This window comes from Thermobia domestica, chromosome 18 (genome assembly GCF_964235325.1).
Source record: "Thermobia domestica chromosome 18, izTheDome1.hap1.1, whole genome shotgun sequence".
Lineage (NCBI taxonomy): Eukaryota > Metazoa > Arthropoda > Insecta > Zygentoma > Lepismatidae > Thermobia > Thermobia domestica.
Genome location: NC_137471.1, coordinates 165,554,332 through 165,626,420, shown reverse-complemented (window position 1 = coordinate 165,626,420; position 72,089 = coordinate 165,554,332). Strand labels below are relative to the sequence as shown.

At 35.4% G+C, this 72,089-nt stretch overlaps 1 protein-coding gene across 1 annotated transcript; it reads left to right on the top strand.

Moving 5' to 3' along the window:
- Nucleotides 1–40,263: 40,263 nt before the first annotated feature.
- Nucleotides 40,264–41,046, top strand: LOC145675359 (uncharacterized). Its single transcript, XM_081745760.1, has one exon. The coding sequence runs from the start codon at nucleotides 40,264–40,266 to the stop codon at nucleotides 41,044–41,046; it is 783 nt and encodes a 260-aa protein (XP_081601886.1).
- Nucleotides 41,047–72,089: the final 31,043 nt, after the last annotated feature.

Sequence of the window (72,089 nt, the reverse complement as noted above, 5' to 3'; positions counted from 1 at the left end):
AACCTACCCTTGTATTGTCGGAAGAGGAGAAAGACAACACTCCAGAAGACAACATTCCAGACGATCACGAACTAGATGATGGTTTTCTAAAGCTGGTGATTTTGCTGTGGTAAAGGTTTATGAGAAGCTAAAACTCGATGAGATTATTCACTACCCAAGTGCGAAAATGTGAACATGATGGATATGTGGGTGTTTTATAAGAGAGCACATAAACAATGAAATTTTCGGAAACTTCTGAAGAATCGTTTTTTTCTATATGAGGATATTGTTTCGAAACTGTTGGGTTTTATTAGGAGTTCGTCAGCACGCTTTAAGTATATGCTAAGTTTCGGGCTCCTTCGTGGCTAAGCGGTTAGCGTACTCGCCTTTGGCGTGGGAGACCCGGGTTCGATTACCGGCGGGAGCTCATGTGGTTCTGATTCCACGTTAATCAGTAGGTCCACGTCTCATATAGCCTCGCTGCTGAACGGGACGTTAACCTCAAAATCAACTCAACTCATGATAAGTTTCCCTGGTGATTTCAGTGGTTTAAATCTTATTCATATATCATCAAAACTGTATGGTCGTTTGTACCTATATTGTGCATTATATTGTTTTATAAGTTTGTAACTTAAGTAATACTGGTCTTATTGAACTTATATCCTGCAGGTATCAAATAAATAGTTCGTTTCAACAAATACGCTGTTTCTTTTTACATTTCCAATAGTATAAAAGAAACAACAATAAAAATAAAGTCATTGTTTCTATTCACCCCTACTCATGGGGTGAATATAAACATTAAGAAAAATCAAGGTGAAGAAAAGTGGAGTTGATAAATTAATATGAGGTTTACTGAACTTCATTAGCATATTAAGACCTTTTCTTTGAAATAATCTGATACGCGAAATCTTTAACATCACCAGACTTATATACTCATATAGTCAAAAATGTGTTTCTATTCACCCCATTTGACGGTACTGATTTATTTCAGACCTGCGCAAGAATAGCTATGATACTACCATATCTTTTCTAACTTTCTGCACGCATTTCGAATTTAATAGATTGAAGGTATATTAAATCATTTAGAAAGCAGGTCAATTTTTTTTTGTAGCAACCCCCTAACTAGCAACCTCCCTAGTATCTAACATTGACCAGATTTTAGTAAATCCATTAGTCATGAATTATGATTCATAAATTATAAATACAGGTTTTTTAGATCATGAAGCACAAATTGAAAAAGTAAACATTTTAAAACAAGCACCTGCAACTATAGAGAAACCCAATGAAACACTTATAATAACGAGATGTTTTAGTTCAAATAACATTAGTTATTTTGTTTATTTGCTTAGCTTGGAGACATGGGATGATATTTATGAAATAACCAACGTGAATGACGTATATGAGAAAATATATGATATTGTAGAACATAGTTTTGAAGTAGCATTTCCAATAAAAAATCATTTTAGTAAAATAAAGAAGAAAAATTAAAATAGATTACACCTGAAATCTTACTGTTAGCGAAACCAAATTATAACAGTAGAAAAAATCTTCAGTCACACAATAAAACAAAGGCAATATGGAAAATAATTAAAGAAGAGCTCAACATGGAAATACGTAGTACCCATATAAATAGCATAATTTATTAGGGCGTTAACATGACAAATCCAAAGGATATAGCAACGTCTTTTAATAAATATTTCACAAAGGTAGGGCGAACTCTTATTAAAAACAAAGGAACTAGTAAAACTAACTTATCGGAACTTAAAATTAAAAAATGTGATAAATCTATATTCTTGAAACCAGTAACAGAGAGTGAAATAATCATCATAATGAAACAAATGAAAAATTCGAATTCGGCTGGGTCGGAGGAATTATCTAACAATTTAGTAAAAAGTTGTTACAAATATTTAGTTAAACCATTATGTTATCTCTCGAATATTTCAATCGCCACGGGAATCTTTCCTGATAAACTAAAGATTGCTAAAGTTAAACCTTTGCACAAAAAAGGTAAACTCAATGAAATAGAAAACTATAGACCGATATCATTGCTACCCATTATAGGTAAAATTCTGGAAAAAATAATGTTCAATCGGGTTATGGATTTCATTAATAAATATTCTATTATATCCAACACACAACATGGTTTCTTGAAAGGTAAATCTACTTAGACAGCGATTTTTCATTTTCTAGAAAACTGCAGAAAGTTATTGGATGAGAAAGAATTATCTATAGGAATATTGTTAGATCTAACAAAAGCCTTCGATTTAGTAAATCATCATATATTGCTAGAAAAACTTAGTTGCTATGGTATTAGAGGCTTAGCAAATAAATGGTTTGAATCATACCTTAAAGATCGGAAACAAGTAACTGAAATCACAGGAATAGTTAAAAACAAAAATTCAAAAATGTGTGTCAAGTGAAGAAATTATTAATCGTGGAGTACCACAAGGATCAATTCTAGGACCACTTCTCTTTCTTCTTTATATAAATGATCTTTCTGAAAGTATTATTAGTTCATGTGAGACTTTATATGCAGATGATACAAACACAATAGTTAGTGGGAAAGATGAATGGGAATTAGCTTCAAACTGCCGAACGGCAATGAACCAACTTTCAAGTTGGATGAATAAAAATGACCTAATTATTAATGGAAATAAAACATGTACCTTAAATTTTAACAATGGTAAAAGTAATCAAGCCAATGCAATAATAAAAATAAATAATAGAACAGTTAAATATGTAGAAACTGCTACCTTTCTCGGAGTTAAAATATCTAATAATTTCAACTGAGAACCACATAAAGAACATGTAAGAAGTAAGCTAAGCAAACTATGTTATGCAATTAGATGTGTAAGAGATAATATTAATGTAAAAACAGCTAAGTGTGTATATATTACTTAAATTTTCATTCTACAATAAAATATGGTTGATGTTCTGGGGAAATGCACCTAAAAGTATTGCTATCTTTACGCGACAGAAGAAAGTAGTAAGAATACTTGCAGGAGTAAAATGGAAATCTTCTTGCAGAAATATTTTTAAGGAACTTGGAATAATGACTCTTCCCTCAATGTATTTGTTCGAAATATTAATGTATTTGAAAAAACATAGTAGTGAATTTATTGTTAACAAAGACATTCATAGTTATAACACAAGAATTAAAGACGACATTCACTTGCATGCACATAGGACAAATATATACAATAAATCAGTTACGCACAAAGGTACTCTATTATACAATCTACTTCCATCATGTATAAAAAAAATCAGGTCTCTGCCAATAGCTTTAGATCCAACCTTAAAAGGTACTTGATAGAACACTGGTTTTACTCGGTAGAACAATATGTAGAAAATAATTCGTATACGTAAATTTAAATGTATAGTAAGTAAATTAGTGAAACCATAAGAATCTATATGTAATAATAATATGTATGTTTATGTATACTGGTATATATATATATATATATATATATATAAATGACATGTCCAATTTCGTCGTATGACGATGAACGGATGCAATAAATTATAATTATGATTATGATCCCCTTCAAACTACCTCGAAATATTTTGCTCCTTTTACATTAAATGCGATTTAGGTTAGATTAAGTTAAATGAGTAAAGTGCTGTTAGATAATGTCCCTGCACTAAGCTTTTCAAAATTCTTCAAATGGCCTACTCATGGCAGAATCACACTCAAAAAGAAAAATCGAACTGTTTCCCAAAATTTTATCACGAGGCAATGACAACCTTTTGATTTTATTTATGTTACGGCATCGAAGACTGTTTTTTTTAAAAAGGCTGAACACGTAGAAAACCAAACGAAGCAATTATAATATATTATTTTTCAGCTAATGGACTTACCACCCATATCTACATCAGGCACATTCACAAATCTATCCCATATTTAGCACTGGTTAAGAATAACTAGTCAAGCAAGTAGTAATTTTACTGTCAAAATATGTGAGTGCGTATGAAAGAGGATAATAATTTCCACTGACGGAACATGCCTGTATAATGTAGGAAACAAGTATTTTATGTTTGGAAGTTTAATGTTAACAGCATCAAAACATTACAAGGACTATAGTTGAGTTCAAATGAGTGAATATGATGTCAAGCGTTTTTTGTACTAATCGTATTCTTAAGTTTCTGGCACTATAACCTCCGTCGATGACGCGCCTGCTCCCGAGAGACGTACTGTCGCGTAGGCACCTTTCTATGATCCTGCCCTGACACTGTAAACTAGCATTCTTGATTCTAATTTTATTTTTAACTTCGTATATGCGAAACATGTCTAAATACCCATTTGTAACTTACGGGGAAGTCATCGTAAAATTAACCTGCACGCACGAAGGCAATCCCTACTTTAAGAAATAACTTCTGAAATACTATGTGTGAATTCCATAATAAAATAATTGCATGTTTTATAATAGGACAACATGTAATAGTTTCCAGGGTACTAGTCTGCAAGCATAACATCAATCTGTACGGAATTATTTTTTATTATCCCAGATTAATAACTCTAGAAAACGTCTTATTAAAGCAAGAAAATTAGAATATATATTTTTTTATTTAATGAACTCTTCTTTCTTAATCTACACCCGATATTCTTGTAGGGGTATATTAAGTCCTAAAATTAATACTTATACCTATCATTGCCTCAAAATTTAACAATAATTATGGGTATGCAAGTACTGTAGCTACATAAATCGTACATATTATGAAAAAAATTACTAACAATATCTTCCAGCCCAAGTATTAGCCTTTCTTTATTATCATAAACACACTTTTGAACATTAGATAATTATGGAAAAGAGTAATAAAAATATATTAATTAACAATTGCTGGTATGTCTCACGACGCCATCATAATTGTTTTGTATTTTCCTGCACTCAATTCGAGCGCTGATTGCCTATTGAATGCTCTTAAATTGGATTGTTTAGAACAGGACCGACACAAAATCACTTGAACGAAACTATTGAATTCAGGACAAAAATTACGTCAGTGCTGACGTCTTTTTCATCAAATAGTCTTGAACAAGACTCCTGTTCAAGCTTTCTTGGATCGTCTACAAGCAGCATAAGATGTACTTTTGACGTATGCAAAGTAACCCCGATTAGAGCCTGAAACCGCCTTCTTCCAGTTTTACTCTTTTTGCGACATAAAACGTTTCACATTGCAATTTCAACTGTTGCATCAAAGTCTCATTATACATACTAGTATTCTACAAATATGATTTAACTTTGACGGAACATCTTGTACGTGATACCTTTCAAATTTTCTTGGCCTTTACAGTGATTGCTTTCCATGCTCTAAAGCAACGAACTCTCCCTTTAATTATAACTAATGTTAACCACCAACATTAAAGCCAAAATACAGTTAGATGTTCTATCTTACGGTGACAGTTGAAACTTCCTCTTTACTGTTCATGGTTTTGCCAACACAGGACTGAAACTCTTTTCATATTTTGTGCAAAGTAACCCCGTCTTACGGTATCTTAGTATCTAGGTATATTATGAAGAGCCATACATGAGGAATACAGAAATATGCATACTATAAATTTCATCGATTATTTTACAATTGTACTCATTCTTTATGACATACAGATCTTTACCTTACAGGTACACATATTGACAGATATATCTTACAAGCTTTGAATGTTTACCGATTATCACTATCTCTTTGCTTTACATAATTTCAAGCTTGAAAATAATATTTTACAAAAAAATGTATAAATTCAAAATTCGTGGCAACCACCCTCCCTTCGGACCCGTGCCAACTCTTATGAAGGAAACTGGAAACTGCACTTGCCCCTAAGTAAGTAAGGTCGATATATTTATATTTGCATTCATAAGAGTGCGATAAAGAAGAAAGTGAAGGTTGCGTTCTATATTTCCGTAACCAACTGCACTAGACGAGCTAGAGGGTTTGTTCCACACTCAAACGCCGTTACCCTGAAGTATCCCAGAATACCAAGAACACTTGCTCAATTTGACAGAACGATATGTGCACTTTAGCATCGCCAGGCATGGGACCATATAGAAAAAATATCAGTTGTGATCGGGATTTGAACCAGGACTACTCAATTCGTAGTCAGACGCATTACTACCTGGATCAGAATGGCTCTATGTATTCATAAAAGTGCAAGAAAAGTGTGGATTCTTCCCACGCTTGAAACCAAAAATAAACATAGGGACAAATTAAAAACCCGAATAATTCTTTGTTATCCCCGTCTCTTAGGAAATCCTTTTCAAGGACTATTTTATTACAGCACACATAAGACATCGTTACTCACAGCACAACTTTCAAAGTTACTAAAATTAGTCATTAGAATTTAAAATTTTATACAAAGCTTTTCTTTTCGAAACAAGACAATACTGAGTAAATTTTAAGGGAAGAGCTGACACCAATGCTTATAATGTAAGTCTCCGTACACGTGTTAAATGATATCAAGGGCTCCGGTAGATCAGTGATAGAGCGTTCACTTAAAGGCAAAGGTCCTTGGTTCGATCCCAGCTCATACTATGCAAACTTTATGGTGGACAAGCATTATGTATGTGGGTTTTCTCAGGTTCTTCCGCTCCCTTCCTCTTTCTTAACTCCACCCTTCCCGTTCATTTCCCATAATCATAGTCTTCTCCAGCCTAGACGACATAATCGCGGGACATAAAATTTAAAAATAGATTTCTACGATATCAAATGAAGAATAAACAAATTATATCGCATTACAATTGTTATTATATATCGGAGGATTAGGACTACTCATCCAGACGGTTCTACCAAATTTTGACACATTCCTTGTGGCTGATTTTCATGTTAGGTTAGAGATTTGTATTTCCCTTAGCACAGCATTCACTAAATGAGAATGCTATTACTACTTGCACTTTGGTTTGAGGAGGGCTCAGTATAAATACGGTGTGAATGTATGGCATAAAAAAGTACATAACATATGAACCAATTTGTGCTAGGTGACCACTAAAAACATAAACGCTATCTAACCGAGTCTCGGCAGGAGCGCAGCACGGGTGCCGACCGGAAGGGGGGGGAATGTGTGCGTAGGGAGCAGCCGCGTCAGTAGAAAGGAGGATAGTGGAAAAGCATACTTACACATAGAATACTTTCACTACCATTCAAAATTCATTTCAATATACTGTGCATTAACAATAGTTAAGGGATAATTTGGCAACAGTGAGGCAAAAATCAGTTAAAATCCTCCATATTCACAGAAGTCATTAGTTAATGTTACATAACTGTAACTATGACGTACTAAGACAGCATAACCCAACCTATACTAAACTAACCTAACCTAAACCATTAAAACACAGAAAATAAAGAAAAACGTTACGAATTTTAAGTAAAGAATTCCGGTCCCCCAAATCCAAATATCCTAACCTAACGTAAACAAATCCAACATACCTAAAACATCAAACAATACCGAAAATACAGCTAGAAAGTGTGAAATTTAAGCAAAATATTGTGGCCCCCAGTTCCAAAAGTAAACCGTAATTACTTATATTCACGCTCGCGTTCTCTTACGACAAACGTTTCACATAGTATTTTACCTTTTAGATATTGGTAGAAATATCTGCTCGAAACCCAACATTACGATAATTGTCAATAAAAAGATACAATATATATATATATATATATATATATATATATATATATATATATATATATATATATATATATATATAATTGAATGGAATCCATTCTTTGATATCTTCATTTTACATATTTTAGTTGCCTCTTCTGCTGGCTCCAACTTATTATGGTTTGATCCTTGTACGTCCCTATTTGGGAAGACATTTTATGACTATTGGGTTCGAGTCCCTGTGAATTCGTACGAGGGCTTAGGTATTAATGATATTCCGGAATTCGATCGTCTATATCCTGAACGTCTCCTTTAGGCTTTAATGGCAGTTCGAAGTTTTTACCAAAGCCGACCATATAGCCATTGGATAGTACGGTTTAAAGTTCTGGTCAGAACATTCTGGGAAATCGACATAAAGACTAATTCCAACTGTGTCTTTAATGTCAATATAATTTAATAATGCAAAAATAATTACGTTTCATGGGCATTAATTAATTATGCTGAAAAGAAAAATGAATTAGGTTATCTTAAACTGTAATATACGAATTTAAATCATAATGATAATTTTGATAAATTATGATGAAAGGATACGTGTAATTATATTTTCTTGATTTTAATCAGTAACATTGAATCTTCACTAATGCAAGATAAATTACACTTTGGCACTTTAATTTGAATAATTGAATATAAAAATTGAATTTAACACTTGGCTCAATGATCTTCACTCTGAGTGCGGAAGACGTGGGTTACTGGTTGAACTTCAGTACATTGTTACTTTCCGTAATTTCGCACTGTCACTGGTCTCTCACTTTGGTGTTTAAGAGTACGAATTTCTAGATGGTTCCAGGGGGATGCACTGAAAGTTGGAGGGACGAATCTCCTTACTTTCCATTTTATCTTCTTTCAGGTGATCTTGAAATTTCTCCATTCCTCAGCTAGTTCCATGCTGTCCAGACGACTTTACAAGCAACAATTACGGACAAATATTTTAAACTTAAGCCCGTCTCACACAGATCTGAACTAAGGCCTCAATCCAGGCTGCAACTTAACAGTGTTGCTTAACTCAAACTTCTTTTATCCTGAGGTGATGTAGGGGTCTCAGACGATCCTTAAAACTAGGTAGGTTTTACCAGTAGAGCCTCTCGTGGTCGGTGTATTAAGCAGACAAAAACACTCGAAGAATGTGTTACGCACAGGGCAATCAAAAGTCGTAATTGTAAATATTATTGTTTATCTATTTCAGAATATGAGTTCAGAAGATGAAATAGCCGTAGCAGTGATATCTGCTCCATTGTTGACACAAAATCCGCCCTCCCCTCCCCCCAAAAAACGAGAAAGAGTAAAGAGGAGCTGCTGGTCAGGGAGTGAATTCTTCGCCCTAATAATGCACAGCAAAGCACCGTATTTTCAATGGTGAATAATGAACTACATACAGAAGATCCTCGTTCCTACAAAAAAAATCTAGAGAGTGGACTATTCAGAATTCCATACGCTATTGAAACTAGTAACTCCGAAAATTCGGCAGCGAGATACGAACAAGAGGGAGTCTGTATCAGCTAAAGAAAGGTCTGTAGATCCTTGTATCCACCCTATTGTAAAACTGAAAATCAAATGACTTGTCCACATATGTAAATGAGGACAGTTATCAGACGCGGAAAGCTAAAATAAAGAAAGTGCAATTTTCTAGTATAGGTACTGAGTTTATCCGCTCAGCTCACTACCCACAAAAAATGCCCACATAACCCATAAAGTAAACTTATACCTCGCCGGGAGCTCCTCTGATGCACTACACCCGGACTTTCTGTATTGTGCCAGCATTGTAGAACTGTCCCCAGGGACGTGTAGTGCGTATTACTGCTGTTACCGGCGGTAACAGTGAAAATATTAAAGTTTTTCGTTGTTTTCATATATCTTCAAATTTCATTATCGACATGGGAAGATGTGTACATTTTCCTTTTTTTAAAAAAAAGTTTGGATGGCCTACCGTATGCTTCAATTACATTGCGAACGAATGCAATATGCCAACACAAAATAGGAGCATACTGTTGTTGAGACCGCAGATTTCAGAGGTAACGCGAACCCCGATAGCGTTCGTTCACTCCAGAAGCACCTTTTAGCGTGCCAGCCAGAAGCATCCTGCGCGCTCATATTTGGACTTCCGGAATAGCCCTTATGTTACCGCTCGGCTGAGTGGAACAGGAAAAAATAGGAACGTTCCCTGTCAAAAAGAGGAGAATCTAGAATATCATCAACTACTCACCGCCAGCTTAGGAGTCTATTCGCTCTCCTTTCACTGTAGAGGATCGGGCGGGCGGTAATTCTACTATACTGTTTCGTTTGCTTCCCCATTCTAAGGATAGAAACATGGCTGCAATTTCAGTATTCATAAGGTTATTTCATTGTCTTAACAGCATACAATTTCGGACAAATATAAGTAGCAGGCTTTTCATACTAATAGCATTTAACACGGGCTACTTTGAGACTGATGTTCCAGTGCATTATTTATATGTTGATCTATCATTTTTACACGACTTTTGTATGTTAATAAGTTATCTTTAAATTTGAATAATACAGCAACAGCGAACAAGAAGAATATATTCCATAGGATATTCTAACAAAAATTTAATATAGGTTTACTTTGATTCAAAATAAAGTTTCTCACTGAATGTTAATAAGAGCTTATGAGCATGATTTTTTTTTAAATTGAGATTTTATTTCTGTTGTCCCTGTTCAAGATATTGTCAGTCCCTGAAGTGCTACTAATTATACTGAAATGCCTATTGATGAAACACATTGTGCTATATGGGAACTGTTTCAAGAGCAAGGGGGAATAGTAATGATAATTAGAGCAAAGCCCGCGCTGTGTTGATGATGTGTTGAAAAAGAACTGTGCAATCGTCTTCATCGTGCCGCAGTTTGACTAACTAATTTTCAATACGGAAAACTTGTTGCTCAAACATACGAAGAAACTCCAGTTATGAGGGAACTGCAGCCTCTTGTTAATTATATTTTCATTCTTATGCCCATAGACTTAATTTAGTTTTAGAAAAGTCCGTTGATTATACAAAAGGGCATAGGCGTAAATAGCACCCCCGCAACCCTCCAGGCGGGGGGACGAGCTCCAAGGGCGCATAACTAGTGATGGGCAGTGGGAATATTCCCGGTGGGAAGGAATTTAAAAATGGGAATATTCCCGGGTTTTTTCCCTGGCCTATAAATTCCCGGGAAGGAATTTATTTCCATTTCTTTACTTTATCTTCCAAATTATAAGAACAATATGACTAATTACTTTATTTTAATATATTATGATTTAATTCTAGGTTTTAAAGAGTTTGGAGGTTAAAAAATTTAAAATTCTTTGACTGTACTTTATATAACTAATAATATATTTTTTTTTGTTCCATTTTCATTTGCACTAAAAAGTAAGGAAATTGTTTAGAACTGGGGAGCCAAAATTAGCAAAAATTAGGATGATTTACGGAAGAAATGAGTTGATAGTGATGTTCAAGTAGTCAAGAAAGTATCGAACACATTTTTTTAGGGCACTAGGGGATTTATACAAAACGGAAAGGTAAGTGGAAGTGATTTATGTGAGAAAAGAAAGTGAATTGTTGGTAACGAAATAGAAAACAACGTGCCATGCGGGGCTCTAACCCACCTTCATTCGCTAACGCTCGCTCTGCTACGCTGTCTGAATTTAATGTTGGTAACGTAATTTAACGTATGAAACCATAAAACAAACGCATCGGAATAGAATATCGCAAAAAAGTAGGTGCAAATCTGGCCCCAAATGCTAAAGAACAGCCAAAATTAGCAAAGTACTAATTTACAAATGATGAAAAGGAACCATTTTGTAAAGTAATTTAGAATTATGTAGAAATAGAGACGAAGTACTATTAATAAACCCTGAACTACAATTAGTAATAGACGTCGGTCTGTCTCCTCTCTCTGACTCGAATTTCTTAAGGAGTACTCGGACTTCTTTTACATGTGAATTAACGTATGGAATTTCGAGAAATGAAAGGTCGTGTATGGCAATGTTCGGTACTAAAATATAAAGATAAGTAAGTATCTTGCAAATTTTGTGAACATAAATACCATGCCCAAATGTTGATAAATTGGTGAGACATGTATCTTCTAGCATTTACCCAATCTAATTAGTTTATAACATTTATAAATTTAATGTGTTTATAATATCAGCAATAGAGTCAAGTTGAGCAAATCCACTTACATATAAATTTAAACTGTTACTATGTAATTTATTATATAATTTTTAACACATATTTAATTGATAGAACATATTGTAAATAAATATATATTTATGCGTACTTTCTAAATATACAAAGTGTTAATAAAGTAACATGGTACCGTTCAGAATATACATTTTAAAGAATCCTCTGTGGACAACAGTAATAATATGCTGTGATATAAAAATTAATTCACTTTTGAAATCATATTATAGTAATGGAATGCAATTTTCTTTCTGATTGAACATAATTCCCGGATAAATTCCCATTTTGGGAATCTTCCCGGGAATATTCCCAGGGAATATTCCCGAAAAATATCTTCCCGGGAATTTACCCATCACTACGCATAACTAAAGGTTGCGGGGGAACTGAATCTTCAAGTTACGCTACTGGAAAAGGGTATAAGTTTTTTTTTTAAATGTGTTGGAACTTGTTTGTTCTTCCTCCAAGTCTTCAAAAAGAACAAATGCTCTAGATTATGTAGTCAATAAAAGTATCCCTATAGTTTCAAACACAAGGTATGGAACTATAGAAGTAGGGTATATGATGGCTTTAAAGATGAACTATTAGGAGTCTTTAAATCCATGATGGATAAAACCGACGAATAGGATTCTCAAACCAGAGATTGTGTAGCAAAATTCTATCAAATCTTTCAAAGTTTTGACTCCAATTTTTTACTTGAACTGTTTTCTGTTATAGCATCAAGATAAGAAATCTTGTTCAATATCTTACAAAAGAAAGTTCATGATGTAGGTTACTGCAGAAACAAAATATATGAGTTTGAAGAGTATCTAAGATCATTGAGAGATAGTTTCAATTATATTTAGTAATAAATGAAAGAGCATGAAGAGCCACATTGTTCTAAAAGGTAAAGAGTAAATGAAGTGGAATTTGACCACTTTGCCAAGCCTATAGTTTGAAATGGTTGATACGCTGGAAGATAAAGTGAGTACTAGATTTTCTTATATTGAGAAACAAGAGTTACTTGTAGTATCAGCAACCGGTAACAATCGTCAAATTGTCACGCCACGTCACTGACTGTCCCCTAATATTGCACGAAGGCTACACAACATTAATGACAATTAACTCCCAATATTTCTGTTTCTGGTGCTGGTTTATTATAATTTTAATTATAATTATAATTTTTCAACAATTGCTTATTATACCCCCTTGAATTTTAACTATTCATTGTTGATATTTTCATGTCGCCCAGCACAAATCATTTAGAAAACATTAAGAAGGGAATTAGTAAAGGAATTCTAATTTTTGAACAACTATTAACAACTTTTGAACAAAAGTAAACCTGCACGCTTTAAAAAAAAAAAAAAAACTTGTTACATTTTTTGGTATACAAGTTGCACAACATACATAAATAACCTGTGTTCGGGCGGACACTACTTACTTCACTGCATACTTTCTCTAAGGTCTTTATTGTTGCAGTTTTTAAAATATAAATCCTGCTTCACATTATCTAAAAATTCATATTTTTCATATGATTCAATTAATATTGTTAATATTTCTCTTGTCCAGGCAGCATTGTTTTGGAATTACAGCGAGAAATAAAGTTGAACGTCGTCAGGCGCTACTCTTTTCTGATTGGTACCGGTAGTTGTATGGAAGTGTCAACCAACCAATAGCTAAAAACTCAGCAAAATTTGTTGGAAATGTTCGGCAGAAGAAAAACAATGTAAATGTAAAATCCCACAGTAAATACGAAACGCAGTTATTGGAGGACAAAGAAAAGTTCGAAACAAATAAAAGTAAACCGCGATATAATCTGAACTCACAAATTTGTATGCGTAATGTAAATAGCACATAATATCAACAGGTAGGTTCACCAGAAGGCATTAGAACTCAGAATAGATTTGTAGTGCTTGAAGATGAAATGGTCAAAAAACATTTTAAAAGCAGTACGTCGCAGGACAGGGAAAGTATTCCGAAATTCTTTCAAGATGGTGAAACCCCTAACAAGCTGAAAAAAAATTAGACGTGACTCGACAAAACAACAGAAGAAATAGGAATGCTGAAGTGAGTAATAGACAGGAAAGTGACCTGAAGAAAGTAGTTATATTATCAGATAGCCAAGGTCGTGGGTTAGGTACACTTATGAACAACGAACTAAATAAGGTAAGAACAGTTAACTTTGTTAAGCCAGGAGCTCGATCTGAGCAAGTGTTAAAAGACTGCGTACAAGAAACAGAAAAACTCACAAAAGAGGATTATGTGTTAATAATCACTGGAAGTAATGATGTGGAAGCAAATAGTGTAATAGCTGCTTATGAAAGTGTGTTAGATGAATTAAGTAATACCAATGTTCTGGTTTGTACAGTCCCTCACCGGTAAGATTTAATTGATAAATCTTGTGTCAATTTAGAAATGAGGAAAACCAATCAAGAAATCAGGAAATTATGTAACAAGTATAATAATGTACCAAATTTCTCCAAAGTGAACCCCACGTTGAGCGGGTTTGCATATCGAGGCTCCTAACTATGAAAACATTTACGATCACTCTAACCCCAATCATTTCACAGATTCAACCTGTTGTATATAAGTTATTAGGATGTAAAATTGAACATAATTTATACGAAAAAGACTTTTATGCATTGCAAGACCTGTAAATGCCAAATATTCACCACAAACTTATAGTCGTATCGACATAATCAAAAAGAATTGTGGAGCAGGAAACTACTTTACCTGAAATTCAGAAGAGACTCACTGAAGACATACGAACTGGTCGAATGGTTTGGGTCACTAGTCTATCAATTAGAAGTTTGTGTTCAAACCCTGAAGGGAGTATTCCTTTTTCTTTTGTTTTTTAAGTGTGTTCCTATGTTCATCAGAGGACTGAGAACATTTCTTTAAATAAATCTTTGGCAACTACTTTTCTCTCAAATTCCATTAGAAGGGAACATTATATGAATTGCAAATCTAAAATCCACAGCTGAGAACAAAATAATATGTTCGATATTTCATTATTATCCTTTGATTTGTAATGAAGAACTAATTATAAGCATTGACGATTTCAGAAGATTCTCCCCCGGTAATGGTCAATATATGAATGAGAGAAAACTGATAAAACATTATTAGTCCACTTTGAGCATGATCGAAGATAACTTATGGCCACGAAGATGAAATGTATGTCGACAGGGTCTCAAATTCTCCCACAGGTCATGCTCTGAAATCATCAGTTTGAAAGGTTTCCTTAACAAATAGAATATTACATTTATTTCTCGTTCTACGTTTTGAAATGGAAAAATCATAATTTTAAAGTGAATTATAATACGATAAGCATAAAGATTTATAGAACTAATGAAGTAAATATTCTTGTGTAAGTTATCGATTTCTAATCAGATTAAAACTCGAATATTCGTTTGCATCGCACTTTAAAGTAAATCATCTCTATATATAATTCTTACTGGAAAGTATGTTTAACTCCAATTACTTAATCAATATTTTTAATAATATATCTTTATTGTAATACTTTTACTATTCAATGTTGTATACACTACATTTCCCAAAGCAAAACCTCGCAAATGTATAGTGGACTAGTGAATATTATCAAATAAATTATTAATTTGTTTACGTAAATACTGCATCGCCTCATTTGAAACTTCGTACTTTAAATAATAATAATAATAATAATAATAATAATAATAATAAAATCATAGCCATCCCTTTATCAGAATTTCAGGCTTAGTCAATAAATGAATTCAACGTGGTCTCTATTCGAAGTTCTATTTAATCGAATCCGATAGAAATACAAAGAGAAACTTCGAAAACAGGTAAAAGAAAAATGTTACCTTGGTGGGACTCGAACTAACCTTTAAGAGTTCCTTTTAGTTTACAGACAAATACCTTAGGCACTTTGTTTCTTTTCTTTAAGTTAACTGATTCACCGAACGTATCTGAGTAACTTGTCTCTATTTTCTACTCGGTTATATACGTTTTACAATCATTTCCGTTAATCTTAAACGACAGGAAAACGAATACAAAAACATCAAAGAGAATTAAAATTCCAAGCTCCCCCACCGGGAACCGAACCCGGGACCCCATACACCTTAGATACACGTGCTAGCCACTAGACCAGCGGGGAAAGCAATTGAAAAGCATTTTGTAGTATCTGAAATGTAAACCTATTTCATCCTGCTGTAATAATGTTTACCGTATTCGTTACTTTGAGGAATGACATATGTTATTCATATAGGTTCTATTACATATTCGTTCATAAATATTATATAAATTATCAGAATTATTCATGATCTTCCATGGAAATTCACTGGCGCATGCACAGTAGACAGACAGTGTAAGTGAAAGGTGAGTTCAACAGATATTATATATTTCGCCGACATTATTTAATAGCTATGCAGAAGAGATAGCAAAAATGAGTTTTCATAATGAAGATGGAATTTAGGTATTAGATAGAATGATGAGGTGCATACGGTTTGGGGTTGATATGATTGTTGTTGCAGAATCTAAAATGAAAATTAATTAGATGTAGAAAAGTTGAGAAAGGCTTCTGAAGAATTTGGGATAAAAATAAATGTTAGAAGGACAAAATCCATGGTGATTGAAACGAAGCGATCGGTGTCAAATATAGAAGTAGGAGCGGGAAAAAAACAGGTGACTAGTTTTTGATGTCTGAGTAGTATTATTAGTGATATGACATGCGAACGTGAAATAAAAGCAAGGATAGAAATGGCGAAAGAAGGCTTTAGGATGAAGAAAATAGTATTTTGTGGGGCCTTAGAGTTGAAAAAAGACTCATAAAATGCTTCGTGTACTATATTTTACTGTATTTATAGGACAGAAAGATGAACATTACGCAGAAATGATGAGAAACAATTGGAGGCTTTCGAAATATATGCGTGGAGAAGAATGGAGTGAAATAGAGGAAAACGAATGAGAGGGTTGGAAATGGAAGGAGAAAAATATTATTAAGAAGAGGAAGAGAAACTGGTTGGAATATTGGTTAAGAAGGAACTGTATCATGAGAGATGTGCTAGAGGGTATGGTGGCAGGAAAGAGAGGGAGGGGACGAATTAGACTATATAGAAACATAATTAGGCTATTGACGATATCAAAACAGAAAAATCGTAAGTGACCCGCTGGTAATGGCGGAATACTTCTGATATAATGATGCTGATTATGCACAGTAGAAACGGAAAGATCCACTTTACTGTCATTGCTAATACGGATCACAATGCAAATTTCTACAAGTTGTCAAAATGCCTAGCTCTAAAGGCTGTAGAGAACTATCTGTTAGTCTGCGATGAGAAATTATAGTCGAGTAAAAGTGGAACAAACTCTCATTCAGATCGCTTGGGTTTTGGGCTGTGACGAGAAAGCAGTGAAGAAATTGATTTAGCAGTATTATTATTATTATTATTATTATTATTATTATTATTATTATTATTATTATTATTATTATTATTATTTATATATTTCACAATTCATTTCTGCCAGTAGATTTCGCCCCCTTATTCTCACTTTATGCTTACTCAGGAGGAAGCTGCGCGTCCCCAAGTTGGGAACCACTACTTTCCATTAAGGAATTCTGATAGTCTGTTAGAAATTTGCATTCTGACTAATACCAGTAAACTGCATTGTTCTGTTTCTACTGCGCATGCACCAGTGAATTTCCATGCAAGATCATGAATAATTCTGATAATTTATATAATATTTATGAACGAATATGTAATAGAACCTATATGAATAACATATATCATTCCTCAAAGTAACGAATACGGTAAACATTATTAGAGCAGGATGAAATAGCTGTAAACTTCAGATACTACAAAACGCATTTCAATTGCTTTCCCCGCTGGTCTAGTGGCTAGCACGTTTGTCTAAGGTGTATGGGGTCCCGGGTTCGATTCCCGGTGGGGGAGTTTGGAATTTTAATTCTCTTAGATGTTTTTGTATTCGTGTTCCTGTCGTTCAAGATTAACGGAAATGATTGTAAAACGTATATAACCGAGTAGAAAATAGAGAAAAGTTACTCAGATACGTTCGGTGAATAAGTTAACTTAAAGAAAAGAAAAAAAACTGTTCGTAAATTGTAAAGAACTCCTAAAAGTAACTTCCAATCCCACCAAAGTAACATTTTTCTTTCATTTGTTCTCGAAGTTTCTCTTTGTATTTCTATCGGATTCGATTAAATAGAACTTCGAATAGAGACCACGTTGAATTCATTTATTGACTAAGCCTGAAATTCTGATAAAGGTATGGCTATGATTTTATTATTATTATTATTATTATTATTATTATTATTATTATTATTATTATTATTATTATTATTATTATTTAGAGTACGAAGTTTCAAATTAGGCGATGCAGTATTTACGTAAACAAATTAATAATTTATTGGATATTTTTCACTAGTCCACTATACATTTGCGAGGTTTTGCTTTGGGAAATGTAGTGTATACAACATTGAATAGTAAAAGTATTACAATAAAAATATGTTATTAAAAATATTGATTAAGTAATTGGAGTTAAACATACTTTCCAGTAAGAATTATACAGAGAGAGGATTTACTTTAAAGTGCGATGCAAACGAATATTCGAGTTTTAATCTGTTTAGAAATTGATAACTTACACAAGAATATTTACTTCATTAGTTCTATAAATCCTTATGCTTATCGTATTATAATTCACTTTAAAATTATGATTTTTCCATTTCAAAACGTAGAACGAGAAATAAATGTAATATTCTATTTGTTAAGGAAACCTTTCAAACTGATGATTTCAGGGCATGACCTGTGGGAGAATTTGAGACTCTGTCGACATACATTTCATCTTCGTGGCCATAAGTTATCTTCGATCATGCTCAAAGTGGACTAATAATGTTTTATCAGTTTTCTCTCATTCATATAGTGACCATTACCGGGGGAGAATCTTCTGAAATCGTCAATGCTTATAATTAGTTTTTCATTACAAATCAAAGGATAATAATGAAATATTGGACATAATATTTTGTTCTCAGCTGTGGATTTTAGATTTGCAATTCATATAATGTTCCCTTCTAATGGAATTTGAGAGAAAAGTAGTTGCCAAAGATTTATTTAAAGAAATGTTCTCAGTCCTATGATGAAAATAGGAAAATAGGAATAAAAACAAAAACAAAAGAAAAACGAATACTCCCTTCAGGGTTTGAACACATAAACTTCCAATTGATATACTAGTGACCCAAACCGCTCGACCAGTTCGTATGTCTTCAGTGAACCTCTTTTGACTTTTAGGTAAAGTAGTTTCCTGCTAGACAATTCATTTTGTTTATGTCGATACGACTATACGTTTGTGGCGAATATTTGGCAGTTACAGGTCTTGCAATGCATAAAAGTCTTTTTCGTATAAATTATGTTCAATTTTAGATCCTAATAACTTATATACAACAGGTTCAATCTGTGAAATGATTGGGGTTAGAGAGATCGTAAATGTTTTCATACTTAAGAGCCTGATATCCAAACCCGCTTAACGTGGGGATTTACTTTTGAGAAATTTGGTACATATTGTCGATCTTGAGTCTCTCGACTAAACGCACCATACTCAGCATGGTCTACATTTAAACCGCAGAGGTAAGCTTTTCATTGTAGACAAGGTAAATCAAATAATAAGTAATAGGTCCAGTGCAAAATCATATAGTATAGCACAGTGCATAAATGGGCCAACAAAATCTTTAGCCTGCAAACAGTTTACTAATAATACAAATGTAACGCCTAAATGCACAGTTGTAAAAGATGTCTCTAGAGCTTCGAACACATTTCAGTTCCCCAACGTAAGTTTTAGTTTAGATATGGGGAATGGATTGCTTGAAATGCACAGTGATGATAGCCAAATGTTATTAGTAGCAAAAAAGATGCTACAGAATTTGGGGCGTACATCAGTAACATTAGTAAATGTTAATAGTGGGAAGACAGCAACCAACCAAGCATGGCTGCTTTCTTTAATGGTAACGCAGAAGACAATGAAAACGTTTCGGGAAACAAGAAAACAAACGCAGAAGTTCTTCCCCCAATTTCTCAATGCATGAAACCACAAAAGAGACATACACATTCAACGGTAGGCGCCCCGAGTAGTACTATGCGTGTGACAAATCGACAAAGGCCATTACCCGAAAAACTCAGGAATAATGATTTTTTATATGACGAGACTATAATATCGCTTCTAAAGTAGTTAATTGGGAACATGCATCTAAGTTAGATGAAAATCTAATTATCAAAGAGATTACAAATGATCCACTCATCGACATAGATACCTCTCCTAGGTCAGTATGTTATCAATCAAACCAATGTAATACAGTTGAACTAAAGGTACTACATCAGAATTGTAACCGGCAGGAGTTCGGGTCGCTGTTCGGGCGACTTTTTATTTGTAACCACTCCGTATTCTGTTCGCTGTCCGTGGCTCGTGGTACTACCAATAAGTATACTCCTGATACTTTAACTTACCTGGACAGGACGATGAAGGACCTCTCCAAGAAAGGTTACAAACTGTTTCCAAAAAGCTCGTTGGTCTCAATAATGAGATGAGCATTAGGCGCCGAGAGGTTCGGGTGTCTCGTCTCGAAAACCTCACGGACGATCAGACGGTCATCCAGACCATAACACACACAAACATCACTCATACAAGCAACGAAAACACACTGGATTAAATAACACTATACTTATTTATTAGAACACTAGTATATAAAGAAAATAATAAAAAATAAAGAAGAGAAATGAACACGACACTGAACACTGAGGATGTATAACAATTTTAGTCGCTGAAATCACGCTTTGCCCTTTTCGGGCAATATAGCCCTTTATATATATATGATTACGATTCAGATATCACTACAAATTCTTCTCTCACACCATTGACACACTTGGGGGAATAGCACTGAGGAAAAGTTGTCTGGATCGTCCCACGATGAATCCAGTTGTTACGCTGAACAGTCCTGCAACGTAAAGGTGAATCTTCAGCAAATAAACGAAAAGAAAGTCTCCACAGTTGAATACTGATATTGGAGGTCGCGTATTTAACTTTTTAAACGCACAAGGTCTGCGGACCTGGGATTTCACTAGTTGGGGCTAGCCGTAAGAAATCGTCCTTCACCGGCTAAATAGCTTGTGCCCCTTCACAAAACTTAACCAACGCAACGTGCGTGGTGGCTGCGTACAACACCGGAGTCGAACTCCCTGAGCATCCAAGCTCAAGCTACGGGTTGCAATGGTCAACGGAAAAGTGTTGGCAGTTCATTTCAAAAAACACTCAGTTAACTCACCTGTATGCACATACAAACATAATATAGAAAACAATTTATGTTAATTTTAGTCAACTGCCTATAATGCACTAGACACGGCGATAACACTGGCGTGAGAAAGTACAGATAACGGGCTACGAAACAACGCAATGGGCGCCACCTTGGTTGCTGAAACATCTGGTCAGCCCGTATTTCTCCAATCTATTATAATGTTTCCATAAGCGATTAAAGAAAACACTTAATTCAGTTCCAAATAACTGCAGAATATATACTGTGCATATAATAAGTCAGGGAGAAACACTGAAATGGTTAGTCACGAGCTGAAATGTTCTCATTAAAAGCAACGTTTTAAATATATGTATGAAAAAACGATGAAAGACTTCTTTATCCAATTGTGTGGGAAAGAAGCAATTCCCACCAAAGAAAGAACTTATAAGCGTTGCAGAATAAAGTATAAATCGAAAATAATGATTACTGTCTTTACGAAATACACAGAGTATCCACAAGAAATCCTTCTATAACCTGGTAGCTGTTATAGAATATACAATCCATTTGAAATAAAATAGATGAACTAGACATACTAATTGAAAACGACAGTGAGCTGATTAACCCAGATATAATTTGTGTTACCGAACAGTGGTTGAGGGAAGGTGAAATAGAGTATACAATCCTACCAAATTATATATATATGTTGGTGGATTTTGTCGGACCTTCAGTAGATGCGGTGAGGCTTTAATGTTTGTGAGAAAAATATTAAAGTATAAAGTAAAAACCAACAGCATGTATCTAAATGAAAAACAGACATTTGAGCATGCGATAATATAAATCGAAAAATCAGGATATAGGTTCATTATAATAGTCATGTATAGAACACCTGACAGCTCCTTTCCCCGTTTTATTGAAAAATTAGAACAACTTCTAACTCTAGTTAAGAACGAAAGTAAACCAATCGTATTATGTGGCGACCTAAACATTTTCTGACACCATCGAATCACCTAACATTATTATCAAACACTTTGCAATCCTTCGGCCTACAACACACTATAAACACTCCAACCCGCATTACAGAAAACTCAGAATCTTGTATAGATCAAATTATAATAGATAATGAAACTAGTTCCTTTAAAGCAAGTAATCTTAACACATCACTCTCAGATCATAATGCAGTTCAAATAAACATAACACTTCAACCTCAAGATCGGAAAATTGATAGAAAAGAATGTAAATGGGCAAGAAACTTTCATGAATTGAACGTTAAGTACTTTCAATATCTTCTTAGCAAGAAAGACTGGACGGACACATTACTAGAAAACGACGTAAACAATAAATACAGACAATTCATTAATACCGTTAAGCACTATTTCGAAATAGCCTTTCCACTTAAGAAGATAAAGGTATATTCTCAAAAAAACTAGATGCAACTGGATAACACGAGGCATAATTAATTTCTGCATGAGAAAGAAACAACTACATACAATTGTGAAAAGGACGAATAGTAGGAAATTAAAAGAATATTTTAATAAATATAGAAGTATTCTTACAGGAGTAATAAAAGAAGCAAGGAAAATGCACACATCAAATAGGATATCCAAATCTGATAACAAGAACAAAACAGTATGGCAAGTAGTAAACGAACAATCAACCGCATCAAAACAGCAAAAAATAGAAACTAAAAAAATAATACAACATGGCCAGGAAATAAACAATAAACACCAGGTTGCAAACCTACTTAATGATTTTTTTGCCACCGTTGCGAAAACATACTCAAATTCTGAGTCTGAAAAGACTAACAACATAAAATTATGTAGTAATTCTGTATCTATATACTTAATACCTACCACAGAGTTAAAATAATATCGATTAATAAAAAAATGAAGACGAAACGATCTTCTGGGCCCGACGACATTCCTTATTATTTGCTTAAAATGTGTGCCGAATATTTTCTTATACCGTTGACTGATATATGCACTTCCTAACTTGAAACGGGAACATTTTCTGAAGATCTTAAACTTGCAAAAATAAGACCTATACACAAAAAGGATCAACTACTGACCCAGGAAATTATCGTTCTATCTCTATTCTATCTGTTTTCTCCAAAATTTTAGAAAAAGTTATGTATAACAGATTCGTGCCCCTTTTGGAAAAGAATAATATTTTCACGAAGAGCCAATTCGGGTTTAGGAAGTGCAAATCAATTAACAATGCTGTAGTTGCTTTTCTGAGTGATATATATAAAGCGGGAGAGAGAAGAAATAAAATATATGGAATTTTTCTGGATATCACAAAAGCCTTTCACCTTGTTAATCACAAAATTTTATTGAATAAATTGCGTAGTTATGGCATTAGAGGTCATGCTAATTTATAGTTCCAATCCTATTCGACTAGCCGCATGCAATATGTAGAAATAGGTCCAACCAAATCAGAGGTAAGACACATTAGGCACGGAGTTCCACAAGGATCAATATTAGGTCTTATACTTTTTCTTATATACATTAACGATCTTCCCGATTATATAGTTCCAAACAAAAGCGTACTTTTTTGCGGATGATACAAACATTTTTGTTGACATTACAAATACCATTTGCTCCGAGGAATTCATATTTAAGAACACGACAGATAAAGTTGCAGAATGGCTAAAAGCAAACCAACTTAACTTAAATACAGCGAAAACAACTATAATGAGTTTCAATGAAGGAAAACTGAACTCTCTAAATATACATTATATACGTATAGACGAGAAACTCATGCAGGTATCTGACACTTGTAAATTTTTAGGGTCAAAATTAGACTCTAAGTTAACATGGGATGATCACGTGAATGATTTGATGAGAAAACTAAGCGCGAAAATATATCTTATATGTGAAGTTAGTAAGATTCTAACTACATAAACTTTGAAAACAATTTAATTCGGATTGATCCAGTCAATTCTATCGTATGGAATCATTTTCTGGGGTAATACCTGTTATGCGAAGAAAGTATTTACAATGCAGAAGAAAATGTTACAAATATTGTTATCAGTTCTGTTTCATACACCAAGTAGACCACTGTTTCAGAAACTTTAAATATTACCATTGCCGTGTATATACATTCTCGAAACAACATCATTCATACATATGAATAAAAGAAAATTTCAACTCAATTCGGACCTACACCAATACAACACAAGAACAACGAATCATATTCATATACAAAATTTCCGTCTAACAAGAACTCAAAATTCGTTACACCACATAGGAATAAAACTTTATAATAAATTACCAGATTGTATCGAACGAATGCCAAGCTTGCAGTTTAAAAGACACCTCAAGTTGCTGTTACTTAAACATCTTTTCTATGGTTTAGATTAATATCTTCAGTGTGATATTTCTTTGTAATATAAATATTACGATTTACTTGAATTTTGAAATATATAAAATAAGGTACAATTTATATTTTCTCTAAAAATGCACTTTTAGTTTTATTGTTACGTATATATTTTGTATTATTATTATATATATTGTGTTATTATATAATATTCTTTTAAATAACTGTATTATTAATTGTAGCGTTTCTCTTGTAATTATTATTATTATTATTAATTGTAACAGTAACTGTATCTCTTGACGAAGCCATGAACGCTAAGTTCTTACGGCGGAAAATGAAATAAATAAATAAGTCCAGAAGAAAATAGAAACTTCTTCTATTTCTTCCAAGTTAGGATCCAAATAAAAACAGCAGAGAATTTCAACCTGACCTAAGGGCAAGTTACCTCTCACACGATCGTTAAGTAGGGTCGTGAGTTTTTAGATCGTGAAATGCAGCCTTACTTCAGTCACGTCTGAGATAGGCATTAGGTTTTCTTTTCTCGACGTCATTATAGTCATAATCAAAGCACTTTATATTTAGTGTTGGCTCATCGTTGTACTATTTAAACTTTTGATGTGCTAAGCATTCTATTTGAGTGCATTACGTATGTACCATAGTTCACTATATGTAACTATTATGTAACACTGTTGTTCGTCTAAGTCTTTGATTTAAACACTGCGTGGTTACATGCTATTATAACGCCATAAACAATCGTCAGACTCACTTTTTCCCTCCTCTCCGTGCTACTACCCAGCGGAGAGGCTCACAATGAAACCTGTTGGTTAAAGCGACGTTCACCTGAACGATTCGTTTATAAGTGGCGTGTCCTTAACGGTGACGGAACTGTTGGTAACAAATGTCGGTCAAACAGCAAAATGTTTTTCTTTTTGATCCCAAACAGTTAATTTACTTTCGCCATTTATAGCGCCATATTATGCACCGACGGAAAAATGTTGATGAAACCTTACATAGCTTGGGCCAACGGGGTACATATTTGAGCAAAATTTTACTTTCGGTCTCACAGCGACTTTAGTCTTGTAAGAAAAGTATAAAACAAAGAACTCTACGTTGCTTCAAGATACAAATTACCTATAAAACACCATTTAGAAATAACATCATAAGTGAAATTATAACGTAAAGGTATGGCGCATGTTTGTTTTAGCTAACCACCCGCTCGAGGGTTATGACCTCCATGGGGGAAAGAGGAGTCAAGGATACTGCGAGAAGAGAGTTAGACATGGTCTAAGGGATTTTCAACATTTTATAATAACTTTATGTCATAAATAACGTAAGTAAATAGGACATTACGGTCTTTAAAATCGTAATCATAATGACGGCGGAGAAAGGAAATTGTACAATGAATTATAGACATCATGATGAAAGTATTTAGATTTACATTTCATTATATTGCGTTGATGAGTGAAATATCTATGAGATGAAGTGCATTTGGACGAGACAAACTATAAGATGTTGTAAAATGACGGATATAGGTTACTCTTCTCCCTTGGGGGCTGCTTAAAGCAATAATCAAAGGAAGTAGGAAACTCTGTTAGTGACAAAGGAATTATTGTGTAGAATATGATTGTATGATATTGTGCGGAGGGTGATAGAGAAGAAACTTTCTGATGAGCGGAAGATCTTGATGATTCTGTGGTAAGGAATAATGATACATTGTAAAGAGGAGGAAGAGGTAGAATGACTGATGCTGCGAACGATATAAAAATTGATATGGGCGTTGATGGAATCGGAGAGGAGTGGATGATGAGGATTGAGCATTCCGGACGTATTTGAGGCAAAGTTTTTCTACATGGAACCAAATGTATGGAAAAGTCACGCGAGCATAGAGCTCTGGAGCAGAGCTCGGGAGTTTGATGTGGTAAAGAATTCTGAATGTGTGATGTTCGAGAACCATAAGTTTTTGATAAAAGCGGGTAGCTGACGAAACCTAACGGTATGGCCGTAACTAAGCACAGGTCGAAGAATGACTATATAAGTGCTTAAGAGTAGTTTTGCGGAAATACTCCAGATTCTGCGAGTAAGTCGTTTTAATAGATTGAATCGATTATGTGCCTTTTTGTTGATGTCCTGGACATAGTCTTCCATCTGAGGTATCTATCTATGGTGAGTCTTAAGTATTAACGGTTTTGGAGATTCTAAGACGGCCAGAGCGTTAAGAGTGATGGAAGTAAATGTGAATTACTGTGAAATCTGGAGAGTTTCTTAGGAGGAAGAAATACTGTAGTTTGGGTTTTAGCAGCATTGGATTTCAGTCGCCGTTTATTACACCACAGAACAAAAGTGTGTATTATTGGTTGTAAGGCGTTGTTTACTTAGTGAATAATACGGCAAATTGCAAGAAAAGCTGTATCATCAGCGTATGGAAATAAGTGAATATTTTGTGGATGAAGATGCATATCAACAACATAAAGTAGATATAAAAAGGGTGAAAGTAAATAGCCTTAGATATGCCTGAGTGCATAAATATGATTTGATATGACTGTTGATTAATCTATTCGTAAGTACGGTGGCCAAAAAAGAAATTATAAATAAAACGGATATATGCAATTAGAAGGCGAAAATGTAGCAGTTTTGAAATCAAACCCTAACGCTACGCGTCAATAAATGCCCTCTCTAAATTAAAGATTACCAGACAGGATGGTTTGGTGGTATTATACTTCTTATGGATGCAGTTGAGGAGACGCAAAAACTGATCGTTGATGCTAATTTGTGGGCCGGAGCCTGCTTGACGGTGTGGTAAAGATGGTAATGAGAAAGATGAACATGAAGTCATTTGAGGATATTTTTTTCCTAGGATTTTGGTGAAGATTCTGTTGAGCTGTATCGACGGTATTCTTGATTTTAAAAAACAAGAGAAATTTGGATGATTTCTAAGATTGAACAGTATTGGTGGACTTTGTCTTACATGTCGATTGATGTTATTGATTTCAGGGTCATTCTAACATTTATGATAGATGACATTAGTGATTTGCGTGGTAGGAGGTAGTGAGAATATGAAGGTAGTGAGTGCTTTGTGAGTAGATATGTTGAGTTGAAGATGAATATGTGGTGAATTGAAGTTGGAATGGTCTACAGGATGATAATTAAAATGCTAAGTGAATGATAGAGGTGTGAAAATCTCCTATAATTAGGAAGCAAAGGTTTTAGCTTCTTCTTTGTCTCTGTGCAATTCCTGATCGTGATGTAAGAGAGGATAAGAAGTTTGGGTAAATTTACCAGCTAATGCGTTGAAACGCATCTAATATTGCGAAGGGTGTGATATGGCAGAAATTGTGTATCAAATTTTAATCCATTGTCGTAATTTATATACTTTAAGATAATTAAACACTGTTCGGTGGAGGGCTATATGATACTAAAGAGCTTCGTGGTTGCCAGTGCAAACATATTATGTATAGATTTCACGCGAGTGTTTAACTAGAGGAAAGTAGCGCGGAGGAATTTTAGGATGACGACGTGATATATATGCGGTTTGAGAGATGAACTGCTCAGTTGCGAGTTAAATGATTGGTGGTAAAGATTAGAGTGGATTAACCCTTAGAATACCAAGCTTACATTGTTAGGTAAAGTGAGTTATTTTGACCCATTTCTGCTTCTTGTAAAAAAATATATATATATCAAGTTTCATTCAGGGAGTTAAAATTTCTAACATACAATGAAAAGGGCAATGTACCTAATCGTTCTTTACATTACAGTACTTTTTATACGCAGTATACACTGTCAGTGGCGGCTGGTGATTCTTTCAAAGAATACTTGAATTATAGTACGGTAACATTAGAAATTTATACATAGAAATACGCTGTCTTTGTTAGGAATAAATTCTGTCACACCTTGTATTTTGATTACACCTGACAGTTCTTGCGGAGCGGTTTGCTGGTGCAGTGCGCTTTGAAAGCAAGCATGTGACAGATTACATACCTTTGAGGAGTAAAGAATCACGTGGCATGCGGAATGGTTAATGAAGGAATACCTAAAACATTAGCCCACTACCTCTCTTTGATATTGTAGCATTTCTTTATAAAACATCATCTGGGCCAAATTGATCCAGTCTTGGTATTCGAAGGATTAAATTCATTTTCAGTAAAAGGAGGATAGGTCGCTGACATTGTATGAGTTTAGTGAGTTTAGTAGCGATCTACATTCCAGAGGATCTAGAATGTAGATGAAAATACTGTGGGCGAGAGATCATGTGATCACTATGTCAGGAGTAGTGTTAGGTCAGGAACGGATTGGTTTTGGTAATGGGTGAATGAAGCCTGTAGTGGACGCAGTGATAAAATGGTTAAAAGCAATTTCTCTAGGTCTGAGCGGCTATGGATGTTAATATTGGAAGAGATCAGGTAATGTCGGAAATTATTAGAAATATATTGGAATGGGAGGGGAATAGGACGACCTGGTAGAACATACATGAATGTCATTGTGACACATAAAGATTTTTAATAAATAGTTATGATTAGATGTTCTGGAATATTAGATGGAGAGTCAATACTATACCATGTGTATACCAGTTAAAAAGTGACATTAGTGATAGTTTGTTGATATTGACTAGGGATATAGTTATGAAGAGACTGGAAGTGTGGGAAGAGGAATTTAATATGAAAGTGAAGAAAAGATTAATGGAAAAGGGAAGGCGGTTAGCGTCGAAGTCAAATCAGGAGGAGGACATTGACAAAAAGGTGGTAGTAATAGGTGATGTGAGGTTGTCGGATGATGAGAAGAAAGTGTTAAGCTTAGGCTATAAGTTTAAAGTGAAAGAACAAAGATTGGACGCAGAAGAGGTTATATACTCGGTAGAGCAAGCCATAGTTCAAGTTCAGGACAAGGAGATAAGGGATAAGATAAGAAGAAAGGCTAAGGTGATTGTGGAAAGGAACATAAAGAAGCGAAAGGGGAACCTTTCAAAACACGAGTACAGTGTGTTGAAGGATATAAAGAAGCGAAAAGACATATGTGTGCAACAAGCGGACAAAGGTGGTGACATTGTGGTGATGGAAAAACAATGATACAAAGAAACATTGAATGATATCTATGATGATACTTACAAGGTGACCGGTGAAAGATCTGTGTGTGAGGAAATTAAAGAAAAAGTTTTAGTATTATTAACAAAAGCAGGTTTTGAAAGAGGTCTTAATAAAGAAGTTAGGATACCGGTAATGAAAGGTTTTCCAAAAGTTCATAAGGAGGAGGTAAAACTGAGACCAGTATTAGATTGCCGAGGAAATAAATTTGAACCATTGGAGGAGGAGTTAAAGAAGGTTGTAGAAATGTTAAGGAGGCAACAAGACAGTAGCAGCGTGAAAAACTCGGTTGAGTTAAGAAGAAGGTTGGAGGAAGTAGGACAGAGCAAAGCTAAAACAATCATTTTCAGTGTCGATGTGAAGGCTATGTTTCCAAGTCTAAGAAGAAACAACATTGTTAAAGTCATCACTCAATTGAAAAAGGATAGGAAGATCAATGGTTGGAGTGGAGAAGGACTGAAGGAGGCCCTGAAGACTATATGGAATAACAGTAATAGGTGATAATTTATTGAAAATCAAGGAAGGACTAAGCATAGGTTCCAGGTTGAGTCCAGTGCTAGCAGAAATTACTATGAACGACTGGGAGAAGAAAGTAAGGATGAAAGGAAGTGACAGATTAGTGTTTTTTGCTAGATATGTTGACGATTGCTTGGGGATTTGGAAAGGAACTGTAAGGCAATTGGAAAAGTTTGTAAAGAAATTGAGGATATAGAGAAAGGCATACAACTGGAGGTAGAGGTAGAAAAGAAAGAGGCTATAGTTTTTCTGCATATGAGAATAAGGAGGAAACAAGGAGTGATATACACAGAATGGTATCAAAAAAGTTCCGCGTCGGGAAACTATTGCCACTCCCGAAGTGATGTAGATTACTCGACCAACAGGAATTTCATCATTAACATGGAGAATAGAATTAAACAAATAACCAGTGAAAGAGACAAGGCGGAACAGAGTATACAGTCATTCCATAAGCAGGTGGAGAATAATGGATACGATAGAAAGAGGCTAAAATACACAAGGAGATGGGAGAAGATAAACGAAGAAAAAGAAATAAGCCGAGAAGGAGAGCAAAGTGAAGGAGGAATAGAAGAAAGAAGAAAAATGTGGTGGGAGGTAGAAAGTTTGGGAGAAGAAACCGAAATCATTAAAAGAATGCTTAAGAAGATGGGGGCATCTCAACTTACAGAAAAGGGAGCAAGAGGTTTCTGGATGTAATAAGGTAAAAAGAAGGAAGAAGACAGAAGAAGAACAAGGGGTAATGATGGAGAAAAAAGGACTCCTTTACAAAATTCAGTGCTTCGAGTGTGATATGTGTTATATTGGGGAAACTGGAAAGAGACTAAGAGAGCGTATAAGACAACATAAGGATGACGTTAGGCTAGAAAGGAACAAAAATGCGGTCTACAAACACGTAAGGGACACGGGACATTCAGTTAACCCTTTCACTGTGGAAGGCGCCGGAAAGAAATTTCCCTAACCTGCGAATGTCGATTATAGACGACGTGTTAAAATTTGTCTGTATCTTGGTTTTGTTTTAGTTAACTATAGTCGCCAAAGTTTTTCTGTGTGATTTCTATTGTTTCTCGAAAACAATAGAACACAAAAAACTGAACGGTACAACTTCGGCGACTATTCTCGACAAAGCGAAGATACGGACAAACAAATTTTAACCTGTCGACTATGGTCGACATTCGCATGTTAAGGAAATTTTCTTTCTGTCGACAAAAGTCGACTTCCTCTGTGAAAGGGTTAATTGGAATGAAGCAAAAATTCTCGGCCAGGAAGAAAGAAGCATAGTTAGGAAACGGAAGGAGGCACGGTTTATAGAAATGGAGGGTAATAAAGCTATGAACTGGAACTCAGGACTGATCATCGACCAACAGTGGAATAGGTTGTTGAAAAATATTAAAGTATAAGATATGAATACACATATCTATTATATTGTGGTATATATATTGATTGTCTCACACGTGTTTATGTATTTATTAGTCCATATTAGTTATCTCTATATACCTGTGTGTATATATGTATATATGTTATAGTATATATATTTATATATAGATAAATATGTGGTTGTATAGTATATGAGTATATACTAGGGATAGGCAGAACCGGTTACTAAAAAACCGAAATCGATTTAATAACCGGTTTAGGTTTTCATCAAAAACCGGTTCGGTTTTCACCGGAACCGGTTCGGTTTTTCGCCAAAACCGGTTTGGTTTTTCGCCGGGACCGGTTTCAGTTTTTTCGGAAGCCGGTTTCGGTTTTTTCAGGAATCTGTTTCGGTTTTTTCTCCAAGCCCGGTTTCTGTTTTCTCCAAAAGCGGTTCGGATTTCTAAAAAAACGGTTCGGATTTAGGCGAAACTGGTCTCAAGTTTCTTCAAACCCAGTTTCGTTTCTCACCAGAGTGGAGTTTCGCTGTTCTCCGTAAACCGGATCCGTTTACAACAAAAGCAGTTTTTTTAAGATATTGGTTTTTAAGCTTTTTCTGTGTTCTTCAAGATATGTTAAAAAGCCATGCCTCAAAAAGGCATGAAGTTTGAAATCAGTGTTACTACGAGTAGAATCCAACCCGCGGCTACAGATAGACGTCATGTATGCCAGCTTTAGCCTTCGGTTCACTGATCGGGAATATTAATTGCACTACCTAAAATAAATATACAATTAATATTATATATATATATATATATATATATATATATATATATATATATATATATATATATATATATATATATATATATATATCAATTTAATTTATTAGACAGTACATACTACATGGATATGTTACTTCAAGTTATCGGATAAAGAGAAAGATAAAAGGCAGTATATGTTGGTTTGAGTTGGCTTCCGCAAAGTAAATCATTTAAAAAAATATATAAGAATGCTTTGCACTTTGAAAAAATCAGTGTAATACAGTGTCCATTAATGAACGAACCCTTTTATTAACCAACAAATAAGAGTTGAGACGACGGAGGCAAGTACAGTTGGAAGGAAGTTTGACAGAGATATTGCCTTTCACCAACTTCTACAGGGTTTTCAAACCAACACCGACAACGTTTGGGAGATGATTCCTGACACCAAGATGAGACGAATAGTAGACCAACCTGGGTGCACAAATGCTTCCTTTCGGAGTTATAGGCTGCCGAAAACATGAAAAAATGAATTTTAAGGTCCATAGCTTCTAAACTATGGGACGTCCTGTAGTCGGGTCAAGACTTCACTTAGGAACTAATATGTGGCCTATCCAAATATCCATGTTTCAGAATCCTGGGGTATTTCCGCAACAATTTTTATAGAGGTAATTGGTGAGTACTTGAACTTATATGCCTGTAGCCAAACTCTCTCTATAAAAATTATTGGTTGAGTACCTTAGGATTCTGAAACATGCATTTATGCATAGGGCACATATTAGTGCCTAAGTAAAGTCTTGACCCGACAACAGTACGTCCCATAGTTTGGGACCTATGGACCTTTAAAGTACATTTTTTCATGTTTTCGGTAGCCTATAACTCCGAAAGGAAGCATTTGTGCACCCACGTTGATCTATACTTTTCGTCTCATCTTGGTGTCAGGAATCGCCTTCCAAACGTTATCGATGTTGTTTTGAAACTCCCTATATATTTAGAAGAAACACCAAAAAAGTATTTCACCGAAGATGACATTTTCGTTGTAGCTACTAGGCAGGAAACTAAATTATATTCGCTTTGCAGATGCTATGGCAAATAAAGTAGTGATGGTACCGAGACCAAGACTTTTATATACCGAGACGAGACAGAGACCGAGATAGACCTCTATAAATCGATACGAGACTTAGGTCAGTCTGGAAAAATCGGTCTCGTCTCGAATATTGATAGCTCTTAAAATTGCTTTTACACAAAATTTGTTTCGTTGCTGCTAGATAATATTTGAACAGTTGACTCATGTACAGTAACGTATTTAGGAATGGTTATCGAACTCAACCCCCTCCCGAAATAAATTTGTGATAATTTCTCCGCATTACACTTACAACACAAATATTTTTACCCATTCCTCAAGCCTCTCTCGAAACAAAATCCACTGCTGATGTAAATAGCCTTCTCTCTCTCTCTCTCTCTTTCTCTCTCTCTCTCTCTCTCTCTCTCTCTCTCTCTCTATATATATATATATATATATATATATATATATATATACCACAATACCGTGACCACCGCCTTTACTTGTTTCCGCCATTCTTTCCTAATGCAAGCGTTGCTTGCATTGTTTGCCATCAACATTTCTACTGGAATGAGATGTTTCATTTTGGCAAGTACATCGCTTTTTATTGGAAATTTGTTACCGAAGACTGACGCATGGTTGAGTGCTGGGAGAGGGATGAATTCTTGCCTTTCGCTGTTGTTCTATCAACACTAAAAAGGAGATTTCACTCACAGAGCTTATGAATAAATGGAGGGAGTGGAGGGAAGGTCACCTATGAGATGATCAGTAATACTAGAGTTTTTGGACTGTGTTTGTTGTTCGTCTGGCATGTCGGCAGCTGTACATTCAGAAAAGTTCGCTTTCTCTTAAGGAGACACCTATTTCTTGAATTCTGCCCCAGGCGACACATTTGCGCTTGTTCTTTGCACACCACCATCTGGAAGGCAGAGTTGAGGGGGGGAAGGGGTTGTTTCGTTATATCCCAGTTCTTCCAAAGTGATCTTTTATCATTAACATATAGATATTTGAAATTAAGTTAGCAAGTTTTCCATCTTTATGTTCTTCTTGCATGTAGTGGCGGGTCGCGGACATAACCTCACCGAACATAAGTTCACCTATATTAATGCAAAAGCGGACAAAAGTTAACCGGACATAAGCTCACTGTAAATATTCCGGTACATCATCTCTATATTGATTGTAGAAAGGCTTACGACCGGGTTAGAAGAGAAGCATTGTACGACATTCTTACATAATTTGAAATACCGAAGAAGCTAATTGGATTAATTAAGATATGTTTACATGAATAACAAAGTAAAGTCCGGGTAGGAAAATTTATATCCACGAGCTTTCACGTCGAGAATGGCCTGAAACAAGGAGATGCGTTGTCGCCATTATTATTCAACTTTGCAAGATAGCCACCAGGGCCTAGAGTTAAATGGGATTTACCAGGTTATGGCGTATGATGATGTAAATTTAATAGGGGATGATAGGAAAACAGTAGAAGGAAATGCAGTAGGGATGGTACCGAGACCGAGACGGACTTTTATATACCGAGACGAGACCGAGACCGAGACGGACTTTTTATATCCGAGACGAGACCGAGACAGACCTCTATAAATCGAGACGAGACCGAGACGAGACTTAAGTAAGTCTCGAAAGTCTCGGTCTCGTCTCGAATATTGATAGTTATTAAAATTGCCTTTACTAAACATTTGTTTCGTTGCTGTGTTAGATAATATGGGAGCGGTTGACTGATGTACAGTGGCGTATTTAGGGGGTGGCTGTCGGGCTTAAGCCCCTCCCGAAACAAATTTGTGATCATTTTTTTTTCGCACGTGCAACACAAATGTTCCTTAACTGTTCCTCAAGCTTCTCCCGAAACAAGATCTACCGCTGATGTATAGCCTTCTCTTTCTCTCTCTCTCTCTCTCTCCCATGAATGAAAAATTAAAATAGTTAACATTATCTAGTACTTTAGTTACACAAAAACTTGAAATGTGGAAGTAATCGTTGCATTTGGGTGTTAACAAGATTTATGTACAAAAATCGCACACGTAAATAAATATCTTTTTCACAGCCAGCGCATTCACTTTGTGCCCACAAGCCACATAAAATACATTTTACCCACAATTCACCCATCGTGTCTTCAGAAAAGAGTCATGCACAAAATAAACACGCTGCGTCGACATCATCTGGTTTCTTAACACCAAAAGAAAGTTCGAGAACAGATTCTCCAGAATCAAACTCAGAGTTACTTTGATCACTATCAGAGTACACCACAGAAAGCATACGTTTACGTCTACACGACAATTTAGGTTTCTTTTTAGATATTTATCTCGTCTTTTCCTCCTATGCCCGTCTTGTGCTTCTTCTCTACTGTGATTCCTTTTCTCAGTAATTTCTTCTTCTCTGCTGCTTCCAAAGACTTTTTGAAGGGAGAAGAAGTTATCAATGCTGATTTGGTAGGTTTTCGTCCTCTATTAGTCATTTTCTTCTCAGGCTTTGGGATCGGCCAGATATCCTTTGGCGAGACTGCATATTTACTGTTGTTCCCTGGTGGTGAATGTAATGCACCAGAAAGTCCAGATGGTCCTGCCTCAGCAATATCACGAGCACGTGGGATATGAACTTCAGTAGGATTAGGTATATGTCCTGTTGGGCCACTTGAAGAATGAATAGAAATAAATGTCGTGTTGCAAGGAGGTGAAGTATCAGGATTCATATCACAATTCTTCTGGTCATCAGAATCCATAGTTGCAATAGAATGGGCAGGGGGGGTTATGAGGTGGAACTCTTTGCGCCTTATTTGTTGCATCTAATGGGATACACGCATCTATGTCCTCGTTCACTGAAGATGTAAAATCGGCATCGGTGAATATTGTGCGGTTGCAGGGATAAATTCCGGTAGCCTTGAAACCATTCACTGCATTTGTGCCAGTTTGGCACAATAAGTAAGCCTTTCCAAACATCTCTGCAATGTCGTAATGACCCAGTGCTCTTTCACTGTGTCGTAGCCACTGTCTTATTTGTTCACTGTACTGATGCTTTAAACGGCCAAAAAATGATTTGTCCTGTGGTTGCAACTTTGACTTGTGTGGGGAGGGATACTGGTGATTGAGATGTGATTTTGACGTGCGAGCTCTATTACATCAATGTTTTTCGTATTGTGTTATGGCCATCAAGAATTAAAAGTATGGGGTCGGAAGCTGTTGTTTTTGTTCTTTGAATAAAATATCTCATCCACTCTGTAAATAACGGACCTTGAATCCACCCTGATCGATGACATCTTCCAATTGAACCCGGAGGTGCTCCTTTCATGAGTGTTGGAGTCATATTTTTTTTCTAGGAAATATGAGCATTGGAGGAAGAAAGTTTCCTCCAGCATTCATACAACAGACAACTGTAACTAATGCTCCCCTTTCTGCTGAACTCAGTGTTCCCACTTGTTTTTTTTCCTTTGAGACCAACCGCTCGTGGTGTTTTGCTTTGCACGATGGTGATCCCTGTTTCGTCTACATTAAACACTCGTTGTGGTGGATATTGGTGATTCTCGAATTCAGTCTCTAAAATGTGAAAAAACACATTCACTGCTTCGCAATTAAAGGAATTTGCACGTGCACATCATGTTGCTGTGGGTTTCAATAGGGATAACACATTATTATGTCTATTCAAAAAATGATCAAACCACGCTCGCCCAGCCAAGCCATCTTTGAAAGGGTGTTGCATCCCGTTCCTTTCACATAATTGGAATGCCAATCGTCGCACATCTGTCCTGGTTAATCCATGGAATTTACTTTCCATGATCAATAGATAATTGACCAATTCTTCTTCCAGGTCTTTCCTCATTACGGGTTTTCTTCCCATAGAAAGATTTACACAATCTTCTGGTGTCACACTAAGATGGGCAAGTCTTTGGAGCGTTGGTCTCGGAACGGAAAACTTTTTTGCTGCTTTTTTTAAGCCCATAGATTTACTTCTTATTGCTCGCATGGCCTCAACCATGTTCTTTTTCTTCCAAGATCTTCTGTGCGAGGTTTTTGGTGGAAAGAGTTTTTTCCTAGGCATCTGTAACAAGAGAAAAAGAAAGAAATGCAATGGTTGTAATATGAGCCCCTTTACGTAGGGGGCTCACATTACCAGCAGGTTTGGGGGCTCATTTTTCAACCCTAGCCATGTTGGCATTCAACACTTTATAACCTTAACATTTTACCGCCAATTTTCTATCACAATACACGACAATGAAACAGGCTATTTTCTGTAACAGTTAACACTTCAGGAAACCTAGCAGAAAGCGCCTCAACAAATAATGTTTTAAACTTCTGTACGCTTTCTTACTGTAGTTCGTGCACATCATCCAGTTTCATTCATAGTGCAGTACAATGATTTACTCAGATTCAAGCCACTGGCAAATGTGTTGTATCACTAGAAACAAACCTAATTGAACGTCTATTGAGAACATATCAGTAATCAAGCAATTTTGAAAGATGTAACTATAACAGAAAATTTTCAGAATTACATTTACTGATTAAACAAAACTGAGAGAACGTTGATTTGGTTCCGATGCGATCTTGCTGCAGTGTCACACGAACTATTTCATCAGAAACTAGAAGAGCACCTTCGTCTCAGCGTCATTTCAGATTTTTCTTGAGAGGGAGCCTCAGGTCCGCAACTAGGGTTCATATCACCTGGGGCACACACGAAATTTGGCGTCCCCTTTCGCCCCGAGATTTATCACCCCTTCCCTTTGGAAAATGAAATGAAATCTTTAGTTTTACGTCCCACGATTATGCCGGTTAGGCTAAAGGAGACGGTGATAATGAAAAATGAGTGGAATGAAGAAAGTGGGAGGAAACGGGAGAATCCCGAGAAAACCCACGAGCACGGTGTTTGTCACCACAAAGTCCACACGGCGCGAGCAGGGATCGAACCAGGGACCCCAAGCACTGGAGGTGAACACTCTGCCACTGAGCCCCCGCGCCCCCCACCCCTTCCCTTTGGATCACCAGCAACAACCAACCAACCTTATCGCACTCGCGCTCATTATTATCAACACTGTAAACTTCAGCGCTGTTCCGAACTGATCAATATTACACGCAAACAATCACCTCCTTAGATCTAATCCACTTCATAACTTAACAAAAAAAAAAGAAAAAACGATTGGCTTGTTTGGTAAGGTGTGGAACAAGGCTCTGGCAGAGTAGAAGGGAGTGGGGAAAATGCTGAGAAAATGTATTTGGACTTTCTACCAAGATACAGAAAGTTCGTAGGTCAGACAAGATAAACATGCAATAGTTATTATATAATTTTATATTAGCTTCTACAGAAAATTCCTTATTTCTTATGGGATTGAAATAGTGAGATTTTAGATGAAAAATATTAAATACTGTCAGTAATAAATAGTGTGTTGGCATTTCAGACGCTCTCCAACCACGCGCCCGGGACACGTGCCCCCTTTAACCCCCTCCTTGCATGCGGATCTGGGGAACCTCCCTACTCTGCATCAAAAGACACTGCTCCATTCACCAATATTCGTGCCACATCTCAGCTACTGCTGATTTGGATCTAAGATTTTGTCATGGTGACTAGCATTGTTGAAATCATAATTGGATCTATTCCAACAGCAATAACATTCTAGATCAATCCTGCTTTTTGCAGCTACTGTTGCTTACTATTACTTTCTATCGATATGTGTATCTAGTGTTGGGTACATTAAATAAGTGTTCGTATATCAGGTATTTACTATTTGTGTTGACTTCTACATATACTATATCAAAACGGATCCGTACAACTTTGAAAAGGAAGATAAAGACATTATATTTCAGTTAATATTGGTTTAAGCAATTTCAATGTTTTACTCCTTTAATTCATACTCAAAGAGTTCAAAATGCGTTGAATCTTACCTTTTGCCCATAAATACATTTTAAAGAGAGATGGGTGGTCAAGTTTTTAAGAATCATTTACAATAATAATTTACACACACACACACACACATATATATATATATATATATATATATATATATATATATATATATATATATATATATATATATATATATATATATATATATATATATATATATACGAGGTGTGGCAATTAAATAACGAGACGTGTCATAAATGTGATGTATTGCACAGAAAGTTGCAATTGACTGTTATCCCCTTCAATATACTTCCCTCCCTTATCTATACACCCTGCAAACGTGCCTTCCATTGTTCAAAGCAATGCTGTAGGTCATGAGATATCACACTGTTCAACAACTCTGCCGTTTTTCGTTTTACCTCTTCCACAGACTGAAAATGTGTTCCGTCCAATGCACTTTTCACTTTTGGGAATAGATAAGTCACATGGAGCCAGGTTTGTGGAATACGGAGGATGGTCGAGCACAGGAATGCGCTTGGCTGCTAAAAACTGCTTTACAGAAAGGGCATTAGAGGCAGGCGCATTGTCTTGGTGGAGGATCCATGCATCTTTTTCCCTCAAATTCAGTCTCTTGTTCCTTATTCTTCCCATGAGCCTGATTAGGACTTCTTTGTAGTAGATCTAATTCACCGTTTGACCCTGAGGCATCCATTCAGTCATGATGATACCCCTGATATCGAAAAAAAAACGATGAGCATTGCCTTCACTTTCGACTTGCTCATTCGTGCTTTATCCATGGCGATGTGGGAGTCTTCCAGTTCATGGATTAGTCTCGGGGTCATACTGGAAAATCCATAAAGGGCGGCCGGGTCATTCATCATCTTCAACCTTCTCCCAACCTTCTGAAAATCGTGTGTGCCATTCGAAAACTCACGCATGTGACATAGCATTATCACCATACACCTCTTTTAACATTGCATAACATTCCATCGATGTTTTGTTTAATTTCACCAGAAATTTGATGTTAATGCGCTGCTCAACTTTACTCTTCCTGATTCCGGCACTACTACAGGAAACTGTCCTCTTCATGTTGTTGATTTTGTTCCTTCACATGGACAACATACAGGGAAAGATATTGCTACGTTATTTCATAGGTCTTTGCAGAATTTTAATCTTCAAGAAAAGCTTTTAGGAATTACAGTAGACAACACAGCAGCAAACACAACGTTTATGACGGAGTTATCATATTTGTTGGAAAACTTTTATCGAGAAGATCAACATTTTCGCTGTATGGCGCATATTTTGAACCTTGCTGTTCAGGATTTTCTTCATATTCTTTCTCTGGACGATGATTTTGATGAAGATCGTACCGCTCCCGAAGAAGATGAAGATGAAGACGAACAGAACATGGAAGACAGCAGAACTGCAATCTGTAAAATTAGAACATTATTTACAAAAATCAGAAGATCTGAGCAGCTTAAAAATAAGTTTCGCAGTTCACGTGAAGCTACAGCAGTGAACCCAATCAATCCAATTATTGATGTGCCAACAAGATGGCATTCCACTCATGACATGATAGGTTTAGCGTTGAAAGTTAGATCTGCATTAAATGTTTTGTGCGATGCTAATTTGGAATTGCAAATCTTTAAGATCACGGACTCAGAATGGGAACCCTTAGATAGAGTTTATAGAATTCTGAAAAAATTCACTGTAGTTTCAACAAAATTAGGCGGTGAGACCTATGTGACCATTCCATTGGTTGTTGTATCTTTTAACTTGCTTCTCGATAAGCTAGAATCTCTTGCGAATGATATGGGAGCAAGTGCTAAAAGGAACGAAATTGAAGAGAAAATTTTGTTGGCAATTCAAGCCGCTCACTCGAAAATGCTTAAACATTACCATCTTACGAACTGGATCTATTGTGCTGTATTGATACTTGATCCAAGATATAAAGTAGAAACATTTGGAATGACCTCATGGGGAAAAGAGATGTTAGAATCATCTCTCATGAAGTTTGAAACACTATATCGTCAATATTATGACAACTACACTCGTCAAGTACTCGATTTATAGTCTTCACAACAATCTGAAACAAATATTCGAAGCGAATATGATGACGACATAATAGATCTACATGTTCTTTACAAAAGAAAAGATTTGACTTCTCCTAGCTCTTCTCAATCAGTAGTAATGGGTGAGAGCTGGAGAAAGGAACTTGACCAATACTTAGCTCTGCCTCGATGCACCGCTGACGAAGATATATTACAATGGTGGAATTGCAATGCAAAACGGTTTCCTGTTATGGCGAAAATGGCTAGAGACTTTTTCAGCATCTCTGCAACATCTGTTCCCGCAGGACTCACCATCACAAAACACCGGACAAGACTAAATGATGAATCAGCACGAGGTCTTCTGTGCATCAATTCTTGGATAACGTGTAACTTAGCAGAAAAAATAAAAGAGCATATCAAGATTTATGGATAAAGTAAAATTACTTACTTTATTACTGTTTATAGGTATTATTATACAAGTTGAACTTTAAGTTCCAGTCAACTACATCACTATAAATTGTACACAATTAAACATTGAATCAATTAAATTGTTCATGGTAGCGACGGTCATGTTAAACATCTTATTATTGTCCATACAACATTTATTGAAATTTGTAAAGTTTGTTAAAAGTTTAATGATGAGAATGTAGAACTATAAACACTGTACACTAACCATCGCCACAAGTAAAGGAATGTAATAATTGTGAGACATCTATTTAATGTATCCATAAGTAGTGCCACTAGTATAGTCTGTTATAAATGTGAAGATTGTAAATTGTAAATTGTTTCCATTTTTTGTAACTGGAGTAAAGTGTGGATTCTTCTGGATTTCTGCATTATGTTCCTCTTGAGTATTAAAATTATAAATTGCTCCTTTTAATCATAATAATTGTTAGCACGACCTTATATTTGTTAATTATTGTTTTAATAGTATAAAATAATTGAATTAATTACAAATATGTAAAAATAGTAGTTATATGTATAGAGATCGTTATTTGTTATTGAAATAACATTATAGTTCGAATTCACTTTTGATGCAATTCAATATCTTAAGAGTTGTTTCACCACATATAATTTGTTATATAATACTGTCTAGAAGAACGTGTAAAGATCTAAAAACTTGTAAATTATTCTAAAGCAACCACACAACACATTCACACATAAACACATTCAACCGCCTTAACTTTCGAGACATTCGTAGTAGTGTTGGAGATTGTACGTATTATTTGAAGTATTGTTATACATTATTGTATTATATTGTTGAGTTATTGTGAAGTATGTGTGTATTTCAAATGCAGTCGACATGTTTTACATAGTCATGTTCAAAAAACCTGATACCTATCTGTTAAAAAAAAATAGCACCCTTGCATAGGACACTAATAATTTTATCTTTAAAAAAGAATTTCAATCGGTCAAAGAAAATTCATATTCGGATAAATTCCACAGAAGGCTTTACAAAGAAAGGTGGGTGACTTTTTTTTTTGACAAGTCTGTATATATAAGATACAGTAATATTTTGTTGCCCCTACATAGCCTCTGTTTCTTAAAATATTAGTAATTTAGATTTGTATAAACGAACGACATTTATTAGTACAGTGTTAAGATTTCTTCTAAACAGAGGTAGATCCAGTGTATTGGGTAGATACAGAGATTTAAAAAAACTAAAAGTGCATTAATGAAATACAGGGTGTCCCAAAGGTAATTGTAAAATTTAAAACCACAGATTTCTGGCACCAAAACAAGGAAAAATCTTTATATGACATATACATCGGAAATGGATAGGGGCGGAGCTGGACAGCTCCGAAAGTGGGGGGAAAGGAACTTCACACCTGCCTACCGGGATGACGATAGAAGCTAGGAAGGAGGTTCAAAAATACATAAAAATCATATTGGCTTGACATGTTAAAAGCTTGTTACCTAACTGAGCCAGAGTTTCTCCATACGTCATTTAGGGATACACCGAATGTCTGCACGGCAGGGGTAATGAAACTGCGCAGTGCAGATGAAAATCACACAGAAAAAAATGTTATGTATGGCACGATTGCACGCACATCTACAAGGGGAGTCAAAGCAAAAATTATTTAGCATGATTGCATAGTCTCAGGGGGCAATGGAAAGCGGTATACCAGATAGAAACTTGCAGAGGGAGGGTAGACATACGAACAAGTATAACTGGTCATGTCATGTAATAAAATAACAGGCAGAATCCACAACGACATACATATTTGTAACGTATCTTATACAGAATACAACTACAAACTACTAGGCCATACGTGCTAACAATAAACGTACCTACAGATAATGTTTAAAGTGCTGTCGTCCCACATCTATGCAACGTGCTAATCGTGAGTTTCAAATGCATTCCGTCACTTCCGGTGTGTTGCGTAAATGTTCACATGCACTTTCAAGGCGGTTCTATTCCCTAAGTGTAAAGTTGATTTCCCCCTTCTACTATTTGAATCTGTCTAGCTCTGCCCCTGTCCACTTTCGGACTATATGACATATAAACTTTTTTCTTGTTAACTGTGGTTTCATCTTTCACATTACTTTTGGGACACCCTGTATATCGATAACATTGAAACAAATTGGTCAGTTCTTAGCAGAATATATTAGGACTTCTGCTGCTTGTCGTTGAAGAAGTAATGAAATCAATATTATGTAGAATTATTGCTAATCGTGAAATAATTAATATAAGTTTCTGTACGGAATTCAAACTGAAAGGATTTTGGTAGATTAAGATACAATACAAAGACTAACCATAATTCGTCAGAATAGTTTTCAAAGAATAAATTACAAAAAAATATTCGTAAGATTAGTTTTGAAGGTTATCAAATCAAGAAAATAAAGTGTTGAATTATAAATAGTAGTATATTGTAGTTGAGAAAAAAGTGCTTTCTAGCGCTAGATTTTTATTTGGAGGGCGGCAATAACGTCGGAATAAATTGACAAATTCGAATAATGTTTTCATGCTCTGGAAACAAGCAACCATGCTACATTATGGAAATCTGCATTCAGTTTCTTCCGAAGTTCTTGAAAAACAGTGCCCTCTCAGTAACTGGGCAGAGAGAAAAGGGGCTCAATGGAATCAGTGAAAGCCACTAATATAGTAGTAAACATATTTTAAGTAGATTTTGCAGTTAAAAGTGGCCTATTTTTGTTTATATAGCTATAAATATTTTTCGTGTGTATTTCTTCTATAACATTTGTTAACACTAAATTATTCTCATGTAAAGCATAACGTGTCATGTCACTGTTTATCAAGAAGGATCCATGTTTTTGTACATATATGCATGCACTTATCTGAAGGAGCTCAAGAACTGTCCGTTATTCCAAAGGCTCAAGAAACGTACTGTAAAATATTGAAAAATATATAAAATACACATTACGTTTCTTCATTACAAAAAAAAAAAATCCCGAATATTAAGACATTTGCAGTTCCAAGTCAGTTTATGTAGTTTCTAAATCTGTTGTTGTTTTTTACTTTCTAGTTTGTAAATGTGAAGTTAAAATAATAGTAATCATAATAATAAAGAAGTTGTTCTTTAAAATAAATGATTCAAAACCGCAATTTTCAATTCGAAAAATAAAACCTAACTCTTGAGCTTTTTTAAAATTATTTTTAAAATTGTATATATAAGATCTCTTCTTATTTTACTGCAACCGCTCGTATGATGAAAGAGAAAGACATTTCTGCTTTACGTAGGTAATACAAAACCAGTTAATGTTGAACGGAAGACAAAGATAATTCTTAATTAGTAGCACACAAAATTATGGTGTTTAAAATTTATTTTCTTTTTTTCTTTTATTTTGCATAATCTTGGTAATTATGTCCAAAATAATAGCAGATTCATTTTGCTCCACTACAAACACGAAAATATATGACAATTTGGAATTATTCATATTGCTAGGTGCAAGAAAAAGTATATATACAGTGCGTACCGTAGGTACTTGGGACCCCGGGACTGATTAACAACATGAGGCCCCCTCTCATATTTTTGTATTATAAACAAATGGCAAAAATCAAACATACACTAAAATAAACTGTCGTTTTTCCGGTATCAGTGTTTACAAATAAAATGTGGCAATAATTTATTAACATTTCAATGTAGCTACATGGAAAGATATGTGACATCAGGGACGCGCAGGAAGTAGATTTTGGGGCCCAAACTCCTCCTCCCTTGAAATCCCGACTTTTCTGTAAATGTTACCTAATTTTAGGGGCGATTTTACAAATTTTAATACAGTTTGTCCTCATATTGAATTTGTACTACCCCGAAAAGCTTTGGATCCCCTCCCCCGAAATAAATTTCTACTTATGTCTATGTATGACATTATTAAAATTCTATGGTTAATAAGAGTAATATATATATATACATATATATATATATATATTTAAACTTTTTTATACTTAAACTACTGCGAAGAGTAGTATGGAGACTAAAACAAGATATTTCCGAAAGGAAACAATTTAGTGTTTTGTCCTACTTAGTTGAGTAACAATAACTTTGTGGGCCCCCAAAGCTAATTTCGTCGCCACCGAGGGGTGACTTTTTCCCTGGCGTACAAACAGGTCTGCAGTATCCATGGCAATTTATTCAAATTAGAGCAGTAAATTTTTCAATTTCTCATGTATTATTCTTTATTCAGTTCTCAGAGTAGGAATTTTGTAAGCCGTACTGTTTTTTTCGTGGCCCTTATGGGTGAGGGCCCAGGGGCACTGCCCCAGTTACTCCTGCCTAGTTAGGGTATTGGATATATGCTTATGTAATGCATTACGACCTTAAGAATGTATTGAAAGTGAGACGCAAACTATGCGAAACATCGGACTTTGAATCTAACTTGTTTGGTAATCCAATTCGAGATCACACATAGCAAAGATGAGTGAAGTAGCTCCCACCACAAGGTTCAGGAAGTTCGTGCTATAAAGTGTCAATTATACACGGAGAAGTGAAACAGTAATACATCATTTGATCAATTTGAAACAAAATATATTGTAGTAATAATTTACCCTATTTGTTAAGATAATGAACGTTATATTCTGTTATTAAAATGACAGTCAAAGCAGAATGTATTGGATAATAAGTGAGAAATTGTAAAATTTCAATTTCGGTACGATTAAATACATTCGTGATGATACGTGTTGCGTTATCCGTTAGGAGATATTGAACATTTCTGATTCAAAAGTAGGAAATAAACTACTGTATAGTACTGGAGTTAATTTAATAGAGTTGAATTGTATAGGCAGTACTGAGGCTATGTGAGACAAAGTCTATTGCTGAAAGTGAAATATGGGTTACTACTAGGGTTTTATCCTAGGTATGATATACCCACTGATGATTAAACCTAGAACACGCATGGAAAGCACTAGCGCTAGCAAATTAGCTATGAAGAGGTACACCATTCCGTAATAGTCAAGAATGAAGGCTAAAATAAGAAGGGGAAACGACAGACTGTACAATGTAACACTTTCACAAATTTATTTCGAGACTTTCGAGACGAGACCGAGACTTGGCCGTCGAGACCGAGACCGAGATCGAGACAAGCATCTGTTGACCGAGACAAGACCGAGAGCGAGACGGCGATTTTTGACTCGAGACGAGATCGAGACCGCTGTTTATCAACCGAGACGAGACCGAGACTGTACAAAGTCTCGTCTCGTCTCGTCTCGATACCATCCCTAAAATGCAGAGGTCTTATTAAACGCTTACAGGGTCATAGGTTTAGAGTAAATGCAGAGAAAACTAAATACATGGAAGTTCGTCAGGATCGTAATACGGCAACTCATGGATGCGTAAAAATATGGAATAATACTTTTGATAAAGTGAATACTTTCAAATATCTGGGATCAATATTAACAGACGAAAACCATATTCACGAATAAATTAAAGTCGATTAAAAGCAGGGAATTCGTGTTACTATTCAGATCAAAATCTCTTGACGTCGCGAATTCTGTATATACTTCTTTGGGTAATGGGCAAATAGAGGCGCGAAAATTGAATTTGGAATAAACATTATCGTCTACGGGAAAAATACGCAAATATGCAAAAAAAATACTTGTTTTTTTTTTTTTAAAAAAAACGATGTTTGAGTTTTTATTATATTTTTCAATAGTATTTAGTAAGACCTTTAGAAGGAGCCTATACTCGCCTTGTGGAAATATACCATTAGCGAACTACTGGTAATCAAATTTGGACCAAGTTGATATTTTAAATATAAAAGTCTAATAAGAGGCTGCTTATCACATAAGACAGATGATCGAGTGGTAAACGCAGTTGTACTGCATGCCAAAGGTCTTGGAATCGAACTCTATTCCCCCCTTACGAATTGCTTGTAAAGATAAATAAACCCAAACGTTTAGAGGTTCTAGTAAAATTGAAAACTTTACTAGACAATCACGACAGCTCGTCAAACTGAACGAAACGCAGTCTTGAGAATTTGTACTGTTAAGTCCAAACGATGTGAAGCGCTTAGATGGGAATTACAAACTACTACTAGCAAAGTCCTACTACGTTGAACATCGGTTCAATGGAAAATACGAATTCTTCATTGCTCGAGAAACCAACGATGCAAATTATGGTGATTATAACCAGAAAATAAAACACATGTAGGTTTATTTGCAAACAAAAACTTTAAAATATTGTATTGTGCAAGTTCCGTCAACAATCCAGTTAAACCTCACCTAAAAATAAATAAATAAAAAAATAAATAAATAAAATAAAAAAAATACGGTGAGTTTCGCTAAATCTGAGGTAAACTTTTAAGGTTACACACATGTAATTTGAACCTCTCATTTAAAATAAACAAATACGTATTTCAGCGTTCTTTGATTTTCGCTACGTAGAAGGGATTAAAAAAGTCAGAATGGTTCGCTAAGATATCCTCCATACGTGGTGTCGTGGAGCCATTTGCTAGTACCTTCGTACTTCTTTATGCGTTTAAATTTGCTGCTCGTATTATCTCTTAACCTACATGCTCTTAAACAAGTAGAAAGAAAGTACGAAATAAATTACAAAACTATTTAGAAGCTTGAAAACCGGTTTTATTTGTCTGCAAATTGTGGGGTTTTGTGTTGAAAGATACAAGAGTTGTATTATTTTGTTTTTAAATGTTTATATATACTGTTGGTACACTTTAGAAGTTTATTAGGAAGATACATACGTAATAGATATATACTTCAATTCAAACTTTTTACATCTAGAATCAAAGCAAGATAAAAGAACACACGTTGACATTGACAAAATTTGTGAGCTCCAAATACTCAAGTTTCTAGAACTCGAAATACATCAAGTTTCTTCATTACAAAGAAATGAAGTTGTTATTTCATTTTATGAAAAAGTTTCTTTCTAAATATTAATGCTGTGCTATGTAAGTAGTTATTTTATTTTCAAAAATACTTTACACAGAAAAAAATACACTACAAGAAATTGATAATTATACACAAGTAGTGTCCAGCAACCAGATTTCTTAATAAATTTTACAGTCTCTCACGAAGATACAATATGAAGCTCTGTAAGTCATTTTTAGACAACTGAGCTTTTGTTCTAAAAATGCACTGATAATGAAAACAAGAACTGCTTCTTTACATATACAAATGTTTTTGTTTGCATGCAAATTTATGATCACAAGCCTAGGAATGTCATTGTTTGAAATAATGTATAAATTACATAAACTTGCCAAAATTCACCAAAAGAGAAAACTGAAATACATCTCACAGATTCATGGATATATCATACCTTTATTCTTCTTAACGACATTAGATCAAAAATAGTAAAAGCGCCTCTCCTCTGTTACAAGTTTCAATAACAATGTAACATTACTAATATTACTCTTATTGTAATATTATTACAATATTAGGTTTTGGTTCAATTCTCTGTTCCTTCTCGTCACTGGAAAAAAGCACACTACACACTAGACAGAAGACGCAGTGAGAGGCACATCTTCTTCATTCGGTCTTCGGGAAGTATCAGTGTTGCAAACCAGAAAATTCAAAAGCAGCAAGTAGAGGGAAGAAAAGTAAAACAATTAAAAGTAAATGGAAAATTAAAAAAAAAAGTATAGCTATTGAAGTATCTGCTTATTGCACCTTGGTGTTTTTGACTTGTGTGTCTGAGATGAAAATATATTGATATAATTGTTTCCTAATCGCTAAAATATGACATTCATTAGGGTGGATTGCACCATTCTCTGATAAAGATAAATTATCGGAATGATCCAACCTTGTCGCGGTAGTAGATCTCATCTTACACAAAATTATTTGCGACCAGTACGACATGACACACATGACCTTGCGACCAGTGTTACCTTATCTGACGATTAAAAGATATCAGGATAGTGTAGAATTGGCCCTATAATGTGCAAATGTTCGAATGGTGTGAAATTATCAAAAATAGTTTGTAAGTGTCAAGCTAATTTATGTTTGAAATAACGGGCGAACCAAAAGTTTGGGCACGGTAGAGTAACTGGAGAAGAACACTTCTAATCAAAAATGCGCAAAAAAAAAAAGATATTCAGTATGTTTCAAGAAGCTATCCGATTATATCAAACGCAACACTCTAACTCCACCTTCTGGAAGGGAGTGGCGGGCATTGATTTTTCAAATGGAAACTCCAATATTTTATTGAAGATTCGGAGACTACATCGCAAATAGTGTAAGGTATAATCAAAACTTTCTCGTCGATGTGTGATATCGCGCTGTAATCGGCGAAATTAGATACTCCCCTCTTCGTTCATGAGCTTGATGTTAGCTCCGACCATCTGTACACGGTGCAATATTTTGGGAAATACGCGTCGGATCAACAAAGTTATTCAATGGTACCAAACACGATAACGCATCCTACCGCTAAGTGGGGTTAGCTGAGACATTTGAAATGGAACCTTTTTTTTTCTTATTGCAGAGTCGGATTCTGCGCACAAGCCTGTATAAGATTTAGTCGAAACATCGTTGTCGCTGTGTGACGTGGCGCCTTAATGGCGAAATCAGGAGAACTTCCTATATGAATTTTAATTAACTTCAATGCTGTGGACATTGTGAAATAAGTATATATGCGACCAAAAAACAAAATAAAATATGTGACTATTGGGCTTGTTAGGGTGTTTAGCGTTCCTTTTCCGCAGTGGGACGCGAGAGAGTGGACCTACAGTTGAAAGTGGGATTCGAACCTCTATTAGGTTTAGGAACCGAGATGTTCCCCATGAACAATTTCCGACGAAGATCGTCCGACCGTCGTCGGTTATTGGGTGGCAGCAGCGAAAAGGGTGAGCTAGTGCTGGTTCAAAAGCGGATGCCTATTTGTCGGCTTTGCAGCGGACACCGTCACGGGCCCGGCGCTGTTCAGGAACGGCAGCTATGAGACAGACGGTTGTCTTCGGCCCAGCAGTGGCAGGACATCGTCCCCCGAAGCGACGGCATCATGAAGATTTTCGCCATCGTTTCGGCTGACTTGTACGAGTAGTCTCACGATACTGCTCGCGGTCTCGCATAGTTTTAGATAGTTGATATTATCGAATTCTTTCTTTTCTTCTTTTTGTTATTATTATTATTATTATTATTGCATGTTATATTATCTGCTAGTAGTAGTAGTAGTATCAGTAGTAATAGGAATTATAGCATTAGTTGTAGTAGTAATAGTAATTGAACTAGTAGCAGCTGTAGTAGTAGTAGTAAATCTACCATTAGTAGTAATAGTTGTAGTAATAGTAGTATTGTAGTAGTACTAATAGCAGTAGTAGTGGTAGTAGTAGTAGTCTGTTGTAGTATTTTTTCTTTTTATTTTTAATCCTTTCATCCTTTAATTTTTAAATGTCTATAATGTGTCATCAACAAATTGATCACATCGGACCCTAGACAAGATTTGATTATGCCGTTCAAATATAATTTCAAAACTAAATGAGTTAATATTAAAGAGCATTGTGTGAACAGAGTGCACATTTCAATACGTATGTATGGCACCACCTTAATTTCGAGGCATGGAGGCCTCTTAAGTACGTTGATCGACCTTTTGTTCGGGATAGACATGACGAAGATTATAGGCGTAACCTGTAATTTCCGCATTATAGTGGAGTATTTGTACAAGAAGTGATACCTGTGTGTGTGTGTGTGTATGTGCGTATTCATTTCATTATTGTTTTCTCTTCTCACATGCAATGTATGGACGTGTGAATTATAACACGTTTAGTGACACATGACATGGGATTGCAACATTGGGATGCATTGCTCGTTCGTTCATTCACACGCTAAAGCGACGTTCACTTGAACGATTCGTTTATAAGTGGCAGGTCCTTAACGGTGACGGAACTGTTAGTAACAATTGACGGTCTAACAGCAAAATGTTTTTCTTTTTTTATCCCAAACAGATAATTTACTTTCGCCGATTATAGCGCCATAGTATGCATCGACGGAAAAGTGTTGATGAAACCTTACATAGTTTGGGCCGCAGAATCCAAATGTGCAATCAAAGATTGGGGTTTCTATTTGAAATTGAAATTTCAAAGTTGACCCCACCCCAGCCGCAGAGGGTGGGTCTAGAAATTCAAGTTTGATTTCGCCAGATAGTTTTTTAATATTACTAAACACGTGTTTTTTGTTTTTCGATTCAAGGTTAAGTTCTTGAGTTATTCCACCGTGTCTAGACTTTTGATTCATTCTGTATATATATAAACTAACTGCGTTTTAAGTTGAAGTACTCTGAAAATATTGAATTCTTTTAGGCACCACCCGAATTGTCTCGTTCCTGTCGACCCTAGAGAGTAATAGGACAGACTGAAATGATATTCAGAAATAAAGCAAAGTGGCGAGAAATACAGTATATTATATTGTTATACTGAAAGTGATTAAACAACATTGTGTACTACGCTATCATCCTTCTAAATATTTTAGTTTGAGAATAAGAATAATAGTTCTGCCAATAAAGGTAAGCAGGCATCTTACCACTTTCCTGTGTGACAATAATTTTGCTTTTTTTTTTATTAAATCCAAAAATAGGGTTAAAGCCGAAAATTAGAATTAAAAAGAAAAGAAAATACGCCAACAAAGCAATGCACACGTTATCGTAGTCGAGTTCGACTTTTCTGGGACAGTATACAGCGAATATGAAATTAATTTAATTACAAGAGGACAAGAATAATCTCTATTCTAAAGGTTACTGTTTAATGAATGTTATATGCATAAAGGTTAAGGCAAAACGAATACGAAGACTGCACACGTACTGTTACCTTACCCATGACAGGATAAGTTAATTTCAGAACTATATTTTGAAGCTCAACCGAACTAGTATCTGCTGTTTACGAGAAACAAATTTAGAACATCCTTCTTTGTTACGCATCCTTTTCACTTCGCATCCACTGCTCTAAACATTTTAGACAATTCCTACATAATACACTACACACTTTTTGATGTAAAATTTAAGAAGTATATTATTACTGTTTTCAACATTCACATTAATGTTTTCCCATCCTATTTCGTTCATTGATAGATCTACATCACTAACAGAATTAGTAAAGGATATATGAACACAGTGTTCTCGAGAGAAAATACTGTCTTCGATTGAGGACTCTGAATTTGTATCAACCTTCCTATTACTTGTTGTAAATGAATTCTAATACCGACATCTCTTTCGCTTTAGCTTTGCAAAGCCTTCTTATTTGGTTTAATCTTTTCTGCAGTTGCTGTTAGTATTCCTGTTCGACCACTTCTCTTTTTCCCACTGTTGGTTTTTTTAAGGGGGTAGGCAGCCTTCGGATAAGGACGGATATTCTGAGTGGTTACTAACGTAGTGGAAAATATTGCTTCAAAATATAACAAATGTAGTTTCTTGGATAGCTAATGTAAGCGAGCATTCAGGCAGAAGCTCTGATGACCCATTGTCCATACCCTCAGATGTGCCAGCAATATTCCGTGCGGTAAGGTTGTCTATAATTTTCGTTGGTGAGACGGTGCGTTTCTGTTCAACGAGGGATTTGGACGGTCATTTACTGAAGATATCAGGTATTAGTCTTCTGTAAAAGGAACACTGTTGAAAGGGTATTTTACAGCCTTTTTTTAAATTCAGATACGATATTCTATTGTGTCGTAGCACAGGGGTATACCCGTCCTATAAACTCATCAATAGAACGAGGAGAAATAGTTTTTTCTTGGATTATTAATCAGCCAGTCATTGTACACCCGATTGTAATGGGTCTTCAGAGGTCCACAAACCGAAACTTCCAACAGTTGCATTTTGTGACCTCAATTATAAGAAAACGTTCATAACATGCCATTTTGGTAAGCATTCTCTACTTCAATGATATTTACGTGGTTTCGTGGTGTTAGAGGAGCAATATGATTGGATTTTCTTTCGAATATTTTGAAATTTGGTTAATGTGTTCTAAACTAACACCAAATATCTCAGCAATCATCCATCCAGTGATCCTTGCTAATGTCAAGCTATGAGGTGGTATTTTCTTTAGGAAGAAATCCTAGTACCCTACTCTCGAATGTAGAAAAACTGGAGGAATGCTATTCCTAACTGCATTGAAGGTACATAGGACTGTCACTTGTTCAGCACGATCCCCTCAAGTTACCTGTCCGACTTGTTTCTGTCCTCGTGAAGCTATTACACGTGGCGTTGTGTGTACGGTGCGAAATCCAGTTTGATCACAGTTAAAAGTACACTTCAGAGTGAAGTTACATTTCTCATATGCTAACTTCAAATTGTTCAAAAAGTCTGCTTATTGAGGCTGGTACTTCTTGATAAACTTTTGAATCCAGAGATCGCAGTGATAACTGAGGGGAATGCTCCATAAAGCCATTAAGGCAGCCATATCCCGCACTTTTGTGCAAAGTTTAAGATTCCGGCATATTCTTCTTCAAGGCATTTTTGTATGCGTGAGTCAAAGTTCGTCCGCGCCTCGTTCTGAGCACATAGCTCATCTTACTTGCAGTAAGGAGAGTTTCCCACAAATAAAGATTTTCTTGAAATATTACAGCATCTCTATTTGAGTCTTCCTTGCACTTTTTAATATGTCTAGCAAAGGCTGATTTCGATATGTTGTGTTCTCTTGCTAACTCTCGTATACTCTTCATTTTCTCTAATACTATCTTTACGGCTTGCAGAATATCACTGTTTGCTGTTTGTATGTAGTCTAGGTTTACCTTCTTCCACTTCGTGGCATTTTTCTGAAACACATGTGAAAAATACTAAATAAATATACCGTTAGCCAGGCGGAAACACAGGAGTTATAATAAAGCTACCTAATGTTTTCACACTTGTGAGTAGAAAGGAGTGGGACAGTGTCCCAATCCTCCACAATTCATCATGCTATAATCCTCCCTGTATACCCACTTTTACTACTGTCACTATAAAGCCACGAACTCTGGTATTTGAATCATACAAAAATGTTCTAAATATACTTTCAATACCTAAGTCTCTACTCTTATATTAGACTCTCTACTACCTCTTCATATTGTCGAATATTTTTATAATATACATCTCACATAATAGTTATCAGCGGTGAAGGAAAATTTATCTTTGCTTCTAAAACCTTGTGCACGTTCAGAACCTGGTAGCAATGCTCATTAAATGTTGCCAACAGATCTGCTAGCAACCAGTATGACTTAACACAAATCACGAGAGAGATATATCACTGTCCCACATCTCCAACTTTAACACACCTCACACTTTTCCCCTATATTTTTGTTGGCTCCCTGATACGGAATTTTATAAAAATTTCGTTATCTGAAAGTGCCAAGGGGGTACATATTTGAGCAAAATTTTACTTTCGGTTTCACAGCGACTTCAGTCTTGTGATAAAAGTATAAAACAAAGAACTCTATGTTGCTTCAAGACACAAATTACCTATAAAACACCATTTAGAAATAACATCATAAGTGAAATTATAACGTAAAGGTATGGCGCATGTTTGTTTTAGCTAACTACCCGCTCGAGGGTTATGCCTTCCACGGGGGGAAAGAGAAGTCACGGGTACTGCGAGAAAGGAGTTAGACATGGTCTAAGGGATTTTCAACAATTTATAATAACTTTATGTCATAAAAACGTAAGTAAATAGAACATTACTGTCTTTACAATCGTAATCATAATGACGATGGAGAAAAGAAATTGTACAATGAATGATAGACATCATGATGAAAGTATTTGGATTTACATTTCATCATATTGCGTTGATGAGTGAAATATCTATGAGATGAGCTGCATTTGGACGAGACAAACTATAAGATATTGTAAAATGACGGATTTAGGTTATTCTTCTCCCTTGGGGGCTGCTTAAAGCATTAATCAAAGGAAGTGGGAAACTTGTTAGTGACAAAGGAATTATTGTGTAGAATATGATTGTATGATATTGTGTGGAGGGTGATAGAGAAATACTTTCTGATTAGAGGAAGATCTTGATGAGTCGGTGGTAAGGGATAATGATACATTGTAAAGAGGAGGAAGAGGTAGAATGACTGATGCTGTGAACGATATAAAAATTGATATGGGCGTTGGTGGAATCGGAGAGGAGTGGATGATGAGGACTGAGCATTCCGGACGTATTTGAGGCAAAGTTTTTCTACATGGAACCAAATGTATGGAAAAGTCACGCGAGCATAGAGCTCTGGAGCAGAGCTTGGGAGTTTGATGTGGTATAGAATTCTGAGTGTGTGATGTTCGAGAACCTTATGTTTTTGATAAAACCGGGTAGCTGCCGAAACCCAACGGTATGGCCGTAACTAAGCACAGGTCGAAGAATGACTATATAAGTGCTTAAGAGTAGCTTCGCAGAAATACTCCAGGTTGTGCGAGTAAGTCGTTTTAATAGATTGAGTCGACTATATGCCTTTTTGTTGATGTCCTGGACATAGTATTCCATCTGAGGTATCTATCTATGGTGTGTCTTAAGTATTAACGGTTTTGGAGATTCTAAGACGATTGTCGTTAACAGTGATGGAAGTAAGTGTGAATTACTGTGAAATCTGGAGCGTTTCTTAGGAGGCAGAAATACTGTAGTTTGGGTTTAAGCAGCATTGGATTTCAGTCGCCGTTTATTACACCACAGAACAAAAGTGTGTATTATTGGTTGTAAGGCGTTGTTTATTTAGTGAATAATACGGCAAATTGCAAGAAAAGTTGTATCATCAGCGTATGGAAATAACTGAATATTTTGTGGAGGAAGAGGCATATCAACAACATAAAGTAGATATAAAGAGGGTGAAAGTAAAGAGCCTTAGATATGCCTGAGTGCATAAATATTGTTTGATATGACTGTTGATTAATGTATTCTTAAGTACGGTAGCCAAACAAGAAATTGTAAATAAAACGGATATATGCGATAAGAAGGCGAAAATGTGGCTTTTTTGAAAGCAAACCCTAACGCTACACGTCATGAAATGAATTTTCTAAATTAAAGATTACCAGACAAGATGGCGTGGTGGTATTATACTGCTTATGGATGCAGTTGAGGAGACGCAGAAACTGATTATAACATTTATGAAAGATGACATTAGTGATTTGCGTAGTAGACATGAAGGTAGTGAGTGCTTTGTGAGTAGATATGTTGGGTTGAAGATGAATATGTGGTGAATTGAAGTTGAAATGGTCTACAGGATGATAATTAAAATGCTAAGTGAATGATAGAGGTGTGAAAATCTCCTATAATTAGGAAGCAAAGGTTTTAGCTTCTTCTTCGTATCTGAGCAATTTCTGATCGTGATGTAAGAGAGGATAAGAGGTTTGGGTAAATTTACCAGCTAATGCATTGAAACGCATCTAATATTGCGAAGGGTGTTATATGGCAGAAATCGTGTTTCAAATTTTAATCCATTGTCGTAATTTATAAACTTTAAGATAATTCAACACTGTTCGGTGGAGGGCCCTATGATGCTAAATAGCTTCGTGGTTGCCAGTGCAAACATATTCTGTATAGATTTGACGTGAGTGTTTAACATGAGTGTCTAACATGAACACGCAAACCTAACCTGAAGAAACACGACTTTCAATTTCTGGTATTCGATGACAATGATGCTCATATACTTTGCAAATGTTGTATTCAACTTGGGATATTCCGCAACACACACACACACATAAACAAAGCGAAAGAGAGAGAGAGAGAGAGAGAGAGAGAGATGAATACACAAAAGCATATTCAACGTATTCGAATGAGACTCTAAGTAATGACATTCCGTTCAAAAGAGAATTTGTGTTTCTTCCCGTGACGTTAAGGGGATCGGGAAAAGTTATGTGTCTTGAAGCAGGATACGACTTTGGATACTCTGTTTATACACTTTCTATATCCGTAGGAATATACTGTATTTCACGAATATAAATAACATACTGTAATGAGAATATTGAGAAGTTAAATCTGTATGACAAATAGCTGCAAATAAATACACTACATAACTTATTTATTGCTATTAAACGATTTTCCTAACTTGTATTTAACATTCTCATATATAATAACGACCTACTGTGAAAATTATCTCAGATGTTATATTTTAAACATAATAATTACTATGTTCTGCAATTATTATGTTATATATAAACAACTTATGTATTTTAATGTAATTATTTTATATAATTTTTCATGCATTGCGGAAAATATAATTTTAAAAAAGTATTGACCCAGATGGGATTCGAACTCACAACCTTATGATTTGAAATACGACAGCTTACCAATGAGCTAACACAAGGACTTCTAGAACTAAGCTTCTAGCGATGTATAACGGATCTCAAGATAATTATGACATTCATATCCATTACAAACGCTGTTTCTGTTCTACTTTGACTTTTATTTTAGTACTCAGGCGATAATTATGTTCTATTTCTTAACTTTGAGCATTCTTTTACATATGGAAAGATTCTTTAACGTATTTAAATGTTCCATTACGTATAGAAAGCTAAATGACAAACAAGCATGTGCTCACATTTGTGCAAAGGTTTCGAAATATTGTATCATTAAGTATTTCAATCAATGTTGCTTTTTTAAACACTTGGTAACAAGTCTTATTATATTTAAAAGAAGAAAAACACATCTGCAAACTTTTTCCCGATTGCAAAGGCTGGCTTGGAGGTTCGAACCTGGCTTACTTTTTCCCGAAGATACCCGAAGCTGGACTTAGAAAATTTTTGCCTCAAAACACCAATAAAGAATGCGCTCAACCTTTTTGAGACAAGGTGTACCTTCAATGCAGTTAAGAATAGCATTCCTCCAGTTTTTCTATATTCGAGAGTAGGGTACAAGGATTTCTTCCTGAAGAAAATACCACCTCATAGCTGGACATTAGCAAGGATCACTGGATGGATAATTGCTGAGATATTTGGCGTTTGTTTAGAACACATTAACCAAATTTCAAAATATTCGAAAGAAAATCCAACCATATTGCTCCTTTAATACCACAAAAACACGTAAATATCATTGAAGTAGAGAATGCTTAACAAAATGGCGTGTTATGAACATTTTCTCCGAATTTCAGTCACAAACTGCAACTGTTGGAAGTTTCGGTTTGTGGACCTCTGAAGACCCATTACAATCGGGTGTGCAATGACTGGCTGATTAATAATCCAAGAAAAAACTATTTCTCCTCGTTCTAATGATGAGCTTATAGGACGGGTATACCCCTGTGCTACGACACAATAGAATATCATATCTGAATTTTAAAAGGCTGTAAAATACCCTTTCAACAGTGTTCCTTTTACAGAAGATTAATACCTGATATCTTCAGTAAATGACCGTCCAAATCAGTCGTTGCACAGTAACGCACCGTCTTACCAACGAAAATTATAGATAACCTTACCGCACGGAATGTTGCTGGCACATCTGAGGGTATGGACCATGGTTCATCAGAGCTTCTGCCTTAAAGCTCGCTTACATTAGCTATCCAAGAAACTTCATTTGTTATATTTTGGAGCAATATCTTCCACTACTTTAGTAACCACTCAGAATATCCGTCTTTATCCGAAGGCTGCCTACCCCTCTTAATAAAACCAACCGTGGGAAAAAGAGTAGTGTTCGAACAAGAATACTAACAGCAACTGCAGAAAAGTTTAAACCAAATAAGAAGGCTTTGGAAAGCAAAAGCGAAAGAGATGTCGGTATTAGAATTCATTTACAACAAGTAATAGGAAGGTTGATACAAATTGAGAGTCCTCAATCGAAGACAGTATTTTCTCTCGGGAACACTGTATTGATATATCCTTTAGTAATTCTGTTAGTGATGTAGATCTATCAATGAACGAAATAGGATGGGAAAACATTGTGAATGTTGAAAACAGTAATATTATACTTCTTAAATTTTACATCAAAAAGTGTGTAGTGTATTATGTAGGAATTGTCTAAAATGTTTAGAGCAGTGGATGCGGAGTGAAATTGATGCGTAACAAAGTCGGATGTAGTAGTAATTGCAGCACCTGATCGCGTTTTGGACTTTGACCCCGACCTTTGTGACGTCATAGGTCAAAGGTCAATGATCTTGGCCCGGGGTCAATGACATATGGGACATAGGACCACCCCCTCTAAATTTTGGCAAAGGTACCTTGGACCACCCCCTAAATTTTGGCAGGGCTACCTAGGACCACCCCCTTAAATTTTGGAAATTGCCAAATCTAAAAATTTGGTGTGGTAGCCTAGAACCATAGTATGTACCTCTACCAGTATTGGGGGTCTATGTCGTTCCGTTTCATGGGTAAAAAAAAATGCCAAAAATTCAAATTTCGGAGGTTTTGACCTAATTTCTCCCCTTTTATGAGGTGTTGTTATCCCATATGGTTATATGGGCGTATACAGGGATCCATTAGCTTTCATAAGACATGGGTATATTAGTGCACCCCTTTAAAAATTTGAGAGGGGTACTTTGGCCCGCCCCTTAAATTTTGGAAATTGTCCAATTTAAACATTTGTTATTATAGTATAGAACCCTAGTATGTATCACTATAAATTTGGATGGTCCACCTTGTTCCCTTTCATGGGTAAAAAATTGCCAAAATATAAACGTAAGCAATACGTTGTACCACATGTTTGGTTTTTGGTTCATTTTATCCCCCTTTGATGAGGTCCTACTACCTTATATAGTTATATGGTCATGTATAGGGGTCCATTATCTATCATAAGACATGGGTACATTGGTGCACCCTTTGAAATTTTGAGAGGGGTACCTTGGCCCACCCCTTAAATTTTGGAAAATGTCAAATTTAAAAATTTGGTATTATAGTATAGGACCTCAATATGTATTATGATAAATTTGGATAGTCCACCTCGTTCCGTTTTAAAGGTACAAAATTGCCAAAATATAAACGTAAGAAATACGTTGTACCACGTGTTTGGTTTTTGGTCCATTAAATCCCCTTTGATGAGATCCTATTACCTTATATGATTACAGGAGTCCATTTCCTATCATATTGATGCACCCTTCTTAAAATTTGGCAAGGGGTACACCCCTTCAATTTTGGAAATTGTCCAATTTAAGCATAGTGCAGGACCTCAATATTTTTCGGTGGTCCTATTGCCAAATTTTTTAGTACAACCACGTGTTCGGTTATTGACTCAATTTATCCTATTTGATAAGGTTATAAGGTATGGACGGGTATCCCCATTCAATTTGGTAGGACCCTTCGGGTGTAGTACGGTCACGTGATCGATGATTTGGTTTTGATGCGCGACGAGGTCCCTGGTCAATATTCTCTAGGAATTAGGTGGAAACTTTGAAAATAAAGATTCATGGCATTTAAAACTTTTTTTCAACTTTCAAACTAAAAAAATCAAACCAAAGTTTTCAAAACAAAATTTGAAACGAAAACTTTTCAACGAAAATCTTGAAACTAAAAAATTTTCAAAAGAAAAATTTCAAACCAAAAATTTTCAAACAAAACATTTTCAAAAAAAATCAAACAAAATTTTCAAACAAAAATTTTGAAACGAAAAATTTTCAAACAAAAATTTTGAAACGATAAAATTTTCAAACCAAAGAATTTTCAAAACAAAAAAGTTTGAAGCAATATTTTGAAACGAAAAAAATCAAACTAAAAAAAATTGTAACCAAAATTTTGAAACAAAAAAATTCAAAAAAAATTTGAAACAAAAATTTCAAAACAAATTTCAATCAAAAAAATTTTAAAATATAATTTAAAATCAAAGTGATCAACTTTCACGGTTAACCGTAAAACTTTATCCGGTTTTCAACTATTCGATTAACAAATAAACGGTTTTCAACTATTCGATTAACAGATAAACTTTTTTTTTGTCTCTCGCCAACGCTTACCAGTGAGTGCAAGAATTTACAAACTAAAACAAAAAAATTTGAAGTTACTTTAAATATGCATCATATTTGAAATAAGGTGTTAGTGTTCATCATGGATACACAGTGAAAACATCCGTTTACCTGTATCCTCGCAGGTCCTAGTGGGTGTGGAGAAACGTATTTTGTGAAGCGATTACTTTCACATCTCCCAACAATGATCAATGCAAAATTTCGTAAGATATACTGGTATTATGCAGAAAGGCAAGACGTGAGTAGTAGGCCCCGACGTATATCTCGCCGAGTCAGCAAAAATTTTTGTGACGTCATAGGTCAAAGGTCAATGACCATGGCCCAGGGTCAATGACCTAGGGGTACATAGGACCACCCCCTCTAAATTTTGGCAGGGGAACCATGGCCCACCCCCTAAATTTTGGCAGGGGTACATAGGACCACCCCCCTTAAATTTTGGAAATTGCAAAATCTAAAAATTTGGTGTGGTAGCCTAGGACCATAGTATGTACCTCTATCAGTATTGGGTGTCTATGTCGTTCCCTTTCATGGGTAAAAAATTGCCAAAAATTCAAATTTCGGGGGTTTTTGACCTAATTTATCCCCTTTGATGAGGTATTATTACCTTATATAGTTATATGGGCGTATACAGGGGTTCATTACCTTTCATAACATATGGGTATATTAATGCACCCCTTGAAAAAATTGGGAGGGGTACCTTGGCCAACCCCTTAAATTTTGGAAATTGACCAAATTAAACATTGGGTATTATAGTACAGGACCCTAATATGTATCATGATAAATTTGGGCGGTCCACCTCGTTTCCTTCTAGGGGTACAAAATTGCCAAAATATAAACGTAAGCAATACGTTATACCACGTGTTTGGTTTTTGGTCGATTTTATCCCCTTTGATGAGGTGTTATTATCCTATATAGTTATATGGACGTATACAGGGGTTCATTACCTTTCATAATATATGGGTATATTAATGCACCCCTTGAAAAATTTGGAAGGGGTACCTTGGCCCACCCCTTAAATTTTGGAAATTGACCAATTTAAACATTGGGTATTATAGTACAGGACCCTAATATGTATCATGATAAATTTGGGCGGTCCACCTCGTTTCCTTCTAGGGGTACAAAATTGCCAAAATATAAACGTAAACAAAACGTTATACCACGTGTTTGGGTTTTGGTCGATTTTATCCCCTTTGATGAGGTGTTATTATCCTATATAGTTATATGGTCATGTATAGGGGTCCATTACCTTTCATAAGATATGGGTACATGTGTGCACTCCTTTAAAAATTTGTGAGGAGTACCTTGGCCCACCCCTTAAATTTTAGAAATTGCTCATTTTATATATTTGGTATTATAGTACTGGACCCTAACATGTATTATGATAAATTTGGGTAGTTCACCTCGTTCCTTTTAGGGGTACGAAATTGCCAAATTTTAGTACAACCACGTGTTTGTTTTGGCTCAATTTATCCCCCTTGGATGAGGTCCTATTACCTTATATGATTATATGGTTATGTATATTGGTCCATTCCCTATTATAAGACATGGGTATATTGATGCACCCTTTAAAAATTTGGGAGGGGTACCTTGGCCCACCTCTTTATTTTGGAAATTGCCCAATTTAAGCATTTGGTATAATAGTATAAGACCCTAATATATATTACTATAAATTTGGGTGGTCCATCTCGTTCCCTTTCATGGGTACGAAATTGCCAAATTTTAGTACAACCACGTGTTTCGTTTTTGACCTAATTTATTCCCTTGGATGATGTCCTATTACCTAATATGATTATATGGTCTTGTATAGGGTCCATTTTCTATCATAAGACATAGGTACATTGATGCACCCCTTTAAATTTTGGGAGGTGTACCATAGCCAATCCCTTAAATTTTGGAATTTTTTCAATTTAAGCATTCGCTATCATAGTACATGACCTCAATATGTATCATGATAAATTTGGGTGGTCCACCTTGTTCCCTTTCATGACTAAAAAAAATGCCAAAATATAAACATAAGCAATATGTTGTATCACGTGTTTGGTTTTTGGCCCAATTTATCCCGTTTGATGCGGTCTTATTACCGTATATGTTTATATGGTCATGTATATAGGTTCATTTCATATCATAAGACATGAGTACATTGATGCACCCTTTAAAATTTGGGAGGGGTATCTTGACTCATCCACTCAGTTTTAGAAATTGTTTAATATAAGCATTTGGTATCTTCGTACAGGTCTTCAATATGTACCACTACAAATTTGGATGGTCCACATCGTTCCCTTTCATGGGTAAAGAACTACCAAAAATCAAATTTCGGAGGTTATTGACTCCTATTTAGCACGTTATATGGTTTATTACCTCTATATGTTTATGTTCTCTTTTAAATTTGGGAATTATAAAATAACATAATTTGGTAAACGTTTTCTAGGACCCATTGGTGTTTCTCTTATGGCCAAATATTCAAAATTTAAAGGTTATTAACCGGCTTTATTATTAAACGAGTACAGGATTTATTACTTTTTCATAAGACACAGGTGTATTTGTGTACCAATCTTAAATTTTGGGAGGGGTACATTTCTTATTGTCATATCAATAATTGGTAATTGTTCTTTGGGTAAATCATTGTGAAATATTAGTATGATCACGTGATCAGTTATTGACCTATGATGGGATTAGGAGTCCAGAACATTAGTACATTTAAACTTTGTAGGATAATTTGAGAATGCGTCATTGGTATTGATTATTACAGCCAAATATAAACGTAAGCAATACGATGTACCACGTGATTGACCTTGATGAGGTAGTGTACAGGGATACATAGCTAACCTTATTGAATCTTATGACTCATAGTCTTAAGGGAATACATGCTACAACACTGGCAAAGTTATTGTTGATGTAATTTGATTGGTTGATCACTATCTTTCGTGCAATCTGATTGGCTGATCACTATCTTTCGTGCAATCTGTTTGGTTGCTGATTTTCAAATCTTTGCTGCATTCAGTTTTAAGTTTTGTTTAACATTTAAAAATCTTGGTTTCGTTCAACATTTTGCACTCACTGATAAATATGATAAAAACCGTTTTATTTGTTAATCGAATAGTTAAAAACCGGATAAAGTTTGACGGTTAACCGTGAAACGTAAAATTTTTTTAGTTTGAAAATTTTTTGTTTGAAAGTTTTTGTTTGAAAACTCTTGTTTCAAATTTGTGTTTGAATTTTTTTGTTTCAGAATTTTGTTTGAAATTTGTTTCAAAATTTTTTTGTTTGAAAATTTTTTTGTTTGAAATTTGTTGTTGCAAAATTTTGCTTGAAATTTTTTTGTTTAAAATTTTTTGTTCGAAATTTTTGTTTTGAAATTTTTCGTTTCCAAATTTTTTTGTTAAAAATTTTTTTGTTTCGAATTTTTTTCGTTTCAAAATTTTGTTTGAATTTTTCGTTTCCAATTTTTTTCGTTTCAAAAATTTTGTTTCAAAGTTTGGTTTGACATTTTTAAAAGTTTGTGCACTCATTAGTAAAGAACCGGAACTGTTTAGAACAAAAACCTCTGGCAACATGTGGTGCAATAGTACACGTCAGAACATGGGGTTGTACTTGAAATGAAAAAACACAATTCATTGAAATGGATCAATTTATTACACTCCACATACATCCATACCAGATATATGATCTGGATATTGTCGATACAATGTATTTTGAACTTCTTGCACTAGTTTGTCTTTAGCATATAATTTTAATTCCAATTGAAGTCTTTTAAGGTCTAGTGCAATATCAATTGGTGGAAACTCAATGTCCATTTGATCACAAATAAACTGTTTACAGGTATGCACCCACGAACGATGTTGACAACCATCACAATATCTAGATACATGTTGTACAATATGCATAACACATTTTTCAAAATAGTACTTTTTCAGGAATATACTTGTTTTGTTGCACACTTCCACTGCATGTTTCACACACTGAAATACGCTGATAAATTTGTTCCATTCCGTTTCCGTTAGATACACCATGTTGCGAGGGACATGGAATGTACTCTTTTTACGTAACAGCACCATCTTCTCTTCGAGGACTGTACGCAGCACCACTTCATGATTTGAGCCTAATGATTTGACTATGGTCACATTTAGCTCATCATGAAAATAATCGTTCATTTGGTCGATTCGTGAACATAATATTTGCCATTCTTCACAGGTCAGTTGTACACCAAATTGTTCTGCTTTTCCCAATCGAATCACTGGTTCAAATGTTCTAGCACTGATACCAATCATCACATGTTTTGTTTGAAATATATTTATTGGATAATAGCTTGCGAAGATGAACTCTTTATCGTTAGAAGTACACATCTTTCCTCCTGAAAAGCACTTGCTCAAATGATTTCGTGGGATGACAGTGTATTGGTTGATTTATAGTCAACTGACGTCATTGGAAAGGAATATGCTGACATTTGAATTCATGATTTCATCACAGTCGCTTACGTCATGCTGACCAACCACATTCATACAACTATGTCTGACGTCAAAGAAATGTGCTGACGTTTGAATTCATGATTTCATCACAATTGCTGACGAATCTGGCTGTGTACTAAATTCAAATTGATGACTTCGACCCAAGAATCCTTTGTAACATAAAGATACAGATCCAGTATTTAAGAAACGCAGCAGTTCTTCTTGTTTTGATGCTTCCATGGGTAAATATCTTGCTGGTAAAATTATATTCTTATCATTTTCAAGCTTCACTACGATTCTTAATCCAAACTTTGTAGGGATCATTTGGCTAGCTAAGATTCTATAAGGTACATTCTGTTGCAAATCAGTAATCTTGGTAAATGATTTCATCACATCACGTGTGTTTAGAAACTGCAGACAAGTAGCCATGATGACGTTATCATGAATACTAACTCGAACGATGCCTATATATGATGCAAAACTGATGACGTTGCATTAGCATGTTCTGACGTGTACTATTGCAACATGATAAACGATGTTGACAGAGGTTTTGTTCTAAACAGTTCCGGTTCTTTACTAATGAGTGCACAATCTTTAAAAAAATGTCAAACCAAACTTTGAAACAAAATTTTTGAAACGAAAAATTTGGAAACAAAATTTTCAAACGAAAAAAAATTTCAAACAATATTTTGAAAAAAAAAAATCAAAACAAAAAAATTTGGAAACGAAAAATTTCAAAACAAAAAATTCGAAACAAAAAATTTTAAACAAGAAAATTTGGAAACGAAATTTTGCAACAAAAAATTTCAAACAAAAAAATTTTCAAACAAAAAATTTTGAAACAAATTTCAAACAAAATTCTGAAACAAAAAAATTCAAACACAAATTTGAAACAAGAGTTTTCAAACAAAAACTTTCAAACAAAAAATTTTCAAACTAAAAAAAATTTACGTTTCACGGTTAACCGTCAAACTTTATCCGGTTTTTAACTATTCGATTAACAAATAAAACGGTTTTTATCATATTTATCAGTGAGTGCAAAATGTTGAACGAAACCAAGATTTTTAAATGTTAAACAAAACAAAACTGAATGCAGCAAAGATTTGAAAATCAGCAACCAATCAGATTGCACGAAAGATAGTGATCAGCCAATCAGATTGCACGAAAGATAGTGATCAACCAATCAAATTACATCAACAATAACTTTGCCAGTGTTGTAGCATGTATTCCCTTAAGACTATGAGTCATAAGATTCAATAAGGTTAGCTATGTATCCCTGTACACTACCTCATCAAGGTCAACCACGTGGTACATCGTATTGCTTACGTTTATATTTGGCTGTAATAATCAATACCAATGACGCATTCTCAAATTATCCTACAAAGTTTAAATGTACTAATGTTCTGGACTCCTAATCCCATCATAGGTCAATAACTGATCACGTGATCATACTAATATTTCACAATGATTTACCCAAAGAACAATTACCAATTATTGATATGACAATAAGAAATGTACCCCTCCCAAAATTTAAGATTGGTACACAAATACACCTGTGTCTTATGAAAAAGTAATAGATCCTGTACTCATTTAATAATAAAGCCGGTTAATAACCTTTAAATTTTGAATATTTGGCCATAAGAGAAACACCAATGGGTCCTAGAAAACGTTTACCAAATTATGTTATTTTATAATTTCCAAATTTAAAAGAGAACATAAACATATAGAGGTAATAAACCATATAACGTGCTAAATAGGAGTCAATAACCTCCGAAATTTGATTTTTGGTAGTTCTTTACCCATGAAAGGGAACGATGTGGACCATCCAAATTTGTAGTGGTACATATTGAAGACCTGTACGAAGATACCAAATGCTTATATTAAACAATTTCTAAAACTGAGTGGATGAGTCAAGATACCCCTCCCAAATTTTAAAGGGTGCATCAATGTACTCATGTCTTATGATATGAAATGAACCTATATACATGACCATATAAACATATACGGTAATAAGACCGCATCAAACGGGATAAATTGGGCTAAACACCAAACACGTGATACAACATATTGCTTATGTTTATATTTTGGCATTTTTTTTAGTCATGAAAGGGAACAAGGTGGACCACCCAAATTTATCATGATACATATTGAGGTCATGTACTATGATAGCGAATGCTTAAATTGAAAAATTTCCAAAATTTAAGGGATTGGCTATGGTACACCTCCCAAAATTTAAAGGGGTGCATCAATGTACCTATGTCTTATGATAGAAAATGGACCCTATACAAGACCATATAATCATATTAGGTAATAGGACATCATCCAAGGGAATAAATTAGGTCAAAAACGAAACACGTGGTTGTACTAAAATTTGGCAATTTCGTACCCATGAAAGGGAACGAGATGGACCACCCAAATTTATAGTAATATATATATTAGGGTCTTATACTATTATACCAAATGTTTAAATTGGGCAATTTCCAAAATAAAGAGGTGGGCCAAGGTACCCCTCCCAAATTTTTAAAGGGTGCATTAATATTCCCATGTCTTATGAAAGGTAATGGACCAATATACATAACCATATAATCATATAAGGTAATAGGACCTCATCCAAGGAGATAAATTAGGTCGAAAAACCAAACACGTGGTACAACGTATTGCTTACGTTTATATTTTTGGCAATTTTGTACCCCTAGAAGGGAATGAGGTGGACCACCCAAATTTATCATAATACATATTAGGGTCCTATACTATGATACCGCATGTTGAAATTGGTCAATTTCCAAAATTTAAGGGGTGGGCCAAGGTACCCCTCCCAAATTTTTCAAGGGGTGCATTAATATGCCCATGTCTTATGAAAGGGAATTAACCCCTGTATACGCCCATATAATTATATCGGGTGTTGCAAAATAAGTGTTACAACTCTTGGGTGGTGACTCCTGCCACTGAGACAAGAAAAAAAGTTCTCTTGAACTTTCTGCTATCGGACATAGTTTCAGATCTACAAGGTGCCGAAAGCGTGGGAAAATGACTTTCGGATGCCAATAGTTCGGAAACTATCCAACATAAAGAGGGCGGGTAAAAAATTCACTGAAGAAGTCATACCTGCTCTATTGAATTTTGCATGTTTCACAATCCTACCATGCAGGCGCAAGGGATTCCCCAAAGGAACGTAGGGAGTTCCGGATAATCTGCCAAATGAAACTTGGTCTAAATGGATATGAATTGATAGACTTTCTACCAGGTAACAATAATTCGTTTGTCTTAAGTCGATATCTGGAACAAATACAAAATGGCAGACACCTTCATGCCCGTTGTGTGTGGTTGCATAATCACCAGGTACGGATGCTGGCCAACAGTGACGTTCTGAGTATTAAGTGTAGCAAATTTGTACTCAAATGCTCTAGAAAGACATCTGTAGTGTCGGTAGAGCATAACAGATGAAGCAGGGTGATTTACATGTATGGAAACACTTAACGAAAAATGCCCAGAAATGCACTCATACTCAGTAAACGTGAGTTCAAAGCGTCGGAAATGTAAGGATTAGCGTCAAGAACATGAAAGCCATTGCCAATTCACCAATAATATTCCTTCAAACCGATGCAATATGATGTGCACGGTTGCATACCAATAAGAATGCAACAACTGAGGCCAAGTTCAAATTGTGGAATTGGACTCACAAAGAAACTGGGTAAACTACATGAACGTCACTAGTGGGATCGCATGATCGATATTGAAATGTGGCCAATGTATGTGTTGATATCAACATGTAGCTAATGAACAAATGTCAACATGTCGCACCGTCTCACGTGCGAAAACTAGGAAAATAACGTTATACATTCTGCTATTACATCTGGTGCACCTTTTGCTAGAACGTAACTAGAACACGATTGTATCAATGTCCCTCTTTGTTTGGGGCATTGTTCTATAGTCGACAAATATGAAAAAAAAATCTCTTAATGCATGGTTCAAATTCTGATAGAGCGTGAAGAAAACAAACTTGCATCATGTCCCACGTCTTCTGAGACATATGACGTACTCGAAATATAGGAAAATACCTCCAGAAATTCGTATCTTACACACAGTGCACATGCCAAGACAAAGACGAAAATGTACCGATTTGGCACATTTAACACTACAGCTGAAACACCATACATATGGAAAATAAAACGACATGAGCAATAGCAAGAAACATCTTAAAGCTCTGATTGTTTAAAACTGTGCAGTAGGAGTAACAAAATGAAACATACAAGTATGTCGGGAGGCTGTACAAGAGGGCTTACCAAACAGAGTGGGTTCTCCTCAAAGAATTGAACACAGAGAAAGTGAGGCTCCTTCGAACCTCAGGGCTAGAGCACTCGCTTTTGCTCGCGTGGTCGCAGTTTCCAATCCTACTGGGAGCCCAAGGCCTCAGATTCAAGACCCGAGTAGTTAGTTTCCTATTTTTCGCACGTGGGACACTATCCCAGCAGTAGCGGGACATGTTGACATTTGTTCATTAGCTACATGTTGATATCAACACACATATTGGCCACATTTCAATATCGGTCATGCGATCCCACTAGTGACATTCGTTTAGTTTACCCAGTTTCTTTGTGAGTCCAATTCCACAATTTGAACTTGGCCTCACCCAGACAGCAATTTAAACTTGCTGCAAGTTGCCACAAACTTGCTGTTGCAAGGTAAATTAGCTTGCCGCAAGCTATACTATGCAAGCCAATTAGCTTGCTTTAAGCTTGTGGCAAGCTAGTTAGTTACATCTGGGCAAGGCTTGGGGCAAGCTTGTCTTCACAAGTTAAACACAAGTCAAATTATCTCAAACGCAAGCCAATTTAAGCGTATTCTCATCAATGGCAAGCTTTATTAAGCTTATTGCAAGCGAAACACAATCCAAAGAAATTATATGGAATCTTGCACGAAGCGAATTTAGATAAAACAGTATGAAATCAGTATAATTTAACCGTCTGACTAAATCTATGCTACAATATATTGTCCCCTCACCTACCCAATTATTGGAGCATATGCACGACCATGAAAACACCCAAGTCTCCCATCCGCTTCTGCAAAACATCAAAATAAGCATAATTGTTACCGTTTAGTTGTGACACGCAAGGCGCCGTTGCTTCTTACAAATATCTAACATGTTACTATATTAGTGGCGAGTACTTGAAATTTCTACCTTTTTATATAAAACGCAGAAAAATGTTTATACTTTAAACACAGCGTTCAGATAAAGTTTATAGTAAGCTGTAAGTTAAACTTGAAGTTTATATTAAAATATCTGCAACAGTTCTGTATTCTTTCGCGAAATAAGTAGGCTCAAATCTGCTGCCATCTATGTTCACATTTATGCTTTATACGTAAATACTACAATTCGTTATGCCTCATAGTTACCGAAATATGAGGAAATAAAGAGCGATATTATAGGTACGTGGGACTAGAGTACTAGACGGAACAATTAAAAAAAATAATTAAGTTTGTCCTTTATTCAAGCTGAATGCTAACAAGACACTAACAACGCAAACACTACCTTATCGCCGAAAGTAAGGAGGTCAGCGTCACGTGGATTTTGAGAACAACTGAAAATCGAACGCGCGCTGGCTTTTTACTTCAATCTAAAGAAAAGCGTCTCGCAAGCGAAGCGTGGGTTGCCCGCACTACGGCTTGCGCTAAGCAGAAATAAGCTTTTGTGTATAAGCCAAAGCGAAATAAAATCAAATAAAAGTCGCAGGCAAGCTTGCGGCAAGCAAACATGCTGTCTGGGCAGTTATTGCATCCTTATTGGTATGCAAACGTGCTCATCATATTGCATCGGTTTGAAGGAATATTATTCGTGAATTGGCAATGGCTTTCATGTTCTTGACGCTAATCCTTACATTTCCGACGCTTTGAACTCACGTTTACTAAGTATGTGTGCATTTCTGGGCATTTTTCGTTAATGTTTCCATACATGTGAATCACCCTGCTTCGTCTGTTATGTTCTATCGACACTACAGATGTCTTTCTAGAGCATTTGAGTACAAATTTGCTACACTTAATACTCAGAACGTCACTGTTGGCCAGCATCCGTACCTGGCGATTATGCAACCACACACAACGGGTATGAAGGTGTCTGCCATTTTGTATTTGTTCCAGATATCGACTTAAGACAAACGAATTATTGTTACCTGGTAGAAAGTCTATCAATTCATATCCATTTAGACCAAGTTTCATTTGGCAGATTATCCGGGACTCCCTACGTTCCTTTGGGGAATCCCTTGCGCGTGCATGGTAGGATTGTGAAACATGCAAAATTCAATAGAGCAGGTATGACTTCTTCAGTGAATTTTTTACCCGCTCTCTTTATGTTGGATAGTTTCCGAACTATTGGCATCCGAAAGTCATTTT

What these genes read in the sequence shown, in the direction of transcription:
- LOC145675359 (XM_081745760.1), top strand. Translation starts at nt 40,264, where the DNA reads ATGGCGCATATTTTGAACCTTGCTGTTCAGGATTTTCTTCATATTCTT.